Source organism: Pituophis catenifer, unplaced genomic scaffold, assembly GCF_029215685.1.
Source record: "Pituophis catenifer annectens isolate HBS135680 unplaced genomic scaffold, rPitCat1.0.hap2 SCAF_1, whole genome shotgun sequence".
Classification (NCBI taxonomy): domain Eukaryota; kingdom Metazoa; phylum Chordata; class Lepidosauria; order Squamata; family Colubridae; genus Pituophis; species Pituophis catenifer.
The window spans coordinates 241,530,665-241,597,214 of NW_027256881.1; the positions used below are offsets into that span (position 1 = coordinate 241,530,665).

The 66,550-nt window shown below is 39.4% G+C and overlaps 1 protein-coding gene across 1 annotated transcript; it reads left to right on the top strand.

Annotated features, from left to right (window-relative positions):
* Window positions 1–9,645: 9,645 nt before the first annotated feature.
* PKP3 (plakophilin 3) lies at window positions 9,646–56,862 on the top strand. The gene is made up of 13 exons (XM_070957362.1): window positions 9,646–10,228; window positions 33,807–33,895; window positions 34,351–35,063; window positions 37,224–37,347; window positions 38,326–38,530; window positions 49,699–49,873; window positions 50,761–50,878; window positions 52,384–52,551; window positions 53,180–53,365; window positions 54,149–54,302; window positions 54,460–54,652; window positions 55,789–55,876; window positions 56,275–56,862. Exons 1-13 carry the CDS (start codon window positions 10,003–10,005, stop codon window positions 56,308–56,310), a joined length of 2,475 nt encoding a protein of 824 aa, XP_070813463.1. The 5' UTR covers window positions 9,646–10,002; the 3' UTR covers window positions 56,311–56,862.
* Window positions 56,863–66,550: the final 9,688 nt, after the last annotated feature.

The window sequence follows — 66,550 nt, forward strand, 5'->3', positions numbered from 1 at the left end:
ATCCAGTACTAAGATGTACTACTACATCTCCTATACTAAGAAAGTTACTCAACCTGGAAAACTATTAGGGAAGCACAGCCTAAAAGCATCTGCAAGTCAAGAAGAAATTCAAGAAATCATTCACTCATCCAAGGATGACAAAAATCCACTCGCATTATCAGCCATTTACCGCATCCCCTGCAGTCATGGACAGATATATTGGAATCACAAAATGCAGTATCAATATGAATAAGAATATGAAAGGCATTGTTAGCTTGAAAAATTATGTGTTGCTTCATAATGGATATAAGACCCAATTTGAAAACACACAAGGACTAATAACTATATCAAAGTATGTGTAACTGCATAAAGAAGCTATCAAGATACATAAACATTCAAACAACTTCAACACAAAGGAAGACTGTTCATATAAAGTCTGGATTCCAGCTTTACACTACATCAAGATTACAGTTATAAATACAGGATCCAAATCAATCCTTGGTCAGTTGTCTGTGAGTTGCTGAAAAGTAGACTACAAAACAAAATCATTCTGCGCTTTCCCATCTGCCAATGAAACATTAGAGCGTCAGAAAATTAGACAGCACCCATTTTCCCTGGAAGCTTCTTTAACAGGGAAATTTAAAAGCTGATAATGCAATTTCACAGATGTATGGTGATGTACAAGGGGAACTGGAACAAGTGTGGATTAAAAAGCCTTGGTAGTACAGTGGTCTAAAGCACCCTGTTATTAAGACCAGCTGCAGGTTCGAATCTCGCCAGGCTCAAGGTTGACTCAGCCTTCCATCCTTTCTAAGGTAGGTAAATTGAGGACCCAGTTTGTGGGGGCAATAAGCTGACTTTGTATAAATATACAAAAGGATGAAGGCTATTGCTTAACGCATTGTAAGCCGCCCTGAGTCTCCGGAGAAGGGTGGCATATAAATCAAATTTTAAAAAAAAAGTATTTGTCCAAACTCCTAAATTTTCACAATTTCAAAAAGTCTAGATTGTCTACCTACAGATAGTCCTCAACTTACAACAGTTCATTTAGTGACCATTCAAAGTTACAACAGCACTGAAAAAAATGACTTATGATCATTTTTCACACATAGGAGCTTTGCAGCACCCCCATGATCATATGACCAAAATTCTGATGCTTAGCAGCAACTGACTCATATTTATGACAGTTGCAGTGTCCTGGCATCATGTGATCACCTTTTGCGAACTTCTGACAATCAAACTCAATGGGTCAGTCAGATTTCCTTAACAATCATGTTACTAAACTTAACAATTGAAGTGATTTACTTAATTACTATAACAATAAAGGTCATAAAATGGGGCAAAACCCACCTAACAAATTTTTTACTTAGCAACAGAATTTGGGGCTCAAGTGCAGTCATAAATCAAGGACTAACTTTATTTCAGGCATTTTTTTCTTTCAGCCACAAAAAAACCATTAGAAAGGGATCACATGAAGGTAGCACTCTTTAAATTCTGAGACAGTGCTGTAAATGTACTTTCCTATTTGTTCTCTGAGTTTGCTTTAAAGTAAGGCCATTTCATGCAAGATTACTTGCAAGGCTCATTGTATGTCAATACTTTTAGCTATGTGGTGCAAGCAACTGAGGTGGCTGGAAGATTTTAGAAGCTTAAATTCAAAATACCTGCAGATACCAGATTTGGGAATGGCTGCCTAGCTAATACACCTATTTCTTGTTGTATCAGTACAATTTAGTTTGACAGAACAACCAGAAAGGGGAAACAGCAACCAAAACATATTAGAAATATGTGGCTGATGTGGACCATTTTTGTGATGCAGGTTTCAGTGACATGAAAACAAAAAGGCAAGATAAGATTCAAATGGTCTCATTCTGAATGTAAAAGTTAGCAGATACATTTCTTTAATGGTTCAGGATGCAAAGATAAACTTGCAAAGTACCTCATTGTGATTTATGCGCCTAAGGTACTAGGTACGCATTATATCAAAGATTCCCTTGATCTCATAGCCAGCCAATTTGAGATTTTTGACAAAATGAAAAGGGATAAGTGCATTTGAAGGGATTAAAGATCGTGATTATCTGATCAAGGTCAAAATAGATACATGGTTATTTCTGCTTACACTTAATGGACTTTTGCTGATGATGAGATTTCAAGGATCTGTTTATACATAAGAAATAAGATAATGGGATAAAGAGATTATATTTTAAAAGAAAATGATAAATTGTTAAAATTGTTTATACTTCTTGTGACGAATGAAGGAGTCACTTCTTTTTCTTTTCCTTTGCTATACAGGTAGTCCTCGACTTGCAACCACAACTGAGCCCAAAATTTATGTTGCTAAATGTTAAGTGCTTTGTTAAGTGAGGTTTGCCCCATTTTATGACTTTTCTTGCCACTGTTGTTAAGTGAATCATTGCAATTGTTAATTTAATAAAATGGATGTTAAGTGAATCTGGCTTCCCCATTGACTTTGCTTGTCAGAAGGTTGCAAAAGCTGATTGTATAATCCCAGGACACTTCAACCGTCATAAATATGAACCAGTTGCCAAGCATCTGAAATTTGATCATGTGGCCATGGGAGTGCTGCAATGGTCGTAAGTGTGAAAAATGGTCATAAATCACTGTTACAGTCACTAAATGAACTGTTGTAAGTCAAGAACTACCTGTATTCTTGTGTTTTCTTTCTTTTTAAAATATTTTCCCTTTTTCTGCACTTTTTTCTTTTTATTCTTTTATTTTCTGAAGTTTGTACTAGTTTGTAGTTTGTTTAACTATAATGCTTTATAAAATCATTATTTAAAAAGTGAATGCACATTGAAGAATGGATGGAAGCAAAAGCCCACTTCCACTTTTATCTGATGGCTCCTCCTGCTCCATTGTTTGCAGCAATGTCCATTCCTTGCATCTGGTGCTTTTATTGGAGTTTTCATCACATAGCCCAGAGTCACCTTATAGGGGAGATGAATATTACATTAAAAATGTAATAAATAAATAAACAGCTTAAAAAGCAAGGTGGCCGCAGCATAGTTGTTAGAGCTGGGGGAAAACTTTCTCACCATCTGCCCGACACTTGATACATTGAGCAAATAACATAATAAAATAAAAATAATAAATGCAGGATCAAAAAATCTATAAAGAAGCCTGTTTGTCTCTCTACCATTTTTAAAGGAAATAACAAGGACCAGTTGTTCTGAAAGTAGCATCCCTGATTCTTAGTGAAATAGCACTAAAGAACAAGCATGGCGGAAAGACTGACTACAAGAACTATCTCATCTGAAAAGTCTCAATCTCAATTTTAAGATAGAAAAGTATAAGTATAAGGAGTGGCAGAATTGGGGTGTCCTTAGAACGTTCAAGAGTACCCCACCATTAGAAACAAGGAAGCAAGTACATTGAATCAGCACAAACTACACCTGGGACAGATTTTATCTTAAAAAACTAGACTTGGAACTGAACACATCGATGTCATGCATATTTTATGCTGTGGTCACCACAGGCTGACCCACTTCTCATTTTGGCAGACTTCCCACAAAGACAAAGTTTTCTGTGATGAATCATGAAAATGACTTCACACTGTTTTCCTGTATCAAGTAAACAGAGATGTCTTGGGTGGGATAACACTATTTGCACTTAGGCTGTTACAGATAAGAATATAATGTGTCATGTTAAAGACTGCTCTCCAGTCCTGCCCCCTCCCCAAACCACCTAAGATTTTCTAGGATTAGTATTTTAAGTGTGTACTGGTGTACTTTTGTGCCTCCTAATTAGTGGGATGCAGTCAATGTTATGTTGGGTTAAAACAGTCCCTGGATTTCAGATCTTCACATATAAATAAGATTGAATTAGGTTTCACTTCTGGGATTTTAGCCAAAATATACAAAAACTGACCAGGATTATTTTTTGCCATTAATAAGGAATGCTGTGTATGACATGGACATGACCAAGGCTGATGACCTAGTATGGGCCTTCTCTATAGTAAAGAACATTCTGTAAAAGCCTCAATGAATTTGTGTCACCTAGGCTGTTATAGGAAATATGGAATCTATATCTTGCAGTATCTGAGTGTCACATTTCAGAGGATGGTAATGTTGGAAGAACTGGATATGAGTTTGAGGAAAATTGTGCAATGTTCTCAAAGGAAGTGATCAAATTAGGGGCTAGGGGGGCAATATTCTTTTAGGTGACATAAATGGATGTCTGAAAATAAGATGATAAGAGTATACAGAATATGATTATATTATTCTGAGACCAAAAAATGACTGAAAATGGTGAATATTTGGTGAATAAGTATTTAGAAAAGTGTCTATTTATTATGTATACAGTATGTTGTTTAAACAAATGTTTCTGTCTTTATTTCTGTACATGGAAAAAAAGAATTATTTAAAAAGCACCACTAATTTCATTTTTATCGTGAAAGACTAATACAAAGATATAAGAATAATGAGAATTTTTCAGCATGGAATAGGTCATTATTTGTCAATAGTGGACTTTGGGGGAAAGGGATATGAAAGAAAAGAAAGATGTGAAAAGAACAAACATGAAAACAAAACTATTGCAAGAAGATAAAGTGTGAATCCTCTATCTATCTAGATAAAAATAGAATCATCTATTAAACTAGTAGTTTAATTTCCCAACAGAATGAATGGAAAATATATGAAAGGAAGTATGATGTGAAAGCTATTTGGAATAGAGATTTATATTACAGAAATGTGTAGTTATACTATGTATGAAAAAGAATGCCTGGGGAAATGATGATTCCTACAACATTCCTTGGGATAAAGTATAGTTAGATATGAAGATGGAGACTGCGGCAGAGATAGAGATAGAAAGATATAGCCACTAGTGTGGGTGAGAATTAAAATATACTGCAAAAAATAAGGGAGAGAAAAATATATTAAATAATGTCTAAAGAGAATGGTTAAGAAAGGAGAGAAAATGCAGAACAATTTTGATATAAACAAAAATACTATGATTAAATAATTTATATATTACTTTGAAAGTCTATGAAGATAGCAAAGAGCCTCCAGCAGAGTGCATGTAATTAAAAATAAATGTGATTTGGGATGGAACTGGAGTATGGTAATGCTGGTATAAGAATATTACAGTTTTATATGGCAAAAAATGTGATATGTGAAGGGTGAGTTTGAAAGAAATACTATAAATACTATGAAACATGAAAAAAAAAACTGATGAAGAAGCCATAAACATGAGAATGCTTTCAAATAGTAAGGCAACATGAATAGAAATTTTTCTGGAGAAATATCAAAATATAGTTATGGTTTGTTTATGGAATAGCTATGTGACTTATTTAAGGCTTGAATTACAGGATGTTATGTACAAATATGGAACTGAAGGTGTTTTTTTTTTTTTACTGAATGAAGTAACATATATATTGATGAAACCATGTACAGAATGAGAATAAATAGAATATCTTGTGAAAGATTCAACACAGAACAGGCAGTATGATGGATGTATAATGTCCTTGGTTGTATAGGATACATAGATGATAGATAGATTGATAGATAGATAGATAGATAGATAGATAGATAGATAGATAGATAGATAGGTAGGATGGAGATAAAGATAGAGATGATAAGATATGTAGAAAGAGAAACAGATATGAATTTTTGTTATTTTAATGCAATTTATCTACCATCTCTATCCAAGTAGATTTAAATGGTTTGCAGATATTAGTACATGGAACAATAATAAGTCATACAGGTTATATTCATTCATTAATTGAAACTCATGTACCATAGGTAATCATGTCTCCACAATCAGTCAAGAAGTAAGGAGAAATTTTCTGATAGTGAGAACAATCAACCAATGGAACAGAAGTTGCCTTCGGAAGTTGTGGGAACTTCATCACTGGAAGCTTTCAAGAAGAGATTGGACTGCCGTTTGTCAGAAATAGTGTAGGGTCTCCTGCTTGGGCAGGGGGCTGGACTAGATGACCTACAAGGTGCCTTCCAACTCTGTTAATCTGTAATCGGTCCAGGGGTGAAATGCTCCCGGTTCAGACCAGATCGCCTGATCCGGTAGCGATGGAGGCAGGTGGTTCGGAGAACCAGTAGCAAAAATCCCTGCCCAGCTGAGCTGCACAATCATCAGAGGCTTTTTTTTTTTAACTTTTAAAAGCATTTTTTCTACAACCTCTTCGGCCAAAAAATGCTTTTAAAAGTAAAAAAAAAAAAAGCCTCTGATGATCGTGCGGCTCAGCTGGGATCATCAAAGGCTTTTAAAAGAAAAAAAACTTTTTTTCTTTTAAATGCCTCTGACGATCCCAGCTGAGTTGCCTGATCGTCAGAGGCTTTTTTAAAAAGCCTCTGCTGATCAGGCAACTCAGCTGGGATCATCAGAACCTTTTGAAAGCATTTTTTTTACAACCTCTTCGCTGAAGAGGTTGTAGAAAAAATGGTTTTAAAAGTAAAAAAAAAATTGGCCACACCCACCCAGTCACATTACCCCCCTCCCCAAGCCATGCCCACAGAACCGGTAGTAACAAATTTTAGATTTCACCACTGAATCAGTCCCTGAAAGCTTTCTATTCAATGGCTTTCTAAGAGAAAGGGTTTTTAAAAAAGAAATCTCTGGAAGGCCATGCAAATTAAGGTTATCTTTATTTCAAGGGGCAGTTTTCTATAGAATTCCCATGAAAAATGCCTTCAACCATGTCTAAAATAATCCATATCCTCCATAGTCGTCTGCAAGTGCTAACAAACTTCTCCAAGGAATGCTTGGGCTGACATCATTGGTGCATTACTAAGTGCATTATATGTAGGTGGCTGATCTCAAGTGGTTGGCTAAGAATGCAAATGATATGCCACAAATTTTAGACCCATTGCATAATGCAATGAAAAACATGAATTTAAAAATTAATGTATCCAAGACTATGATATTATGTTTGATAGAATACATTGAAATGTTTGCAAGTTATACATAAACTTTTAATGTGTAAGCATAGCAAAATGCAATTTTATTTCATTTTGAATATAGTTCTGGGAAATGCTGAGATTGTCCCAACATTTGACAATTGCTGACATTTTGGATCTGTTTCCCACAACAGAGGATGACTCCTTTTTAACAAAGTCATCTTCCTTTGGGAATGCTTTCTTATCCAAGAGGATGGTTCATACTTTAATCACAAAATGTTTAATAACTGGATACTCAGTGTTGTGCTGTGCTGTGTGGAATTCATAAAGCTAAACAGGGTTGGGCCTCGTTATTAGTGTACTATCATCAAGGCTACATACCTCCAGAGAGTCTTTCGTCTGGACATCTGACAGCACTTCATAAATGCTAGTTAATTATTATTTGGCTAGAGACCATACAAAGGAAAACAATACTATGAACATGGTACATATAATAATTATTGTTCCATGCGAGCCTCAGGCTGGCATATTTGCAGAAATAATTGTTGTTTCAAGAATGAACCAAATTAGTAATATGCAAGAGGGGAGAGGATGGCTCATATCTACTACTGTAGACAAATTTTATTACCATAGTACTATTTGGAATATCATCAATCCTAAAATCTCACTGCATGGTTCCATCCCTCCTCAAGGGCCATTGCTTCCAGCCATATCTTTACAGACTGGAAATATCTGAGCTACTTTAATATCATTTAACTGTTTCTTAATATGTAAATATCTCCCAGTGGAGAAACCTAATCAGACAGCAACAAGGTTGATGGAATGACACAGAGGTGGGTGTCAAGTGTAGGACCAATTGCTGCCCTACAGAATATACTATTACTATTCATTGTTAGTTGCGAAGTCGTGTCCGACCCATTGCGACCCCATGGACAATTTTCCTCCGGGCCTTCCTGTCCTCTACCATCCTCTGGAGACCATTTAAGCACAAAACGACTGCTTCAGTGACTCCATCCAGCCACCTCATTCTCTGTTGTCTCCTTCTTTTGCCCCTTGTCCTCAATCGTTCCCAGCATTAGGCTCTTCTCCAGTGAGTCCTTTATTATTATTTATTACTATTTATTACTATTACTATAAAGAAAAATAATTCTAGGTACCCATATAACAGGGGTGAATGCAGCAGGTTCTGACAGATTCTGGAGAACTGGTAGCGGAAAGTTTGAGTAGTTCAGAGAACCGGCAAATACCACCTCTGGCTGTGCCCAGAGTGGGGTGGGAATGGAGATTTTGCAATATCCTTCCCCCAGCAGTGGGGAGGGAATGGGGATTTTGCAGTATCCTTCTCCTGGAGTGGGGTGGGAATGGAGATTTTGCAGTATCCTTCCCCTACCACGCCCACTAAGCCATGCCCACCAAGCCACACCCATAGAACCGGTAGTAAAAAAAATTGGATTTCACCATTGTCATATAGTAGCTAGAAACCAGCCTGGGATTTTTTTTTTTAAACCCCAGAAAAAGGGAATGACAATCCTCTTCCATGTTATTCGTAAGGAAAGTCCCTGTCCTCACATTTGACTTGGGGAAGGTGCAAACACTCTGTACAGCATATGCTACTCAACCATGGGCTGTTTATGCATTTTTCTTGCCTTTCAGTTAAACGCACTGGAGACAAGCATAAAGGGTCAGGTTGCAGAGTCCAGTAAAAGGTTACCAAGTGGAGGAAAAATTACAAAGAAACTCACAAACGTAAATGTGTGTAAGCAGCAGCATGTAAGGAAATAATTGACTAGTTAGTAGTGAGGGTGGGGGGGGAGAGAGAGAGAGATAAGGAGGATGGGGAAGGACACGAGGGCTGTCCCCATGGATATGTGAAATTCTCTCCGCTTCTTCTGAACCCGGGCGAGTTTAAATCGTGGTACCACCCTCCAAAGAAAACGAAAACACAGCCGGGTGATACACGTGGGAACCCTTGCAGGAAGTTTCCAAGCCAGCAGCTGCTCTCTGATCTCCGCGTTGTGTTTTTGCTCCCCTTGAAACTTCTTTGAAGTCCAGCTATCGGAAGCGACCCGTCCCTAGTAATTGCCGATCGGGTTGTGCACACTCGGCAAGGCGTAGCGCCTCCCCGGCTTCTGGGTGGGGAAAAGGGAGAAAGCAGCGCGGGACTTTGACCTGCCTCGGCTGGCGCGCCAGTCCTCTTCGCTCGACGCGTCCTTTTTTTTTTTTTTTTTTTTTTTTGCAATGTGAGGGGAGCAAAAAAACACAAAAAACCAAAAAAAACCTGGGCTCGGCTGAGGCGGGACGGCCGCGCGCCTTCTCTTTCCTTGCTTTCTTTCCGGCCATTCCGCCCCCAAGGAGTCCAGACAAGTTTCCCTTAGCCAGACCAAAGCGATTTGTAACTTTCGCTGCTCCCAACAAGGGGAGGAGGAAAGGAGATGATGGTACCCCACCCCACCCCACCCCCACAAGCCCCGAAGGCCTCGCCGCACCCACCCAGGACCGCTTCGGCTGGTTTGCGGAGGCTGACGAGAGCCAGGGCAGGGCCGGCGGTTGCATCTCGGGCACCCCTTTTGGGATTCTGTCGGAAATTTCGCAGCTTGCCAAACGCCTCACCTGCTTTTTTTTTTCTTTCTTTTTTTTTTTAAGGTGGAACCGGCCGGCCTGCTGTGCCTTAAAGCCCGCCTTCCTTAACCGGCGTCAGTTGCTAGGGAAAGGGGTGTGACCCCGTAGGTGTGTTACAAGTAAAGCGGGCGGGGGGGGGGGAGGTCTGGGCAAGGAGTGTCCCAGGAGACCAAAACAAGGCTGGCGGGGAAGACGGGCATGGCGCGGGACCGGGGAGGTTAAGAGGACTTTGTGCGCCCGGCCGCGCCTCGAGTGGAACAACTTTCTTGAGCTGAATAACCGAGGTAGAGAGGAAAGGCCTGCCGGAGCCACCTGTAGACAAGTTCGCGCCTTTTCGGAGTGTGGAACTGCCCGCTCGGGCTCAAGAGAAAAACAGCCGCAGAGTTGTGGGAACTTCCCCCCCCCTTTCCCCGTCCGAGCAATTTCTCGCTGGGTCCAACGAGGCCTCAGGCAGGAAAAAAAAAAGAGAGAGAGAGAGAGAAAAGAGCCGGGCCTGTTTGAATGTCCTCCCCTTTGCTCGGCTGCTGCCACCATGCAGGAAAATAATTTCTTCTTGTCGGCTCTGCAGCCGGAGAACGGTGTGTGTTCCTTGGCGCTGCCATCGGACCAGCAGCTCGACAGGAAGCGCAAAGAGGTGCCGGACGCCGAGCTGCTCAAGAACGCCCGGGTGCAGGAGCAAGTCCGGATGCGGATGCTGCAGAAGAGCCACTCGGGCCCCAGGAGCAACGGAGCCTTCTCGGACTACGCCGAGTTGAAAGGTAGGCGCTGGGGTGAGGGATGGCGGGGGTGGGGAAGATGACCTTTTAGGGCCTTTTTCCAGAGCAAAGAGGGTGGAGGCGTCCGTCTAAGGGGGCTATAAGGGGACTTGAGTGGGTTGAGGAGGCCATTTAACCACAGGCGTTTCTCGCGAATGCTTTGCGGAGTGACAGTTCTCTCTCTCCCTAGTTCCTAGGGTAAACAAACAAACAAACAAATCATGGCTTGCCAAAAACTACCCAGTGATTGCTTGAGAGATGAACTGGGATGCCTCTTGGCTTAGAATTTCTTGGAACTCTTAATAAGCCTCTCGGCTTTAGAATAAAAAGGACACTTTTTTTATTGCATCCCATTCCTATTGTTCAGTGAATTCTCCTAAGTTTCTTCTCTGGTGTTGCATCTATAAAAGGCCTGGACTTAAGAGGTGGGGTGGTGGTGGAGGAAGCTGATTTTGGAGGAGTTAGTTCAAGAATGCTGATGCAAATATTGCTTCCAGAAATATGTTGGGTTGGGTGTGTGACCTTGATTGCAGCAGTGTTGAAGCTTCTTTGAAATCTATGAAACAGTGATTAGCTGTGCTTTCATTTAAAAAAACAACCCTTATTTTTCCAATTGCAGTTCTAAGTTAATGGAAAGTGATGGGAAATCCACATGTTGTCTTTAATTTCTAGCCTTCTATTCATCTCATATCAGAGACAGTAGTACCAAAGATTTGTCAGCCAAAAGGAGGATTGCATGAGATAGGAGAAAAATTTTGCCTTTCATTAATTTGGTTTTTCATTCAAGGTAACTATACCAGTTTATGTTGCATTGCTGACTCCCAGTTTTGTAGGAGAGAGTCTTTAGGTTTTAGATAACTAGAATACTCCTTCATTCCTCTTTTTTTTTTCCCAGAAAAGAATGACATAAACTGAAGAAACTCAAAACTATAACTATTCTTTCTAAACCAATTCAGGAATATTATATTCCATGCTGTTCTTTTTTAATCTCATCTCTATCACTTATCTAAAGCTTATCTAATGGTGAAAAAAGTAGAAGGAATTTGTTAAGTTAATTGTTTATTGATACTATATTATAGTTATTCAAAATATTGTGTAATACAGAACCATTATCAGAATAATACTTTCTTAGGAGTTGGTTCCACTAAAGTACTGTAAATACAGCTGAGTTCTAGTAAAAAAGGTTTAAGACTGAACATAGTGAGATAAACAAGATGGGAAGCTTGATTCCAGGCATGTTTACTTGAAGATTATGTCCCACTGGATTTATTATGTGTAAATGTATGTTTGAGTTATTGAAAACAGTGCAAGTAATTCAATAGCTGAACAGAGTAGGATTTGAATTTGCCCTTCCCCTTTTATTTCAACTACGCATTTTCCAATGTGAATCAGGAGTTTATTTCTCACTTATTAACAAATGCCTTGTTAGAAAAGCCTTCCTTGTCAGAGTCATTATGTCTTTCATAGTTGCATCACTGACAAAAAAAAAATCAATTTGGTGTTGTTTTCACAACCCCAGGATCTCTGGAAAGTTGTATCAGTTAGATGTCTGCCAATCCAGGAACTAATAAAAGCATTGAGCAGAATTATAGTTTTGAACTTCACATTTTTTAGATGGCATCTGTTACAATTATATTGTCTCTAATTACTAGGCTTTTGCTCTGTTACATCTGAAAAACTGACTAGCATTTAAAAGAAACCCATTTTGTTTCCTTTTAAGATGGCGTCTGAGAGATTTTGGCTGCATTTCTGTTCATTATTTTTCATGTTTTTTATTAGGAGATGTAGTATAATAATTTTATTAATTTAATTTATATGTATATAAGTAATCCACCAAAGCTAGTCAGACTCTTTATATTGTACTTTCTGGCTGGGGAAGTTTGGCTTGAAAGTTTCTTTCTGTAATTTTTTTAAGAGAATACCTAACTGTTCTGACATAATTGATAAATTGGGAAGAAAGTTTCATAAATTATTTAATTTATCATTGTTGTTTAGTTTATTACATACAACTTCAGTAGAAAGTCTGGATAAAAGTTGCCATCTTTAATTCTTTATCAGGAAATGATACATTTTCTGATAAATTCAAATCAATATGGCAATTTGCTCTTCTCTAGACTTAGCACTGCTGCAGAGAAGGTAAGACTTTGAGTGTGGGTTGTTGCTGAGGTGATGGTTTCTTAACATATCCCATCTGAACTCTCCTTGACACTGTTTATCAACTCATTGTTTCTGCTTCATGAGTTCTCTGAAGTTTTTTTGAATTTCTGTATTAAAAAGCATTGTGATGGCTATCTTAATTTATCTCTTCATAACATTCTGAGATTGCTGAATGGTAGTAGATACATTGCACAGGATTATGCTAACTAAATTTCCTTTGAACTGTACTCTGATTAATGCTTCAGAAGTGGGTAAACCACTTTTGAAGATACCAGGACCTTGCTTTTTGTGTCTGCTTATCTTTTGATATATCAGTCTGACTCTAATAATATTATAATAATAATAATAACCCCATATTCTGTCCTGATGTCTATCCTGCATGTTACAGTGTTGTTAGATACGCAATAGAAAGATAGGATTTACACAAAGTCATTATTAAATAACATGGGGATCTTAAATTGGATTGAAATATGAATTATCCACAGTTATAGAATAAGCAAGTCACATTTCTAATCAGATTATTCAGGAACCAGTAATGTATTCCAGGATGAAGGACCTCTCACCCTTTAGATATTGGTGAGCACCAATATTGAGCTAGCAAGGTCAATAATGCAGGAAGCTGGGATTTGTATTTCTAGAAAGCCACACATTTCCCACTAACAACCTATTTATCTTCTTCCTGCATCAGAATTATGCAGACTTCAATACATATTTCTTTTTTCCCCATAAAATTCAAGACATACGTACATATGATTCCTATTATGGTACAGACCTGGTACAGGTTCAGACCTGGCTGCTTCTGAAACATGTATATCTTTAATGGATGTAGGATAGACAGCTATCCAATGGGGTCTAAATTGTTTTGTGTGATAGGGAATCGGCCCCAGACCAACGGTAGTTGAGAGACTGGGCTGAGACTTACTATTGACAGAAAGGATAATGCTCAAACATGTCATACTGCAGTGCTCCCTCCAGAAATCTTAAAACTCTTATCGCTGGCCATTGGCCATGCTCAATCATGTTGCTGAGTGTTTAGTTCAATATATCTGGAAAATACTAGATTGCCTGCAGATGTTACATAGAGAAGAATACTAGTACAATAAAGATACTGGAGGGCCAATTTGTTTCTCTAAATTTTTGGCAGAGTTGTCTGTAGATATTCTCAATCATGGTTGTCCCAAAAGTGCTTTTCAAAAGGCAGTTGGGCTTTCTTATTTTTTTTCTTGAAAATGTTTCAGTTCTCATCCAAGAAATTTCTTTAGTTCTGACTGAATGGTGGGGAATGGATCGATTTATATTCTTTGCAATCATCTGGTTATTAAGCACTCTGAAGTTTGGCCATTAGCTCTGTGAGAGTCACTGAGGCCACTTGTGGGTTTATTTGTGCCTTCAGAGTGAATCACCTGAATCAGAGTGCAAAAGGGTGTGGAACGTTCTTGGGACTCTATCCAGAGTTGGGGAGGTTGAATTTTATAGGTGTGTTCAATAGTGAGAAATGTTGCTGTTATCTGGCAATTTGCATTGCTACAATCATAGACAGCAATATTGTCAGACCATGGTGTCACAATGGTTTAGAGATACTTTTGGCTCACAGGTCACATGCTGCAACTCCTCCTCCAATCCCATTTTAAGAAAAAAAGAACATATCCATTCTAAGGACATTTGTTATGAAAGACTTCCTCTAACTAAATATGGATTCATACTATACTATATGAGCAGGCTCATATAATAAGATTACATGAAAATCTCTCTTAGTTTGGGGGTAGGAGTAGATCTGGATAAACGGGCTTGGTATTATTAACTCTTTTCTGAATCGATGCCCTCCAGTGACTGATAAGAGGTCTTTCACCTTCAAAAACAGGGGTGAGATAATACTGTCTTTAAAGAGCTTTTGAACTGCTTACATTTAAGTCCTTCAGGGAAAAAACAAAGAATTTCCTGTTTGTTCTCTGTTTTCAGTAGAGATAGAGCTGGGTGTGTGTGTGTCTCAACTATGACATGTAGCATAGTTAGGTTTAGGGAAGTGTCTTCCTCCTGCTGTCCTGTCCTCTTTGCCCCACAACCACATTTGAAAAGATTGTGATGGTAGCATACAGAATTGATTTTAATCCTTTTAAGAGGAAGCATCTTGAATGTGATACACTTGCCCCTGGAAAGAGGGGAAGCTGGACGTTATATACATCTTCTGTCCTGTGGAAGTGATTGAACAAGTGAGAGAAAACAAGGGGGTAGAAAGGCAGAAACTGCCACAAAGAAGATGGGAATCAGATTCTGAATAACACTGTTGAGAAGATGGCCAACTAGTCATGTCAACTCAACTGTGCCTTTAAAAGGAATAGGCAGTATGCTAGTAAATAATCATCATCAGCATATGCTTACAGGGATTATTCTGATTTGAGAAAGGAACTCTGTAAACTTGCCCTGGTGCCTTCTTACACAGAACATAGGTATTAACATTAGTCACCTATGCTGACTCATAATGTAGCATAACCCCCAGAATTCTAGAATATTTAAATGGTGATATATATGCACATATATACATTCTTATATTAACTGTATTATATATCCTATATATATTCTTATAGTAACTATATTATATAACCTAACTTGTGTATCATCAATTGTCTTTAGTTTCTTGTTGTGCCAAAACTGAACTGGGGAATCCCTTTATGTATATGCTTTGAGGATGGATCGCAATCTTTCTCCAGTCATCAGCCTTGACTCACCTGATGTTTTGTTGACATGTTTTCTTTTTCTTTTTAAAGCTGGGGTTTTTTTTGTACCTGTTTTTTTCTGCTGTTTGGTTTTTGATGCAGTAGATCTCAGGGAGGAAAATCTCCTCTGTTTTGAAGCTTAGGTCTGAAAAGATGACAATATAATGGTTTTCATAGTGAAATTGTTGTGTGCTTTAAAGATAGGCTTCTGCAGAGTATTTTCAGAAAGGTAGAATAGCCCAGTTAGAGAATAATACCAGTTTAATTGTTTAAGACAGGAGTGTAATTTCTAGTTCCACAGCTGATCATGGACATTGAATTCTGCCTTTGTGGCCTTCACTACTCTCACTGTTACTGAAGAGTAACAACATATTTTTCTATCAATTTTTGTGCACATAAAGCTTAAGCAAATAGAAGTGTAAGTCTACAAATAGCTTTCCTGTATCTTCTCCCCCATTCCAGTCCATGTTACCACTTGTTTGCCCCAAAATATAAAAAGTGATATTTGGCCACTAAGAGGATGCCCCAACTTGATTCACTAGAAGTGATTGGCACAAGATCCACAACAAGATCACAATTAGATCCAAGAAGAAGAGAGCTAGAATGAAAGTTGATGGCTCATGTGGCTCCTTTTGTAATTACCACAGAAGACTACCCTGAATATAAAATGACCTCCCAAAAGAAATATGAATATAAATATAAGAGAAAAAAATGATAAAACACTGGGCAGTTCCCAACTTCCTTTATCAATGTATGATTTCCTGTTCAGATCCCCCCCCATAAATGTGTGTACATGTCACACTTCTGTGTGCATATATTATGTATATGGACTGACTGAACAAATAAATAAACCTGCTAGAAACCCCACTTCCAAAAAGGATAGAATCAGAATAAAAACAATTACTGATTAAAATTAGTAAAATATAGTAACCTGTGTGTTAAATAGTTTGATTCCCTCATTGTAGGTACCAGCCATTCTCTCTCACACACATCACAGAATAATAGGGGATGAATACAGATGAAACACAGGGAGGAGATAAGTGAATAGAGAAGGAAAGAAAAAGGGTTGAATATATCAGTCAAGCTGGTTGGCTATTGTAACGCTAATTATCAAAGGCATCCTTGACTTTAAGTAGCAACATTTGCACCTCCTGCCCATTCTTCTATTTTCAGCAGTTTTCATCTCTAAGAACAAAGCAGACTATCTCCATTCATAGATAATTATAGGGGAATTTGAATAAGATGTATGGGATTCAGCCATAAAGATCCAAAATAATAGAATTGGTGTGCATGCATGCATGGCTGAGCATACTACCACCTGGACACTTATAAGTTATTTTTTGCTTCATTTACCATCTGTAGATTAAGCATTTCTTTCTGATGAAATCTGTATTCAAAAGTGTTTTTTTGTTTTTTTTTTGGTGGTTGTTGTTCTTCCATGTCTGATTCTCAGAGATTGCCTGGGCAAAATCCCTGCAGTTTTCTTGGCAAGATTTTTTTAGAAGTGGTTTGCCTTTGCTTCCTTCCCAGGGTTGAGAGGTCACCCAACTGGCTTCATGCCCAAGGCAGGACTAGAACTCACCATCTCCTTGTTTGTAGCCTGATGCCTTAACCAATATACCAAACTGGCTCATACAAAAGTATACACCTAGCCAATTCTTTGTAAAAGACAAAGAATGCCCAGCAAGCATTATTTTCTTGCACCAAAAGGTCAATTACATTAATTAAGTTTTACATTATTGTTGTTGTTGTTGTTGTTGTTTTTAAAAAATAAAGTGTTTGGAGGCTTACTTGGGATTAGTTTATCTCCAAAATGGAGCAAGCCAAAAAACCATGTGCTACCCAAAATTTCCAAGATTGCTAACAAGGTAGAAATAGAATGAGGGAGAAAAAGCTTGATCAAATTTATTCTGGTATATTTAACAGGGATATAATTTGCACAAATTATTTATTTTTATTACTTACTTATAAAATATACATCCCACACTTTTTAGCAACTGCAAAGAAGGCAAGACATTTTGAAGAAAGGTAAACATTGTATCTTGTTGCATATCAAATTGGTGCTAGCCTAATGCAAAAAATTGTGGGAATAGAAATGAGAAAGGAACTTAGAGCTGGTCTAATGAGATCTCTGCTTAATGCAGAGTACAATAATGGCATCCCTGATCAATAATGTTCTAGTCTTTTCTTAAAATTCTCGTTTGAAGGATTGTCTACAACCTGTGAGAGAAGTCTACTATATATTGTCAAACTATTATTAGTAGAAAGTTTTCCTCATACTAAAGCAAAATCTGATTTTTTTGTACTTCTTATTTATTCAAGTTCTTCCTTTTAAATCAATAGGGAAAAAAAGTTGTTCTGCCTCCTGAACAGCAGCTGTAAATGACAAGTTGGCTGTTCTCTGTTTTTCCTCTCCCTACCAGCTACTCTGTGTCCAGTATTGAACGTTGTTTCTTTTTTGTTTTGTTTTATTTTAAAGTTGCCATTGGCAAGACATTATCATACTTTGTTCTTTGATGATGCTATTCAAAAATAAATATACTTTTATGTACAGAAAGAATGCACTGTTGTACTGAAGGCATTTAAAGGAGTTTTATCCATTTCATAAGCAGTGCCCATGGCATACTTCCATGGTTGATAGGAATATGCATAAAACAGAAAGTAAGTTTTATTCTTAGCTTAGAACAAAGTACCCCACTCAAATGTTCTCTCAAATGTTTCTACTCGGATGTATTCCATTAGAATAAAAATTGAAACAGCCTGAACATTTTCTCCCCCAGCAGAATGAAACTTGTATTATTCTGAAGATTTTAACCACAGGAAAAAAATGGCAAGTCAGAAATCACTTTTGCTTCCTTGAATGTGCAAGAGTAGGTAGGTAGTAGTCTATGCTGAATGACGCCTACTACCCTAGTTTTAGAAAATGTGGCTAAGGGCATCATTTTTTAAACATTTTTTAAAACTTTAATTGCATTCTCATAAAACAATGGAAAGGCAGCTTTGTTTCTATTAACAGAGATCTGTTTCAATTACCTTCTATTATCAGGAAAGCCATTCTCTGCTCTCTATGGGGAAAAAAATAGATTTTTTTTTTCAGTTTCTTAAAGTCTTCAATATTCTTTTCAAATATTATACCTATTTTACTTAGAATTTCTTCATGTTTTGAATTCTAAAAAAATACCTTGGCCAAATTTCTAAAGGGCGCTGCATTTTTTTTTCCAGCCTGTCTGCCAGGTGCAGACAAAAACAAATGCATTTATATTACTCTTTCCTGATGTTTTTACTTGCATATTATAGGGGTGGCTACAAAAAAGAAGTGCTGATGTTTCTTGAGTTTATGAATAATATTAATGTTACACAAGACAAAAATGTACACACAAAAGGTGCATAACAAAGTTCCATAAACAAGGCTAAGCAAACCAGGGTGCAGATTCAGCAACATTATTCATTACGTAGCACCTGTCTCTAACACAAACTGTTGTGTGAATGCACGTGTATATCCCTGCACAAATTAAGGCATGGCACAACCCTCATTGAACCCATTCACCCACCCACAGTAACTCCTTTATTTTCCCACACATTTTTCTTTCTTTTAAACAGCACCAATTTTACCAGGCAGATTAGCAGCTTTGCAGCTGCAAGTACTGTAGTCTTCTTCTGTTTGACCTTGTCCTTAATTGTGTCTTTCCTCTCAACACTCCATTCCCTCATCACCTGATCCAGATGACAGCAAAGAATGTGGTCTGTGCTACTCTACTAGTTTGGACTGGAAAAAGTCTGGAAAATATAACCCAATCATAAGTCAAAAACAAGAGCTCAGCCGCATTCTCAGAAGAACTAGACTATGCCCCAAAAAGGCCCTTGGAAAAAGCTGAGCTTTAATTTAGTCTCAGATTAAAACACTGCATTTTGTTTTACGGGGGCATCAAAAATTCCTCTTTGAAATCAAAACAGTTTGCACATCCCTACTGGATACTATCAGCTTGAATTCTAGGCATTGTATCTAAAATTCACCAGAATCCCCTTCTCATCTAATTTTCTGTTCTTGGGACCCAGTGCAGCCAGCTTTCCTCCAGCACTCAGAATCCTGTTCTTTGGATTCTGCACTCAATCCCATTATGTCATTTTGGAAAGTGTTCCTCTTAAACATTTTCCTGATTAAAAGTTGTACATGTTTCACCAGACGTTGTAATTCATACCATCTGCTGATCTCTCTCAGATGTGGCCAGTGAATATAGATGAATTGTTAGGATTTGTTGTTAGATTTCCCAGAATTCCCAGCCAGCCAGCAAGTGGGTATTCTGGGAATCCTAGATGACATAGCTGGATGGCAGTAAGTTGGAAAAGGGTGATCTACACATGTATTTGATACATATGTATAATGTCATATATTTGTGAAGAAATTATGAGTCAGTCTTTTTGTCTGGAGCAAGTTAATAGTTTGGAACCCCACCCAGTTTCTCTTTCCTGCCATCATATTATCCCTACATGTAGAATGGCCTCTCTGGGTAGCTGTTAGCTCAGCTACTTCCTTTTCTTCTTACCTTTTCTCCAGGTCCACCTTCACAAATTAGTTGTAGGCACAGTTAATAAGCCAAGTTTTGCTTTTTTTTGTATTGTATGCACATTCCCGCCCTTGCCCTGTGGATAGGGGAATATATTAAAGCATGTTTGTGTTTATTTCTCAGATTCCATCATGAGAATTCTACAGGATAGATAATGTATGCTGCAGATGAATTATCTGGGTGTGTGGCTAAAAGAGACCACTCAAACACCTGATTGTCTAAATAGAATTCTACATTTCACATACATTCCCTGAAAAGGAACCAGGTTTTTCTGGGCTGTACACAGCAGTGGGAACTCAGATCCCTAAAACTTGTGAGGAAAGCAGACAGTGGAAACAGCATATGGTTGGAGCAATTAGTATAGTAGTTATGTCATTCCTGGAGTCTGGGTTTATTGCAGGACTGTGTAACAGCAGAAGCACCATACTGTTGAATTAATTTTCTCTACACAAACATAGGTTTTCAAATCTCAGGTTTAATGAGTACCTTATTTTAATTTCAAGCTTATGTTTTACCTCACACTTCACATTTTAGATCTGTTCATTTTAACTTCCTTGACTTTTGGCAGATTTAAATATTGTTCAGAAGTCCATATCATATCAGTGTTTGAGCAGAGCTGGGTAGGCCTGTTTTTTGTCATTATATTGGGCTAAACACTGTGCCAGGTTTTGGAGTTAGAATTGGGAAAATGTACAAGCTTATTTATTGCTAAAATACCCTAAAAATGATCAAGTATGGTGGCTAATAATAGGGAAAAGGTTTTCTTCATATCATTGTTTCCTCAAGTTGAGCAAATACTTTGCAGCTATTAACCGCAATAGCGGCTAATAGCCTTGACATCTGACATTTTGCATCCAATAGTAATTAAAGATGTATGACAGTAAGGTAAATGCTGACAGTTGCAAAAGGAAGCAGGAATTGCAACCTAAGTGAGCTTTTAAACATTCCTTGGGATAGTTTTAACAGATGAAAACAGAACTAGGTCAGATTTGTGCTGCTCCAGGTGTTTCCTGAAGGACACCATTAGCATGAGATTCACTCAGGATTAATACCAATTCATACGATTCCTTTGGAACCAAAAATAGCCTTTACCAACTAGCATAGCTCTTGCTGAAGTCACCACTCTTTAGGAATCTTACTTACTTTTACATCCTGATTTTAACTATTGTGCAGTGATATCGGTATGGCAGAATGAATTTCAGCATCCAGATGCAACCCTGCATTTAAAAGCTTGGAGTGGTATGGCAACATTGGAAGCACTGGAATCCCCTCCCCCCTCCAATGAGAAAATAGCATTGCACATCTAAAGAAAACATTCAGCGAATGCATAAAATCCTAGAAGGGGCTTATCATTGATGCTAACCCAAGGCTGGAGGGAGAGACTTTTTAAAGATAGATGGATCTCTAGGGGGGATTCTGTTTGAGAAAACTGCTGAAGTATGCAGTTATGATAGTGTAGTTCTTTGTAACCATACTCACTCGTGTAAGCATGATTAATACCCTTGCTGCACTTGACAGCATATCCCTAAAGGTAGCTGTGGAAGCTCAGGAATATGTGGTTTTAAGATCCAGTGCACCTTTGCCTACTTCAAATTCAAATACTGCACACTTTCATAGGAAATATATTACTCTAATAAAAATAGGGAATTGCCTGGAACTAATCTGGATGGTGAGTATTAAAATCGGCAAAGTTTTGTTCTATTATCAGTTTCTTATCAGAGCAATTCAGTGTGGTAGTTTCCCATTTCATTCATTGGTTTCTTATTTCATCCATTATAAATATGGGAAAATAAAGTCTTTGTTGAGCTAACTCTTCATGAGGCTAGCTGATTTTCCCCAGAAGATATGCTAAAAAAAAATTAGAAGTAAGTTCAGATTTTCTTTCTGCTATAAGAACTATTTAGTGTGAATTACAAATCTGACAGGTAAATTTTTTAAAAATACATTTTATATTTATGTTATTTATATTTGTGGTTTTTTTATTCAAGTGATGGATAAATACAGGAACTATTTAGTTCCAACCTGGCAGAGCAGAAAAATAAGAAAAAGGAAAGCCAAGTTCATAGTAAGGTAGAAAATATGATGATTCAGAGCTAAGATGCAGTACTGTGTCTTTTAACATCTTAAGTATTGCAGCATTCAGCAACAATTGTATAATTTATTCTGTGCTTGGTGGAGTAATACAATAAATATTTATTTTGGATGCAGACTGAAGACCTGTGCAATGTGAAATGCTGCCTCACCCAGCAATGGTGTTCCTCCCTTTTCTTAGCTTAAAATGCATTATGTGTCTAAGGAATAATTTTTCAGTGCAGTGCTTTCATTCTTATGTTTCTGTGCAAACAAACATACACTTCAATGTTGTAAGAAATTTGATTGTATTTTATTTCTGTGACATCACAAGCGCTTTTCTGTTTAGTTTGGTTGGTTCACTTATCTATTCCAGCAAGAAAAGATAGGACTGAAGCCTGAGATTTGTTTAAAAATAATAAGAAAATACTGATTTTTTTTGTGTATAATATTGAAATGGGCCTAATGAAGTGAATAAATAGATAAATTTATACTCAAAGAGGATTTATCAATGAATCCCCATCAGATTGGAAAAGGAATCAAGTGGGTTGCTAGGAGAATCAGACCTGACTTCTCCAATGCTTTTAGTAATGGCTTGGATGAGGAGGTGGAAGGAATGCTTGTTAGATTTGCCGATATCAGAAAATTGGATGGAATAAGTAATATAGACAGAAATAATATTCAGAGCAATCTTGATAATTTAGAGAAACACGCTAAAAGTAATAGGAAATAAATTTAACAATGTGCCAAGTTCTTGACTTAGAAAGCAAAACTCAAATGTAATTCTACGCTGCCAAGAGTCTTTAGAATTTCAGCAAGATAGAAATACATTAATAAAGAGAGATATCGGGGACATCTTGGTAATGATGCTTGTAAAATATTTCCGTAATTTAGAAATGGAATATGAGACAGGAGTGTGATGTAGTTTTTTTTTTTAAAGGCAAAGGCAAGTTTAGACAGCATTAACAGAAGTATATCTATCAAATCATGGCCATAATAATTCAACTTTATTCTTAGTCAGATCTGCACCCCTGAGGACTGGTTTCAGTTCTCAGGTAATATTTTTAAAGAAATATGAAACATTGGAGCAAAGAAAAGCAGAAAGGATGACCAGGGGATTAGTAAAACTGAAGAGCAGTTGAAGGAGCTGAATGAGTGATGCCCGGGGGTGGAGGGGTGGAGATGTCCTAATAGTTGTTGGACAGCAGCCCAAATTATCCAGAGAGATGATAGGCTCCCCTAATGCTTTTAAGCAAAGGCCAGATAACTCTCTGCCTGGGATGCTTTCATCTGGATTCCTGCAGAAGATTGGACAATGTCCTACATGGCGCTTCTAAATTTATGTTTCTGTGATTCCAGTATCACACACATCTCTCTTCAACTGCAGGAATGCTTTTCTTGCTCTTGACTTAAGGCCGAAGCTTTGTTTTAATTAATCATGGCAAGCGTCTTTCTCTAAACTAGCCTTGCTTCTAAGAAAAAAACAAAACAAAGCCACACTGCTAATAAACTACGGTGCAGGGCTGATTTCTGTTGGCAATCAGAACCAAAATTAAGCTATACAATGACCATCCTAGTCTTTCTTATTCAGTGGACTTGGAATAAATTGCCAGGAGTTTGGCCTACCAGATAGAAGTGTGTGCTTTCTCCATTAAATTCCTTGTAAATGTATGACTTTTATTAATGAAATGATGTTTTCTTTCTGACTAACATTACATTACTTTTTGGAGTGTTTGGTTGTTTTAATTCTAAGAGGCAGTCCTGGATTTCTTTTGGCCTAAATCCTACAAATTACATATTTTTTGGCAGCAAATACTGCTTTGAATATATAGGAGAAAAACCATAAAATAGGAAAATTCCATCTAAGGCAGAATCTCTGAGTGAATTATAGAAGTTCAGGAGAAGTATTAGATATGATCCAGAATGACTCATTGTTTTCTCACCATATCATAAACGGAACTGAAAATGTAGTCAAGGATCTGTCCAGCCAAGTGCCTCATTAAGGAATGCCACCATCTTTGGCATATTGAATATGGATTCAAGTTTATTCTAAAATGCAAACCTGAATCCAGATTTCTGGGATAATTGAATGTTTTCTAGCCTTAGCAAATTATATTGTGCTCTTTCTGTAAACTGCCAATCTGTATCTGAGCCCAGTTTAAAGCGTGTGTATTGGAATTTAATTTCTTAAAAAGCGGAGAAGATTTAAGTTGTTTTAAAGTTCTGCCTTCAGCCTTTCCAGATATGCTCTTGTTGGGATCAACCGGTGGTTTTCTCAGGCACAAAACACTGTGGGACCTCCACAGAGTTTCCTACTGCATTTAAACATTAATGATTCTTGGAATAATCTTGTGGCTGCCCTACTTTCACTGAGCAGACTTTCTCATCAGTCATTTCATGAAGCTTCTTAATCTTCATGGAGTTAAACTTCACTGTGTCTCCTTGGACCCAATGAAGGATTGGAAAGGTTACATCACGCTTGCCCTACAATTGGAAGCCAGGGCATAGTCAGAATTTCCCAATGGGAAATAGCAGGCCCTTAAGCTCTTTAGAGCTGTAGCATTACAAAGGAAAACCAGCTTTGCTTCAGTTTCAAATAAAGTAGTGCAAAGCAAGAAATCGGTCGACTTGCCTTCCCTAAACAGCTGACTTTGGGAGAACAGGCAGGTTTGGAGCCACAACTGAATTGCTGCAAAGCTGCTTTCAAGCAACACACCTCCAAATACACTTCCCCAGTCCTTGTGTTGCACGGAGAAAAATTAATAGATTAAAGCAGGGGTGAAATGCTTACGGTTCACCTGAATCGGTAGTAAAAAAGGCAACTGGTTTGCTGAACCAGTAGTAAAAATAGTTAAAAAAAAAAGTTCCAATGGTCAGCTGAGTGACGCACGATTGTCGGAACTTTTTTCCCTTTTTTTTTAAAGTAAAAATGCTTTTAAAAAGTAAAAAAAAAAAAAAAGGCTCCGACAATCACAGCTGTGCCGCGCGATCGTCAGAGCCTTTTTTTTACCTTTTAAAAGCATTTTTTTACAACCTATTTGCCCGAATAGGTTGTAAAAAAATGCTTTAAAAAGTTTTAAAAAAAAAAAGTTGGCCACACCCACCCAGTCACATTACCCCCACCCCCACCACCAAGCCATGCCCACAGAACTGGTAGTACAAATTTTACATTTCACCACTGGATTAAAGTGTCCATGTCAATTAGAAAGAATGAATGGGTAAGGAGGCAAAAAAAATATATGTTTAATTGCTTTCCCTTTTACTTTCCCCAAAAACTGTGGCAGACGATTGGAATACCCAGAGGGCAGATGCAGAAGGTGATACTGGAATTGCAGTGGGAGAGACAACCGGATACTACCTCTGTCTTTTTCTTTTTTGCTGATGGAAGTCTTCTGAGAGGAACTCAAGAACTAAAGTTCTTCTTAGTGGTCTAAAACTTTGGAGCCAGTTTGAGATGATCAGATGGAGTGTTTTCCTTCCCTTTGTTAGCAAAAAGCTGAGGCCTGGATTGCCTAGCATTGTGATCAGATAAAATTATTTGGCTACTTTTTAATAAGGAAAGCTTTGTGTTGTATTTTGGAACAATTTCCACTAGAAGCCTGAAAGCAAATCTATTAAATGAACTCTAAGCCACTGTCATAAATTAACATATCAAGTATGAGGTAGGAAATTAATATGTCAATATTCATGAGAAGCTCTAGGAGCTGAGTTCCTTGTAGGGTTTTGAGCCGGGATTATGTTTCCTCTTTTGTTGGAAGATACACCACAGTATATTTTTTAAATACCTGTAGGTATGTTTGACCAATAACATCTAGATAATTATTTTCAGTTGGAGTCATGTTTAATAATAGCACATGCACTTGCTTGGTAAAATGAGAAGAATTTGCATTATGTTCTATGCTACTTCTATAAACTTTATCGTAATAAGTTGAAAGCATCTGTCAAGGCACAGCAGGTTTTCTAATCCTTTAATATAAAGAAAAATGTTCCCTATCCTCACTCTGACTTACTTGCTTTCTATAGTAATGGAACAATTAACATTGTTGGTGCCAAGAGAGGTGTCCTTAACTGTATGAAAATTGTTATGAACATATGATTACCGCACCACTGTTGTAAAGGAAGAATCATGTTAATCTATAGTAGCAAAAGCCAGGAGGAATATGGTAGAATTATTTCTGAATGACACATTTTATCATTTCCTCAGACAGTGTGGCTAGATTGGTGTAGATTTAAGTTGGGATGGAATGGAGGGGAAGATAAGTTATACAGATGTAATTTACAAGTACCATATGTTAAAAATATACTATGTTAAAAACCTATTTTGTTTTAGCACCACCAAATCTTTATTGTGATAGTCCTTTCAGTTGTTCCCTCATTCTTTTAAAATTGACATTGTATGTTTTAATTATGGTTTCCCAAGTGTATCATAGACCCCTACTAGGTTAATTTACACAATCTATTTTTCTCTGCGTGATCTATTTTAACATCTGTGATAATTGTTTTGCTTTGGTTTTATCAAGATATAATCAGTCATGAATAAGTCTTGTTTGGGATATATAGGATTCTAAACCTTCTAACAACATTTTATATAATTGTTTTCACATATTTTCCATTGCATTTTTCTTAAATGAGTATGGTTGCTCACTCCATGCTGGTATTTTCTCAGTTTCTAATTTCATACCTAGATTACTATACATTGAATATGTAGTTTTTTTAATGCATCATGAACCAAATTATGAAATCACTCTGAATTTTGAAGACGTACAGATACAATTTCAATCTGAAATCAGTTATTCCTGCCTAACAGATCAAAATTTGTCTGTTAGATTCTTATTATATATTTGTATATTATAAAACATTGTAGGCTAACATTTTTTAAAAGTCCTATAGAATTTATCATTGAAACTTCACAAATGGTGAGCAAACAAAGGAGTAGACGAAAGATGAAAATAAGACAATACTGTTAATATAGGATGAGAACAAAGAAGTTAAACAGGTAACAGTAACAGAGTTGGAAGGGACCTTGGAGGTCAACCCAAAAGCTTAATGTAAATATTAGCTTTTGATTGTAACAAGAAAATAGTTACTCTCTATCCCTGAAAGTATGTTTACTGATTAGTTTCATGTTACATGATAGTTGCAATTGATGAAATTATTAAACATAAAAAACTAAAACTTTATTTCAAGATGTGGAAGAATACAGAATTGACATGGAACCAAAACAACTAGACAAATTGCTGATTGGCCCCAAAGAAAATTAATATCCAAATTGTACAATTACTTATTAGAATTTGATAGAGCAGAGGAGTAAAAGAACCGATGATTGCATGGGCTAAAAATATAGGGCATAATATAGATTTAGATGATTGGGAAACTATTTGGAACAAAAATTACACATTAACAAAATCGGTTGCCTATAAGGAAAATCAATATAAAATGCTCTACTGTTGGCACTTAGCCCCAGCAAGGCTGGCTAAAATGTACCGAAACTTAAGCTCAAAGTGCTGGAAATGTAACCAGCACCAAGGTACCTTCTTTCATGCCTGGTGGCTATGTCCTGAAGCGAAAAAGTACTGGACCAAGATACAAGGTTGGCTACAAGACCTAATAAATTGTCAAATTGAGCTAAATCCAGAAACATTTCTCCTGGGAATATTAAAAACTAAATTAGATTTTAAAAAATAACGATATCTAATCCTACATATATTAACAGTGGCAAGAATTGCATTCATGCAATATTGGAAGGAATGCAATTTACCACCAGAGGGACTGATCATCCAGAAAATATATGAATGTGCCGAAATGAATAAACTTACCCTAGAATTAAAAGAAAAAGATGATTCGGAATACTATGAGGTTTGGGGAAAATGGTATAGGTGGATAGACAATAGAAATAAAAATAGATAATATACACAAGGAAGTTGAGGATTTGACATTAAATGTATAAATATGTATATAATGTATATATTACATAAAGTGTTAATCCAAAGTATACAAAAATGACAGTCTGACTATGTACTAGAGTTATGAAAAAGAAAAACTACAATAAAAATTATTTTTTTTAAAAAACCTACTGTATTTCACTACTAAATTTTTACACGAATACATTCCTCTACAGTGAGATGAGACATGTCTTATGATCTTGTATCAACATACTTAGAAAGTTTTGTCCTAGCTTCCCCAAATGGGTATGTTCCATGCAAGTTGTGCTGAAGTTCAAATTACTTTCAGGCTTGCTAGCTGGAGTTGTTCAGAGTTAGTTGAACATACCTGGAAGTCACCAAACAGGAGAAGACTGCTCTGAGTTAAGCACACAGAGGCAGGGAAGTTGTATGAGTATTAAACTGCTCGACCATTTAAATAGGGTTTGTTTTTAAAAAGGGATTGTCTGAGAATATAGATTTCTTTTTTTCCCATTTAGGGCAATCACCTTTTTTCCAATGAGGGCAAGAACCTTAACCACCAGTTCATATTAGTAAGCTATCTGTGTAATTTAGACCAAGATTTCTGTTTTGGATTCTAGTGTTACCCACATAAAAGCATTTTTGCAGTTTTGTTTTTCCCTTTCTTTAACAAAGATTTGTGATCCGAAAAAAGAAAATAAAAAAGGAAAAAATGAAAGGATTAGAAAATACATTGTGTTCCAGATTTGCTCTTAAAATTTCAGGAACAAGGCAGGGCAATTGTACAAAAGAAGACTTGTCTAGAAATGCACTCGGTCTAGTTGACATGTCAGTCAAAATCATTTTTTGTGTACTTATTTAAAGACATAAAGAATTCTGTGCTGCTATTTTTAAATTGAAGTTTCTTTTACAGGCTTATAAAATAGATATGGAAACCACTGTACTTCCGTCCCTCTAGAGTCATGAACACAGTATGGAGTCATTTGACAGATAATATTAAATTATAATAGCTAAATCTCATCTTACGAAGTATTATATTTGTGAAAGTTTGGCCAAGGTTTCTACAGTAACTATACAGCTTCTGAAATATAATCACTAGCAGTGTTTGGGCTGCACCTGGATTACCCTGATAGCTGGTCTCCGCCTTTCTTTTCTCTAGGAAATATGCCAAGCTAAAGCTCTCTCAAAAGGGCCTTTGTTAAGAAATAATTTAAAAAGTGTGTTTCGATGTTGATACAAAAGGAAAGGGCGCTTGGGAAATAAGGCATGAAGGAGTGAAGAGGCAACACAAGGGGGTGAAACCTTTTTATTTATGGTAGTTAAGTCTACATGAGGGACCTTCTAATATATGAGAAAGGAGGAGCACTACAAGTATCAGGAAGGAAATCAAACTGGAAAGTAAGGTGAACCTTCTACAGGAGTTTCCCATAGCCTTGGATTGGCATTTGTAGACTAAGAGTGTGAGTTGCTGCTGATAAAATGTTGCATAGTGTTAAAAATTTTGAGCACCAAAGTAGCAGCTTCAATCATACAATCTATCCAATCAGCATTGGTAGCCCAGTGAGTAGGCATGAATTGTAAAGTCCTCTATAGGGTTGGTCAGGAGATCCAGGCAAAATAAAGTTCTTTCTTCAGGCTCTAAGTAGAGAATTTGACCGAAAAGCCAAAACTCATTTTCATTTTCTGTAGAGTGCAAACTCATTTGTTGCCAATAGGATTGCCGAGTTCATAGTCAAGGTTGATCGATTGAAAACTTATTTTATACAATGAATTGGGATAAAATAATGTGCTTCGTTTTACAACTTTTGTACATTTGCATTTCATGCATCGTATTTTTGCATATTGACATTGCCTTTCATTTTGATAAGGTCAGTTGGCTAATGTATAAAAGTAAATGAATGAGAGAGTGAATGATATAAACTGTGGGTAGAGACTTGTGAGAAGGGTCTGAATGTAAGTGCATTGCAGTGCCAGTATACTACAACCGCCAAATGATAAACCAGTGCAAACCCAATCTTGCTCGTAGAAGAGAAGGATTATCTGTATGTGTATTTATTTCAAACCATGCTTTAGAACCACATGTTCATGTCTGTTTCCTAAATGTTCACATGTAGAAAGCCAATGTACATGAAGCAAGGATGGGATTGTTACATGATTTGTGAAATGAATGTTATTTTTTTCCAGATATGCTATTATCTAGAGTTGGCTTGGATAACCCATGAGCTGCAAAACATACATATTTTAATGGTCCTTTTTGGTCCATAAAGTTCCCTAAAATTTGTGTGACTTCTGAATAACCATGGCAATTGCTGAGTGATTGTCAGCGATACCTGGCATAATAGCAGATTCCCAAGATAAAGATTCCCTACTATAAAGTAGTTATTATGTTATAGGGCTCCACAATTTCCTTAAATAATCTTTGTGGATGTCTCTAATGTTTCTCTGAAACAAAGAGCAGATACAGTTGTGTCAAAACATACAATTTATGCATTCATCTTAAGGGAAGTAAGAATGTTCTGAAGGAAAGATTGGTTCCTGACACTAATTTATTCAAGTAGCTTGAAAGAATTGCAGGCTTTTTATTGTTACTTTGGCAGCATTGTAATAGCCTGTAAGGCTATCTAGCAGCTCCTGACTTGTGGGCAGCCTTTTACCCTCTGACCAAGCCCTTAGAGCCTTAACATATGCTATTCAGAGAGGTGTAGAATCAAGTAGCCTGTAGGCACTCTAAGAAATGGTTGCAAGCAGGTTCAGATGCTGAAAAATCTTGCCAAGAAAACTGCAGGGGCTGCTCCAGGCAGTCTCTAAAAATCGGATACGATTAAATGAAATGGGGGGGGGAAATGTAATAGATCTAAGTTTAACTTCTGATTGGGCTCATCTCTAGGAAATATTTTCAGACAAAATCTCAACTCTGAAATAATTACATATCATGGTAAGACATGTAGTTTATGGCTTGGTAGACAAACAATATAATTTATAGTGCTACCAAATTGCCATAATATAGTTTTCTAGGATTGGATTAGTGTATTGCATGAATTCAGTCAATTTTGTTTGCAATTCGTGATTCAAGATTTAATATAGAGTTGCGAAAGGTATGCTGCAGGGAGTCTACTTCCTCCCTTTACCCCATTAATACTTTTGTCCCTTCTTTGGTTTATTTTTTTAAATGGGGAGATTGCAGAAACATAACACACTTCGGATCTTAATCTTTATTACACTCTCCCAAGTGGATCCTGTCACCACCTAGTCTTGGTGTGTATCCTGAAACTGTATATTCCTGACTTAGTATATTGTATGACCCAACTTCAGTTCAGCATGTTCAGTGTCATCTATGAGTAACAAAGTTGTTTAAAAGAGGAGAGGGTAGGCAAAAGGCTGCTGAGCTATTGCTCAGTAATTTCTGTAGTTTTGAACAAGTACAGTGGCTCCATATTTGTAGTGCTCTAATTAGAGATAAATAGGGATGGTGAATTAAGGACACTGTTAAGAAAACTGCAAAAGAGGACAAACAGGTACATGTGACATATTTGGCATGGGTCTAAACAGTTATTGAAAAGGGTTAGGCAATCCAATTGCAAAAAGGTTCATTTTCCAACTGGAGTGTCAAAAGATGACAGGACTTAGGCTGTTAGAAAAGAATCCCAAAGGTAAAATACCACTTAAAACTAGTCCCATGTGGAGTAGAGATTCTCTGGCTCTTACTTTTCTGGATTCTTTGGCAGCTGTTTATTATATGACAATATCTATGGGCTCATATTTTGCTTTAGAAACAGCAGAACCTATTATTTTGTCATATGGGCTGTGGGATCTATTCTAAATATATATCCTGAAGAAAACTGAGAGGAGTAAATTGAAGACCCTATTATGAAATATAGGATATATTTGGCAGGACAATTTGTGGACAGACAAGATCATCATTGTCTTATGACCTGCTTGTGCATTTCTGGAAGCAATTAGTGGGTTACCAACATTGGTCCAAGGTATTTTACTGCCTTAAACAAATATGGTGCACCTTCTAACACTAGATTAGAAGTGGAATTTTATTTCAGCACCAGTGACAGCATCTTTCACAGCCCCTGAGGACAGCAGGCTCACTCAGAAAACAGGAGGTATAGTTATTGTACACACAATTCTCTCTTCCAACAACTTACAATTGTTCCAGTTTTCCCAAAAGGAGGTGGGGAAGCTACTCACTCTTCCCAATTGCCCAACTGGACTGTTGTGAACAATCCATATAGAAATAGCATACTTGACAAGATGAATCTTTGGTGATTTAGGAAGATTGCTGTATACCAATCTAGCCTCCTGGGACTTTAATTTTATAGTAAAGGAAGCCAGTTGTATGTTAAATGCTTGGACTGTCTAGCACAGGGGTGTCAAACTCAAGGCCTGGGGGCCAGATCCGGCCTGCGGGGTGCTTAGATCTGACCCGGGGGGCGGGCGGCCTGGAAACAGCAAAGAACCAGCCCGCAGTGCCTCTGCTAGGTAAAATGGAGCTCGGGGGGGCTGCGCACGGGCCCCCCATGCCCTGTTTTTGCTGGCAGAGGGCTATCAAAAGAAACTAAAAACAAAAGGAGAAATTTTGCATTTGAGCATGCAAGAAAGGACAGGAACGGAGAAAGGAAAAGAGGAAAGGCAGAGAAAAAGAAGATGGAAATAGAGCAAGGAAGGAAAAAGTGGAAGGAAGAAGAAAGGAGAATGAAGAGGGAAGGAAAAAGGAAGGAAGGAAGGAGATTATAATGAGAGTGAGGGAGGGTCTCAGTGAAGTCCTGCCTTAGCACTTGGCCAACACAGGTGCCCTCGACACAAGTCCCATGTCACGCCTACCATGGCCACGCCCACCATGGCGATGCACCCACCCCAGCCCTCCAAGGCCAAACACAACCCTGATGCAGCCCTCCATGAAATCGAGTTTGACACCCCTGGTCAAGTATCTCCAGGGACAGAATCCCATATTGCAGGTATTTCACTCTGCTAGTCATTGCCAACTATAGGAGGCAGTGCAGAACCGGGTAGGAATCCTGTGTCACCAAGATTTTAGAGGGCTATTGCCAGCTTGAAGACATGAAATTGAACTGGATTGGCCATTCAATAATATAAGATTGTAAACCTGTGCCGTTTCAAAAATACAACATGGGAATAATTGAAACCAGAACTTTGGCTGTTAATTAGATGAACATAAAAACCAGCTACAATCTCAGAATCCATGCTGTAAAAAGAATATGATACCCTCCAGGGATGCTGGACAGTATCTTCCATCATTTTCAGACAGATTGGCTGAGAATGCTGGCTGGGAGTGATGGGTTCAGAATGCAGGGGATCAATCCCCATCACCAAGTTGGGGACTACCCTAAATTTGAGGAGAAATTCTGATTTTTCTCATGCAAATAACATGTCTCCTTAAAATGTAACCAGCTTCAGCCAGTTACTGCCCTACTGCCATTTCTTTCTTCACTTTCTCTACATAATTGAGGAGCACCCGGAGGCTCCAACTGACGCAGAGTGCGGCCGCGCGGGTGGTAATGGGAGCGACATGGCGTTCCCATGTAACACCCCTTCTGCGCGAGCTGCACTGGCTCCTGGTGGTCTTCCGGGTGCGCTTCAAGGTTTTGGTTACCACCTTTAAAGCGCTCCATGGCTCAGGACCTGGGTACTTGCGGTACCGCCTACTACCACCAATAGCCTCCCACCGGCCGGTACGCTCCCATAGAGAGGCGCTCCTCCGGGTGCCGTCGGCCAAACAATGCCAACTGGCGGCCCCCAGGGGGAGAGCCTTCTCTGTGGGGGCACCAACTATCTGGAACGAGCTCCCTCCAGAGATACGGAGGATCCCGGATCTGCGTACCTTCCGCCGCGCCTTAAAGACCTTTTTATTTCACCAGGCGGGCCTGGCCTAATTTTCTTCCTCTTTTATAAAAGATTTTTAATTTTTTAATTTTTTAGTATTTTATATATTCAAATTTTAAAATAGGTTTTAAATTGATTGGGGTTTTAATTTGTCTGGGCCAAAACTATTTAATTTGATTTTAATTCCACTTTTAAATTTTGTATGTATGTATTTTATTGTTTGGCTGTGCACCGCCCTGAGTCCTTCGGGAGTAGGGCGGTATAGAAATCAAATCAAATCAAATAAAAAAAAAATGTAATATCTCTCTCTATCCTACTGCAGGTGGACTCTCCTCCAATGGTCAATTTAGAACTCTACAGCAACAGTTTAGCTCCAGATCCCAAACCAATGGCACAGATCACAATGGTTTGGTAAGTAGAGCTGTTTCTGTTTCCTGTTTCTATTAATATTTAACCATACTTTATTCCCACCGTTATTTATATTTTTCAGTGCCAAAGGATTCTGATTTGGGTGGATAATTTATATGCATATATGTCCTTCCTGTTGCTGACTTCCAGCACTGCAACCTTTAAATGATGATGCCATATGATACTCTTGTTTACCCTAGTAATGGTGTCAGGGCAAGCAGGGCCTATTCTTAAGCCACAATGTTACTGAGGGCAGTCTGTAGCCCCCAGAATCCCTGTAATAGGTGCTCATTAGTATATAGATTAGATTATTTCAAAATATCTCAGCTGATCTAATAACTGGCATGAAGGAAATGTGTGTGTGCGTGTGTATATGAGACAGAATTTATCTGCATTTGAAAATAAGTATTTTCAAATAACTTTCCCTTCTTTCTTTCCTTCTTTCCTGCCCCTTGCAGCTCCACCATTCGGTTGGCAATAATGGCTATAATTCTGTGAAGGCTGCTGGCTGGTCCTCCCGCTCAGCAGTGGATCTTAGGCCCAATACTAGAATAGCTTCGATCAACAATGGCACTGGCCCCAAAAGTCCACTGTATGGCACGAATTACAGTTCCACCACCCAACCCAGGTCTTTCAATGACAAGAACTACCGGAACTGTCAGAACTATGACACCATGTCTTTGCACTCCCTGCGTCTGACAGACGGACCCTGTGCCCCTGGGGGTGGGGATGACCACTACAGTGTAATGTCTGAGATGGATCCAGTGACCCAAGCAACTCTCTATAAAAACCGGGGTGGTGGTGGCTTCCAAAGACCCTACACCTTTGAGAGGCAGATGAGTGCTGGCTCTAACGCTTGCGCAAAGCGACCTCTTGACTGGATGGATGGTATGGTGGTCCCACAGATCAGGCCCGTCATCCGTGCACCGGCCATGCGCACATTGCAACGTTTCCAGAGCAACAACCGTTCCCGATTTAGTACAGGCTCTTTCAGTGGCACTCATACCTCTCAAGGAGTGGCTGGGAACACTTATGCTTCAGTGGAGCGTACTTCCCGTGCCCCCTCTGTGCACAGTTTGGCTGAATCCAACCACCATTTGCAAGACCTGCATGGCATGGACATGTTTGATGGTCAAAATACACTGATGTCCCAGCAGTCCTACTCTGGTGGGTAAGTGTGCTGTGAATTTATAGGAGTGCAATGCTCTGGTCCTAACTGAGCTGAGGAAACTGGAACAGATGGCTTTCAGCCACTTAGCTGCCCTGAATTCCAACCAAATCAATTTCTATTGACAGCGGAAGGTGAGAATGACATGACTGCAGTTCAGGCACACAAAGTATATAGTCCTAGACTGAAACCTAGCCATTGGGGCATAGAGCATTTAATATTTGCATATTGTTTCTTTGCCTGGGTGTTCTTTATTGGTGAATCTGGAAGTTAGGGTACCTGATTATCTGTTATGCCTAAAGGACTCAGGTGGCAAAAGTATGATATCAGTCTCTGGATCCTGCCTTTACTGAGCAGGAAGCCACCTAAAATAAACAGCACAGGAAAATAATGCAAGTTATGTTCTGTGTGCTCACTGATTTTCATATTCGGGAGTTGTAAATGAGATTATTCTGAACCTGGGCAGGCATTGACATTTCTGTCAGTCCTAATTAAACTTACAGGGTGTTGGTATGTGGCATTTTTATATAACAGATGTTTATATAACAGATGGGTTATTTCAGTTATTCCTTGTTGACTGACTATAGGTGTAACAGCTGAGATTGACAAGATAAGAAACATTGGTTCCCAGACTAGAAATAGCCAGATTGAAAACATATCTCATCTTTTTAAAGCAATAGGGTGAGCCAATAGGTTTTGGTTAATTGAAAAAAGTGAAAGAAAGAAGCTTAGAACTGAAACAACTGGGAATGAATGAATTAATTTTTACCTCTCTCCCCTCACCTCTCTCTCCCGCTCCTTCTCCCTCGGTCTGTCCCTCTCTGTACCTCAGTGCATTGCATTGGGCAAGCAGCTGTTAGCACAGAATCTTAATTTTTTATCACAACATAAAATCGGGGGGGGGGGGTTCCGGAGTTTTTCATTCTGAGAAATTACATTTGTGTTTGCAAAAAATAAAGCAAGTTATTATGTAAGGGGAAAGGCTTATGTAAGGGAATATTGAATAGCAAAAGCAAAGTAATAATTTAGAAACTTGATGTACAGTATGGTCTGATTATCCCAGCCCTGTAACCCTATTTTATCAGGCTCTTTCCTTATTAAGTTCTCTTCCCTCCTCTTCCCCATCCTTTTTTTAAAGCAAGATCTTTACGTTTTGGCAAGAAATTCAAATTCCTTGTATGCCTCAGACCAGCTAGCAGGGCAATTATGTATCTATATGCATATACATAGTTTTCTTTAATAGATATAGGTAGTCCTCAACTTACAACTGATCACTTAATGACCATTCAGGGTTACAACAGACACCCCCTACACACCTCCAAAAGGTACTTACAACCCAATTTTGAAGTTCCAACAGCTGCAACCCTGTGCAGTCATATGATTGCATTTTGAGCAACTGGCCCACATTTATGGCCATTTGCAATGTGCCACAGTATATAATCACATTTTTTGCTGGTTTCCAGCATGTACTTCTAGTTTCTGACAAAAAAAAGCCCATTGGATAAAATAGATTGACTTAACGACCGTAGTATGCTCACTTAATAACCATCCAAAAAAACAAAATCAGGAATGGTCAAGTGGTGACCCACTTAATAACTCCAACAATTTATGACTATAATTCTGGACTGAATTACAGATAATCCTAGATTATCTAGCCCACAATTGAGCTCAAAAATTACGTTGCTAAGCGAGAAATTTGTTAAGTAAGTCTTGCCCCATTTTATAACATTTCTTGCCACATTTGCTAAGTGAATTGCTGCAGCTGTTAAATTAGTAACACGGTTGTTAAGTGAATCTGGCTTCCCCAGTGACTTTGCTTGTCAGAAGGTCACAAAAGAGGATCACATATGACCCCAGGACACTGCAACCCTCATAAATGTGAGTCAGTTATCAAGCATCCAAATGTAAATCACATGACCGTAGGGATGCTGCAACGGTCATAAGTGTGAAAAGCAGTCATAAATCACTTTTTTCAGTGCCATTGTAACTTTGAATGGTCATTAAGCGAACTGCTGTAAGTCGAGGACTACCTGTACAGTTGAATTTGGGGGGGGGGGAGAATGGGTAAGCACAACAGTCAGATGAATATTATTAAAAATCTCTGTAAAAAAGGAGAAGATTTGAAATGGCATCATGTCCTCTCTGGTTTAATTTTGGTTTCAGATTTGATGACATCGATCTTCCCTCTGCGGTGAAATACCTGATGGCCAATGACCCCAACCTCCAGGTGCTTGGGGCTGCTTATATCCAGCATAAGTGCTACAGTGACAATGATGCCAAGAAACAGGTGAGGCTATGATGGATGGATTGATAGCTGAAAGGATGCCTAAGATCCCAGTATAGTTTGCAGGTTTACTCAATGATGACTCACCTTTAAGAGGTTGTGTCATGCTTTGTTTTTTTTTTAATAGATTTTATTTATTTAAAAATACAAGCAAAACAAAACAAGTAACAATAAAACATACAGAACATGTAAACAAAAATTCAAATATACATCTTATCAAAGTTGTTGCAACTGTAATCTATGTTTTTATTTGTGCTTTTGACACCTCCTTGTTTTGGTCTTTCTCTTATATCTATCTTTGTAGTTCACTGTTAACCTGCATTAGTGGTTTGTGTTCCTATCTCTATATTACATCACTCCAATTTCTTCCTAGTCTTTTTTTCCTTTTCTATCTTTCAACCAAGTGTACCACTTTTCCCATACTAGATAATAGTCATGTTCCTCTTTTTCTTGTAATTCCTTTGTGAGTTTGTCCATTTCTGCACATTCCATGATTTTACTAATTACTCTATCTTCTGTTGGTATGTCATTACTCTTCCAATTTTGTGCAAAACTTATTCGTGCTGCTGTTATTATATGAATGATTAAATACTTTATTTCCTTTTTGTATTGTCCATTTATTATACCTAGTAGAAAGGTTTCTGGCCTCGTTTCTATTCTTTGTTGTGCAATTTCTTCTATTTGTATTCTAATCATTTGCCAGTATTGTTTTGCCTTTGGGCAAGTCCACTACATGTGATAGTAGGTTCCTTTATGGAGTTTGCATTTCCAGCATGTTGGGAAGGTATTGGGGAACATGCTTTGTTAAAACGGTTCTGGTGAGAGGAGTTCCTGCATGTTAAGATTATTTGACTGAGAAAAAGGCAGCTTGCTTAGAGACAGGATGAGAGGTGCACATGGGTGGAGATGACACAGGATGAGATGGCTCCACATCTCCCCTCTTCTCTCTTAAGATGTTGGCCACTCTCCCTCTTTCCATAGGCTCGCAGTCTCCAAGCCATATCCAAGCTGGTGAAGCTCTTCAACAGTTCCAACCAAGAGGTGCAGCGCCATGCCACTGGTGCCATGCGCAATCTCATTTATGACAATGCTGAGAACAAGCTGGGGCTGGTGGAAGAAAATGGAATCTATGAGCTGATGCGCACTTTGCGGGAGCAGGATGATGAATTACGCAAGAATGTTACTGGTGAGTGAACAATGTTGTAGACAAATTGCGGGTGGAGGATTGGGAGCATGGATCTGTATCCCACTCAAGAAATAGGAAAATTAAAAAGAAATAGGAGAAGTCATAATTTTTTTCGAACTACTGTATTTTTCGGAGTATAAGATGCACCTTTTTCCCCCCTAAAAGGGGGTGAAAATTTAGGTGCATCTTATATACCAAATGTAGCCCTGCCCACCCACTGGCCCCCACCCTTTGGCCTCTGCCTCGCAGCAGTTACCTACTTGCAAGCAAACAGCAAGAAAAAACAGCTCCTTTCAGCTTCAGCACAGCCTAATTTTTTTTTTTAATTTGATTTATATGCCGCCCTTCTCCGGAGACTCAGGGTGGCTTACAATGCGTTAAGCAATTAGCACAAGTTGATTGGATCGGCCTCCCAACTCTCAGCTGATTTGCTCCCAGCTGTTTTGTGCAGGGCTCTGCTGCTTGCTGCAAAGAGGTAAATTGCTGGAGCAGATTTTTTTTTCCTTGTGCTAATCAAGCTATGCTGAAAATGAAAGTAAAGCAGGCTGTTTGCTGTTTGCTGCAACGAGGTAAAATTGCTCAGAGGCAGAGGGAGATTTCTTTTTCTTCTTTTCTTCACCAAAATAGGTAGGTGCGTCTTATACTTATATTATATCTTATACTCCGAAAAATACGGTAATTTGAAAATAGTCTTTCTTTCCCCACCCTTCGGCCCAAACAAGAACCTAAATGCATTCCAATGTCACAGAAAAGAAATAGGGAAGCTGCCAAATATAGGAGCCATGGTGGCAGAGTGGTTAAAATGCATTATTGCAGGCTAACTCTGCTCACTGCCAGAAGTTCGATCCTGACTGGCTCAAGGTTAACTCAGCTTTCCATTCTTCTGAGGTCAATAAAATGAGGACCCAGATTGTTAGGGGCAATATGCTGACTCTGTAAACTGCTTAAAGAGGACTGTAAAGCACTATAGAGTGGTATATAAGTCTAAGTGTTATTGCTATTATTATAGCCTTCCACTGGAAAAAAGTATGTCTTGCCCTACTATTACATATAATTTCCACTGTATCTTAACACAAGGGTCAGAAGAGGAGAAATCTTAGTATAATGAGACTGTTCCTTGTGATTAATAGCCAAATGTTACAATAGGAGGAAGCAATTTTTATCTTAGAGAAATTGTTCTTAATGGGAAATAGAAACAATTCTGGCTTTTTAACAAAAAAAAATTTTTTTTTAAATTAAAAGATACCACTGCATCAACTGGCTGAAAGTGATTCAGCTTTTATAAAGCAATGCTAATATTTTTTTTCTACTGTTCAACCAAATAACTACCAGGTAAATTATAATAAAATATAAACAATAGCATAACTTTAATCTAGAAAAATAGCTAAACAGAGGAAGAATCATGAGACAGATGAAGTTTTCCTCCCACTGGTGTTGCTAGACCTAAGATTCCATTATAAAATGAAACCAAGTTTTAATGAAGCTTTGTGTAGAGGTGACATCTGTTATTCCAAAATGTCTATTAAATATGATGGTATGTCGTCATGGCCAGTTACATTATTTTTAATGATTTTACATATTTATTATAATTGCATAATTACATAGATGGCATACATAATACAATTTGTTCAATGTCATAATCATGCAAAAATGAATTACAGATGTTGCAAAGTTAAGGTAAATTTAATGCTTCATCAGACTACTTAAGATGTAATGGACTTGTTTGTTACTTTGGAGAGATGTCTGTTGCATATTCACATTAAATGTGAGTCCATGAAATTATATGCTGTATAAACAATTAGTAATTGAACATGTGGTGTGTCTGGGGTATGGAAGGAGTAAAAAAAAAGAATAAGGAGAAAACAGATTGGTAGGGGTCAGGAAAGAAACTATGGCCATCTTATCTCCTAATTATTATTATTTAAGCCAGGAAGAATCTTAAACCAGAATGGAAATAAATAACTAGAGTAAATAATTCACTCACAAATTTTAAGGTATAAAAGAAATATGATTAAATCGATAATATAGGGTGGCAATATGATTAAATTGAAATGTAATAGGATTTGAAAACCTGAATGTATCAAGAGAGAAGGGTAGGCAAGATAATGTACAGCAGGTTTTATGCCAGAATTGAAACTGCTGTCTGCCTTAACATAAAGTTTATATGCAGGCAAGATATTAATTGTATTTGCCTTTTTCTGAAAAAAAAACATTGGCTTCTATTTTCATCTGGAAAGAAGTCTCTGATGTACAGCTGAATTGCATTTACACAACTAGTAATCACATTTATAGACAATCCCAATCCCAAAGGATTTGCAACAGTTAATGCAAAACCAAAATGTTTAACCAAGAATTTGCCGAGTAAGCTATAATTTACTGAGTGATACACAATGTCAGGTTGAGTTTGCACATCACACTAAACTAAAAATGCTTAGTTTAGTTTATATATGAAACCAGGGACATATTTAAGTTATTTGTGCATTTTGTTTGGTGCAATAAAATGCATTCTTGTTCAGAGCATTTGCCTCCCTTCTGTTCTAAATTCCCTTCATAATTAGTGATGTTCCTTTAATGTTCCTAAAATACTAGTTTATTTCTTAATTCACAAACAGTAAAGCTACATTGAGGAGGGGTAAATGAATGGAAATGAAATACTAGCAATTCCTGGATACTCTCTCTTTCCTTGAACATCCTCTTGGGTAGAGATTGGAATGTCAGTCCATTAGCAAGCTCAACTTCAATGTGCCTCAATAAATCCTAGCAAAGAAAAGGGTATTAGGAGGGGCTGTAGGAAGGGATGCAAAATTCCTATAAATTAAGTGTTTGTTCTGCTTAACATCAGGAGATAAAGAGAAGCAGGCTTCTGCAGCAGAAGCAGAAGAGAGCAAGGGGCACAGTGTGGCTATACGTTGCAGTTGCTGGCAAATACCCTTCCCTAGGAAGAACTGGGAATAGGAATAAAGAGATCTGACAGAGGGAAGAGATTATATTTGCCTTCTGTTATAAAAAGTTGCTCTTCCTGTCCAACAAGCTCTGATTGTTTAATACAAAGACCAATGAGAAAGGTAGGGCCAAAGCTATGGTGCATTGATCTTTCATGCATATTTCTAGCATGTTGGACTCTTGTAAAATGTTAATGGAATTCAATTGAAGTTGGAGTGAGTAAATCCCTTGATATCATAGTCTAGGGGACCAGATGATCTTAACAGGGTGCTGTTATGTTGGGAGGGGGTGATGGTTAGAGAAGATAGATTCCTTATAAAATGATATGCTGTTAGTGTATCTCACCAGAGAAATTGGCTGGAATATTCCCCTGTTAGAAATGTGAACAAGATGAAGGGACATATTATCATATTTGGGGGAAATCCACCGGGTTCAAGACCAGCCTTAGCGAAGGGCTGCGACATTAGGGACGTAGAACCGGAGGTCGGGGAGGGGGTTGGAGTTCGATTTGAAGAGGGCTGTTCCATCAGCATAGTGAGTGGGAGGGGCAGATATGGCGGAAGCTGGGGACCATATCATGTGTGGGGAATGCGCACTCGCTATCTTAGAGCGATTGCGCATTCCGGTCCCCAATGCTTTTCTTGTTCCCCAGGTTGTCCAGATTCTCAGGGCCAGAGCCTCCGGCTGATGTTGTGCAACGCCAGGTCCGTTGTTAATAAAGCCCCCCTCATTCACGATCTTATTCAGGAGGGGGAGGCGGACCTGGCGGGCATTACGGAGACCTGGTTGGGCCAGGAGGGGGGAGTCCCCCTCGTGGATATATGCCCACCCGGCTTCCGTGCATTTCATCAGCCGAGGGCTCAGGGCAGGGGCGGGGGGGGTGGCGGTTATTATAAAGGAAGGTCTGGATCCAAGGGAGACCACTGTTCCACAGATAGCCGGATGTGAGTCCCTCTTTGTGAAGTGGGGTCATGGAGTACAGATGGGCCTGTTGGTCACGTACCTGGCTCCCTGCCACGTGGCAACGGCCCTGCCCGAGCTCCTTAACGTTATAGCCGAGGTGGCGGTGGACACCCCCAGACTTGCCATCATGGGGGATTTCAACCTGCCATCTATCGGTGAAACGTCTGAGGTGGCTCGAGAGTTCATGGCTTCCATGACGGCCATGGACCTTACTCAGTTAATTAATAATAATAATAATAATAATTTTATTTCTATACCGCCCTTCTCCCGAAGGACTCAGGGCGGTGTACAGCCTATTTAAAAACACAAAAAACACAACAACAATTTAAAATTTAAAATCATTAAATAATTAGGCTCCAATTAAAATCCCAGAAATTTAAAATACCCCAATTTAAAACGTTATGTTAATAGCCCTGCCTGGCGGAACAACAGGGTCTTCAGAGCGCAGCGAAACACCCGGAGGTCGGAAATCCCTCGTATTTCGGGGGGCAGTTCATTCCACAGGGCTGGGGCTCCCACAGAGAAGGCCCTCCCCCTGGGTGTCGCCAGCCGACATAACTTGGCTGATGGCACCCGGAGGAGACCCTCTCTGTGGGAGCGGACTGGTCGGTGGGAGGCTATTGGTGGCAGAAGTCGGTCTCGAAGGTACCCGGGTCCTATGCCATGGAGCGCTTTAAAGGTGGTAACCAACACCTTGAATCGCACCCGGAAGACCACTGGGAGCCAGTGCAGCTCGCGCAGGAGGGGTGTCACGTGGGCGCAACGAGTTGCACCCATAACCACCCGCGCGGCCGCATTCTGGACCAGTTGGAGCCTCCGAGTGCTCTTCAAGGGGAGCCCCATGTAGAGAGCATTACAATAGTCCAACCGGGAGGTGACAAGGGCGTGAGTGACCGTGCGCAAGGCGTCCCGATCCAGAAAGGGCTGCAACTGGCGAATCAGGCGAACCTGATAAAAGGCCCCCCTGGCCACGGCCGTCATGTGCTCTTCTAAAGACAGCCATGCGTCCAGGAGGACACCCAGATTGCGAGCCCTCTCTGTGGGGGGCAAAGATTCACCCCCAATAGTCAGCGATGGCACCTGCTGACTATATCGGGGCGCCGGAAGCCACAGCCACTCGGTCTTGGAGGGGTTGAGTCTGAGCCTGTTCCTCCCCATCCAGGCCCGCACGGCCTCCAGGCAGCGGGACATCACATCAAGGGCATCGTTGGGGTGGTCATGACCCCACTCACACAGGGGGACACACTCTGGACTTAGTTTTTGTCTCTGGTCAGTGGTTGAGTGGCCTCGATATAGGGGATATAGCCATCGAACCCTTGTCATGGTCTGACCACTCGCTCCTTCGACTGGACTTTCTAACCGCTGCACCCTGCCGCAGGGAGGCGGGACCGACCAGGTGGTTCCGCCCCAGGCGCCTGATGGACCCTGATAGGTTCCAGATGGAGCTTGGGCCATTTCCTGAGATTCTGGCTCATGACTCGGCTGAAGACCTGGTGGCCGCCTGGGATAGTGCGGCTGCCGGGGCCTTGGACCGAGTCGTGCCTTTGCGGCCTCTGACCCGGCACCGAACTCACCTAGCTCCTTGGTTTTCCGAGGAGCTTAGGGAGATGAAGCGCCGGAAAAGATGCCTGGAGAGTAGTTGGAGGACCAGCCGCTCCGAACCTGACCGAACACTGGTGAGGTCTCATATTAAGACCTACCTAGTGGCGATAAAAGCGGCGAAAACTAGCTATTTTGCCGCTCTTATCGCGTCATCAGATAATCGCCCAGCCGCCCTGTTTAGGGTGACCCGCTCCCTCCTCCATCTGGAAGTGCGGGATGACCCCTTGCAGGGTCGAGCTGAGGATTTTGTGCAGTATCTGTATGACAAAATCGCTCAGATTCGGGAAGGGCTGGCCTCTGACTGGGTATGTCCAGACGGGATGACTGAGACAGGTCTTGAGAGTGTTATCTGGGGGGAGTTCGATCCTGTGGCTCCCAAGGACATGGACAGGGTCCTGGGACGGCTGAACGCGACCACATGTTTATTGGACCCGTGTCCCTCCTGGTTGGTACTGGCTTCCCGGGAGGTGACACGAGGCTGGCTCCAGAAGATTGTTAACGCTTCTTTGGGTGAGGGGGTCCTGCCGGCCGCTTTGAAAGAAGCGGTGGTGAGGCCCCTCCTCAAGAAGCCTTCTCTGGATCCGGCTGTTTTGGCTAACTATCGTCCAGTCTCCAACCTTCGCTTCATTGCGAAGGTTGTTGAGAGTGTGGTGGCGCAACAGCTTCCCCGGTACCTGGATGAAGCTGTCTATCTAGACCCGCTCCAGTCCGGCTTCCGGCCTGGGCACAGCACGGAAACGGCATTGGTCGCATTGGTGGATGATCTCTGGAGGGCCCGGGATAGGGGTTGCTCCTCTATCCTGGTCCTGTTAGACCTCTCAGCAGCTTTTGATACCATCGACCATGGTATCATGTTGCACCGGTTGGCGGGGTTGGGGGTGGGAGGCACCGTTTTGCGGTGGTTCTCCTCCTACCTCTCTGACCGGTCGCAATCTGTGTTGACAGGGGGGCAGCGGTCGACCCCGAGGCACCTTGCTTGTGGGGTGCCACAAGGGTCGGTCCTCTCGCCCCTTCTGTTCAACATTTATGTAAAGCCGCTGGGTGAGATCATCCGTGGCTTTGGGGTGGAGTTCCATCAGTATGCTGATGACACCCAGCTGTACATCTCCACCCCAAGCCACCCCAATGATGCCCTTAAAGTGATGTCCCAGTGCCTGGAGGCCGTGCGGGCCTGGATGGGGAGAAACAGGCTCCAACTCAACCCCTCCAAGACCGAGTGGCTGTGGCTTCCGGCGTCCCGATATAGCCAGCTGATGCCATCGCTGGCTATTGGGGGCGAATCACTCGCCCCCACGGAGAGGGCTCGTAACTTGGGCGTCCTCCTGGATGCACGGCTGTCGTTAGAAGATCATTTGGCGGCCGTGGCCAGGGGGGCTTTTTATCAGGTCCGCCTGATACGCCAGTTGCGCCCCTTTCTAGATCGGGACTCCCTACGCACAGTCACTCAGGCACTCGTCACTTCCCGCCTGGACTACTGCAACGCTCTCTACATGGGGCTCCCCCTGGGGTGCACCCGGAGGCTCCAGCTGGTCCAGAACGCGGCCGCGCGGGGGATTTTGGGGGCGACGAGGCGCTCCCACGTGACACCTCTCCTGCGCGAGCTGCACTGGCTCCCGGTGGTCTTCCGGGTGCGCTTCAAGGTGTTGGTGACCACCTTTAAAGCGCTCCATGGCTTAGGGCCGGGGTACTTACGAGACCGCCTTCTGCCACCAATAGCCTCCCACCGGCCAATACGCTCCCACAGAGTGGGCCTCCTCAGGGTGCCGTCCGCCAGACAATGTCGGCTGGCGACCCCCAGGGGGAGAGCCTTCTCTGTGGCGGCGCCCGCCCTCTGGAACAACCTCCCCCCAGAGCTACGTACAATAACAGACCTCCGGATTTTTCGTCGGGCCCTGAAAACCCATTTATTTCAACTAGCTGGGCTGGCTTGAGCCAAATTTTAAATGGGTTTTAAATTGGAATGTTTTAATTACGGCCAAAATTATTTAATTATTTTAAACAGTTTTAGATTTTGTATGCTTTGTATGTATGTCTTGTTTTTACTTTGGCTGTTCACCGCCCTGAGTCCTACATTGGAGAAGGGCGGTATAGAAATTTAAACAAATAAATAAATAAATAAATAAATATTTGGTGGGCATGTAAAAAAGCTGGAAATTTTTAGATTCAAATACACAAACTGTTTCAGAGTGCACAAAGTTGGAAAGATTCAGCATGGAGGAATGGCTGGTGAAGATGATGGAACTTGCTGAGATAGATACATTTACTTCTTTGATCAGAGGAAAGGCAATAGCTACATTTATTGCTGACTGGAAAACCCTTCTAATGAATTTACTGAATGATCAGGAATTTATGGTTTGGGTGATTTGACAGGATTATAGAAAGAAGAGAGTTATGAGGAGGCCAAATTTATAATTGTACTTGTAACTGCTGTAAAAAAGATTGGAAGTTAAAAAACAGAAAAGACAAGTGTCTACTGCCTTCAAGTGAGGATGAGTTTGTCCAGAGAGAGTGATCTCCCATCTTTTGCCAACTACATGGCAAAAATCTAAGTTTATTATGGGAATGTTTTCTCAGCTCTCTTGTGTACTAAAGTCCTTCATATACGATCAGCAAGCCCAAAGTGCCAAAATGAATACTGCAGTAATAATTGTATTATTTTTCCTAGTAGCCTGGGGTTAATTACAGTCTTGCACAAGATCCACTTTCTAAACTAGACAAACCTAGGACCCTCCTTTAGTTTTCATCCATTAATTCCCTCATAAACCATCTGCCTCTCTACCAATATGCAAGCAGAGTAAATCCCAGCTAATCTGTATCACTGTCTTAGTTTCATAAGAGGAAATACCACTTCATCTTTCTTTATGTTGCTTCTCTGTTAAGCGAATTCTGACTTTTTGAAGTCTCACTTTATTTTCTCTCACCCAGTCCTTTTCATTCCAAGAATTCTGTATGAACATAACCTGATTTTCCAGAAGCACAGTATTTTCCCTCCATGTATGGCTTAACTGCTCTTCAGCTACTCGAATGCAGAGTTGCAATGAATATCTTCATTTCATAAGCAAATGTATGTTGGCTGCTAAAAGAACAACCTAAATTCTTGTTTACTAAGTTGTGCTCATCTACATTCACTAGTAAGCCATAATGTGAATTCAGCAATCCTGTCCTTTGATTGCCTGCAATTTGAATGGAAGTGTCTCTGCCTTAAATTGCTGTTTCATTGTCATACTCTCTTCCTGTTAGTGGTTACCAAGCTGGGTTAAAACTCTTTGCATTTTTATTAACAAGTGTAGGGATTAATGTCCCCCTTTGCAAAAGGCATATTAAATATCTGTTCATTCCAAATTTCCCAAGAGGGATAATGATTATTCCTTTCGGCAAAATCAGCTATAGAAGCTTTGGCAGAAGCTGAGGGGAGGCATGAAATTAGTAGCCATACTAAATTTAGTTAGTATGGGGTACTTGTGTGAGTAGGTAAGCAAGTCCAAAGCCTGCTGGGATGGAGGCCTGGCATATCAACATCTACAGCTTCTCAAGCAGCTATGACAGTGGTTGACGCACTGGGATGCTGTAACAGTTAAGACTGCTCATGAACACAAAATAGAATGAATGAGTGACATTTCCTGGTGGCAGCAGATAATAAACTAGAAAGGGGAAGAAGCAGAAGCTGATTCTTGCAGTTTTTACATTGCTAGGCAACCAATATTTGTAGTTATGGGGGAGGGGGGAGTTGATGCTATTGGCCTTATTGAAAGCCTGTTTTCAGGCCTCCCAAAAGTTAAACCTAGCTGGAGAACCCTTTTGTGACTATATAGCACACCCCTTTACAACGAGGAGGAAGAGGCAGAGGTCAGCCTATAGCCTTATAGGATCAGATTGTGATTCCTATTATCATTTATCCTCAGTTATGTTGGTGGAGTTGATGTTCAACAGTATCTGGGAGAACAGTATTTTCCATCCTTACTGAAAAGTAACCTGACAAATATGAAAACTAAACAAAATTATGTCCTCTCGTCTTGTGGAGCTCTCAGCTGTGAGAATCTAGACAGGGGAAAAAAGGAGATAAGTTGCTGGAAGGCATGGTGCTTGGCTGGGCCTACAAGGCTGTCTTGCTTCAACAAGTTGATATGATTCAGCCATTGTGTTCTTTGCAGTGAAATATTCTAATAATGTTGAGAGCATCACAGCGCTTGATTTGTGCAAGTTTATACACAGCCATCACCTAAGCAGAACCTGTCTGCTTCATATTTTTGCTGTCCAAAAAGAATTTTCTCAGAAAGTTGCTCTGTTTCTGCTGTTTTGTCTCTACTCATTACCCCAACTGATGTAGATAGCTAACAGACAACAATCCAGGATTCTGTTAATTTCCTCAGGCTTCACTAAAACAATCAGAATTTTTTGCAACCACTGGCTTTTCTACAGAATAGATCCGCAGTATACATGTTGGCCTAGTTGGTTCTTTCCTCACAATGGGCACTTATCTGTTGCATCCTATGTGAAACCAGATTGTTGTCAGAAATAATCTAGAAATAATCTAACTGCTTTTTTAACATTGAGTTTCCAGTTTATTTCAACTGTTGTTTAATTAAGGGAACTTGCTGGCTCACTGGAACAATCGTTTAAAAAAGGGTTTGAGAAGACATGAAATAGCTTGCATGTACATTTAATACCAGAATCAAATGAATGAGTAATCTTGGTTGTACTCCAGGATTCGTCAAATAACAGATCTTGCATTATTCAGAGTTGCTATGGGATCCAGCAAAGAAAACATTAGTCTGAGGGTAGTAATAGTGCTCAATGGCCCTGCTCAGCCATAGGCTCAGGTGGCCTTAGGAAAGTCATTCTGTGCCAGGTGACATGGGAAAGCAAATGAGACAGGTTAACATTTTTCCAACCGGTAAATTCTTTGTATGTAAGTTTCAAGGCACTTTCTGAATTTGGGATAATTCAAAAGTAACTTCAAGACAGGTCAGGGCATCATTAGACTGGTGTTTGCCCTCTGCAATTTTGCTCTGCAGTTAAAAATCTTCCTCTGAGTTTAGTCTTAGCTGCCTATTTGTAAAAGTGAAAATGTGACCTAAACCTAGTTGTTGAACAAATTAAGGAGATAAGGATTGTGAAGCATTCTGCACTCTAAAAGTTAATGATGATGATGATAATTATAACTTGAAAGCAACACAGGGATAAAATAATATACTGCAACTTTTACCTTATTCTGGATGTGTTGTGCATGAACAGTAGCCTAAAAACCATGTTTATTTCCATGGGAAAAAAACTTATGTGATTTTAAATATCAGATTGATGAAATGTGTTCATTCTCTACTTCTGACTTTGTTTTGTATTGACACAGAGGAAAATCTGACTGAACTCTTCTGTGTAGTCAAAGTTTAAACTGCTGCTTTAAAAGTTACTGGTTTTACGTATGTATATGTTACTATGGATGCAATTCAACTTCCTTTTTCTTTTTCTCCCTCTTTATTTTCTGATTTGTTTTAGTTTTTTCTCCTTTTGATATCATAAGCAATAAATATTGTTATAAAAAGCTGATTACTTGTAAATCCCAAAGGTCTGGTATGTATAAGGAGCCATTCTAATCTTGCTGAATAATGCCTTCTGTAAAGATATTGTCTCATTCTGCTGTCTTCTGATTGATTGCTTTGCAGGCATTTTCTGGAATCTGTCTTCAAGTGATAACCTCAAGGACCGCCTTGCCCGGGACACTTTGGAGCAGCTCACAAACCTGATCTTGACCCCTCTCTCCGCCTCAAGGAATGCAGCTATTATCCAGCAAAATGCCTCTGAGTCAGAAATCTTCTACAACGCCACTGGCTTCCTCAGGTATTTAACTATACGAGAATTATAGGAACTGAAAGAAGTAGGAAAATCCTGATCGATAATAGTGGTCATTGTTGTTATAACCTTTTAGTAAGATTGGTAGGGATAAAAAGAGAAATGCAAGCATTACTGAATCTCATTCAGCAAAAATAGTTCACAACTAATGTAGAAATAGTGAACACCATGACTTTCATAAGTTTCTCAGGCAGTTGAGTATGCTCTGTATTGTATGGATAGAAGAGAATATTTGTCTATCTGTATGGTATGCTTCCACTAAATATATATGGAAGAGTTATTCATCCATAGCATTCCTCATTTATGCTCTTTTAGTCAGTGTCACTGATTTGATACATAGCAAAGATTAGAATCAGGACAATAGCAACACGATCAGCACATTATGTTTCTGACAGAAGAGGATGAAATTGAATCAGTACTTGAAGTGGAGTGTAATTCATTTATGATATGTATCTATATATGGCTGCTGGAACATTATGTTGGATTGCAAAGCAAGATACTACGAGAGTGCAATTCTTACTATGAAAATATTCTTTTTTCCCCGCAAATATAAATCAAATTTTGCTGCCACTTCATTTTGTCAAGATTGTGGCTGCATTATATGACTTAATTTTTGCTGGTTTGAATGTCTATAATTGGCCATGCTTGGTAGAGTCAATGAAAATGGGGATTCTGCAACAAATTGCTGATTCATGGTTCAGATAATATTCTGGATCCGTATTTTACTGCTTAGTGGAGGGGGACAGATTGTCTGAAAAATGTTCCCTGAGATATTGTATTTCTTTTCTAAGAATAAGAGGCCAAAGACTTGAGTTTGAAGAGGGTGCATTGAAGGAATATTTTTGTAATGATACCCCTTCCTGTTTCTCCTGTAGGAATCTTAGCTCTGCTAGCCAGCAGACTCGGCAAAAAATGCGTGAATGCCATGGATTGGTAGATTCCATGGTTAGCTACATAAATAGTTCACTGGAAGTGGGAAAATCAGAGGATAAGGTGAGATCTTCTGTTTTATTCTAAATCCAGCTTGAGTCAAGTAAATATTTAATTGGGTTGTCCTTCATAGTCCATCCAACATACTTTTCCTTAGGTTTAACCAGTGGTGGGATTCAAATAATTTAACAATCGGTTCTCTTCCCTAATGATTTCTTCCAACAACCAGTTCACCAAACTGCTCAGAAAGTTAACAACTGGTTCTCCCGAAGTGGTACGAACTGGCTGAATCCCACCACTGGGTTTAACCTGTCATTTCATTATTTACCTAAATAAATTGCTGAATGAAACATTTACTATTTATGGGCTACTAGTTCAGTAAAGAGGCATTGTAGAAGATAGATACTTTCTAGACACACATTTTTAAGGCAAGCATTGAAAAGAAACCAAAGGTGTAACAGTAAATGTTATACATAATGCACAAGAACATCAACATTTCATAAATTTAACATTAAGATAAAAATTTTGGTTAGAGGGGGCACCTGCCAGATGCATCTCCGTAAAAAATAACACTTCCATTTAAACTTTTCTTTTTAGATATAATCTTAAAAAATGAAGTGCTTTATATTACTGCAAGTACAGTAATTAGAATATCAGATCAAGGCTGAGGAGATGTGGGTCTGAATTCATCTTCAGCCATGAAATTCACTAGGTAATCTTAGCCTGTCAATAATTCTCTGACTGCCCTACTTTACAAAACAATTGTGACAATAAAATGAAGAGAGCCAGTGGCTGTGTTTGTAAAACACATTTAACTTTGTTCCTGATTATTTTCTTAGTTTGCAAGGTACATTGAAGGATAAATCTCAGCTGGCCTTTGTTCACACAATATTCTAAGACAGTCAGAGGTAACCAGAATTAAAGTGAATCAAGTTTAGCTTGTCATGCAACTGTAGCTGCTAAGTCTGTAGTTGACCTTGTTGAGTATACAGCCAGTGAAATACACCTCATGCTCCATGTGCAAAGGTGGATATCCATGTAATAATTTAAAATATATGATATTATGAATTGTCTAATAGATTAAAGATCTGGTTCTTCAAGTAAAGTCCAATGCTCTTGGAATAGAGATATCCAGGAACTTATTCTTCAGCCTAAAAGATTCTTGGCAAAAATACAATATGGGTGGTTTCTGCCACCGAAACAACCTGAATCTGTCAAAAGCTGATGAAGATTCTTGTTATAAGATGCCTCAAGCAAACATGTGAAAAGCAAATGATGCATCATTAAACAAATATGTAGGTTTGATACAAAAATATTATAAAATACTCTTTGTTTGGAGCTCTCTATATTATTGCCTAAGGGATCCTCTAGCAAGAATCAAATAGAAATCAGAATATATAAAATACACTATTAACATCTGAACATCAATTTAACCCAATTTAGTCTATGCCAGTTACTATTAAAAATTAAGAAAATAATAGAAAAATTGCAATAAATAATATACTATAAAAAGGTTTGTTTTGGGTTTCTGTTTTTATTTTTTCAAAAAATGGATTTTGTCCTCACAGAGTGTTGAGAATGCAGTCTGTGTCCTGCGCAATCTCTCCTACCGACTTTATGATGAAATTCCTCCTTCCTCACTCCAGCGGCTAGAAGGATATAAGAGGAGTGATGGAGCTAACATGACAAGTGAACTAGTAGGCTGCTTCAGCCCACAAAGCAGGAGGGCCCGAGAGGTGAGACTCTGAAAAATGCCATTATGGGAGAGAACTGAGCCTGTTCTGGGCAGCCCTTACTTCATGGGGTGAAAAGTAACTGAGAAAGAAAGGAAAGAAAGAAGCTCCTGCTTGACTAAGAAGACTAGACTCTGAGCACATCAGGATTCAATCCAAGCCCCTATAGTCAAGAACAGGCCTCAGTCCCATATCTAGAATCTTCACTAACATATTGCTCTGGACAGAATAAATTTTCTCCTTAGCGAAATAGTAGTGAATCCCCACATGAATGGGGAGGTATTCTAGACACTGAAACCCCAATATTTTTTCTGGAATAGAAATTATCTTTGGTAATTGTGATATCTAGTTCCTCTGAGTAATATGCCTTGATTGGAGGGAATTAATGCTAAAGTATAAGAAAGGCATAGAGTTGTTATGGGAGGAATAATATCCCGAAAGAACAGTAACTGGGTCAAAATGATTAGAAATAAGATGTGGGAGAATAGGCTCCTTGGGAATGGATTGAGCAATAATAAAGCCTTTTTCAACTGGGTAAGCTGTAAAGGAGACAAGAAGATTGTAGCTAGAACAAAAGTTCATACAGCCTCAAAGAATGGTCTCTTAAATACTCTCTTACTCTTCTCCTTAGCTCCACATGAACTCTGATATTGTGACTTTCGCAGAAGTTTCTAAGGATCCTAAAGGGTTGGAGTGGCTCTGGAACCCTCAGATTGTAGGGGTGTACAACAGGCTGCTACAGCGATGTGAACTGAATAAGCATACCACGGAAGCAGCCTCTGGAGCGCTTCAGAATATCACAGCAGGAGACCGTCGGGTAAGGCTGACTCCAGAAATACCAGCCTGAATCCTCTGAAGATTTTAAAATAAAGCAATGCGTTTTAAAGAGAGGGGGAAGTTAAGATGTGAACTTGATGTTTTGTAGGAAATGTGAGTTAGATATGGAAGATGAACTCTGATAGTTTCCTTATGATGGTTACATTCAAAGAGCAGTGTAGCAAAATGAAGTAGGCCTGCTCAAACAATGGAGCATATCTGTTGCCAAAGCTACCAACAACCTTTCCTCATTTTTTTCCTGTGCCCTGAAGGAAAAGGGCTCTGAGGTTTTTCCTGTGGTTCAGTCAATAATACTTATCGACACTACCAAAGCTCTAGAGTTTTTAAAGTAACATATAGAGAAGATATCTATGAAGAATGCTTGCTATGCCTACTTTGCAGTTGCTTGAACAGTGATTGCATTGAAAACTTGCCCATCTTGTTTCGGAGGGTGAGAAAAGGGGAAAACCAATAAAGTTGATTGCAGGAGGGAAAGGAGTGACAAGGCTTCCATTGTCTGCCTAAAGCCAGACATGATTAAGGCAGTTATCAATGGTCCAGAAAGCACTGGGAGTAAAGGAAAGGTGAAGAGTAAACTGAGTCATCTGTTGCAACAATCAGATATTTCTTGGTATAGATATATGAAAGTTTTATATTTTTGCTAGAGCACCTTATAGTAGAAGAATCAGTTGGATATTATTTCTCCACTGTGCCTGGAACATTAGTATTGACTCGGCAGGTAAATCATCATTTGCTAGCTCATTCTTCTTTTCATCCGTTGTAGTGGGCAGGTGTCCTCAGTAGGGTGGCTTTGGAGCAAGAGAGGATCCTGAACCCTGTACTGGACAGAGTCCGCACAGCTGACCATCACCAGCTTCGCTCTCTGACGGGATTGATTCGCAACCTGTCCCGGAACGCACGCAACAAGGATGAAATGTGTGAGTTATTCCTATAGCAAAACACAGCAGGGCCTTGACAAAGGAGTTCCCTTTATGCAATTTAAATGCTTTACTTATATCATCCACAGTGAGATTTTAGACAAAGTACATTTTCTCTGTGTACTATTTGCTAACCACTTTTGTTTTGGATTGGCAGCAACCAAAGTGGTGAGTCATTTGATTGAGAAACTTCCTGGAAGCTCCGGAGATAAGTGGCCCCCAACAGAGGTAATAGTCAACATCATTGCAGTGCTGAACAACTTGGTGGTGGAGAGCCCCATTGCTGCACGTGACATTGTCTACTTTGATGGCCTACGCAAACTCTTCTACATCAAGAAGAAAAGGGACAGGTATGTGGGAATGGCCAGGAGTTTCCATCCATACTCCATACAGACTTCACCCTTAGAGCATCATTTTACACTATTTAATTTCTGGATTCCGCTGCAGCTTCAGAAAACTTTCTTATGCCCCTTGTTTCAGCATCATAAGAGTGTGATGTTTACTAGATTCACCTAATGTTCAGAAGTAGAACCAATTTGGTATGGGAGTTAAGGCATCGAGAGTTCTGGTCCCTCTTTAGATAGAAAGTCAACTGGTGACCTTGGGCCAATCATTCTCTCTCAGCCCTAGGAAATAGGCAATGGGAAGCCTAAAAACTTCGATTTTGCAAAGAAAACTGCAGGGACTTGTCCAGGCAACCACCCAGAGTCAACACTCACTCGAAGGCACAGAGACACAATCCTCAAAAGGTGCAGTCCCTTTCAAAAGCAAGAGGCAAGTTCCAGTGCATAAATCAAGGGCTGGAGATAGGAAGGAAATGGGCAAGGAAGCAAGCCTGTCAGATCTCAAAGATTTTCAGTTGACTTTTATGAATTAGTCCATCTAAATTATTTATTTCCAAGACTTGAGAGTTTTTTTCCACCCTAACCTGACTTCTTTAGCTCCTTTGTTTCCTATTATGGCATTCAGACTGATCCATGCCATTTATCCCATGGATCTTACTTTAAGAGCCTGGTGGGTGAAAAGTCTGATATACTCATTTTGAAAATGCCCCTCTCCGAAGGGCTCTTGTTGAATGTGCACCAGCTGCTTACAGAAGACCAAAGTGCCTATGTAGACTGGCAATCCTAGAAGAAGAATGGTTGGCACTTCTGAGATTTGTGTAGCTAATACCATTCAGTATTGCATTACAGGAACACAGAAAAGTTTGGCTGCCTCTGTCCCGCCTTCAGCCTCAAATCCTCTTAAAAGTAGCAGCAGTTTTCCTGGCTTTGCAAAAGTATAGATCTGTTCCTATAGGGATACTGCTGAATAAATATTGGCGATCAAAGGGACATAATCCAGGTAATAGGATAAGAGTCCAACCACAGATCAATATGAATATTTTGACTTAATGTCCATTAGTAATTAATGGAGAAGGAATCGGTGTGTATTTGAGTCCCAGTGTGCACCAGTAACATGTTACAGATTTCTCTTCTTTCTCTAGCTTGGACAATGAGAAGGCTTCCAGAGCTGCTTCCAGTCTTTTGTCTAACATGTGGCAGTACAGCAAGCTTCATCGGGACTATAAAGCGGTTTGTGTTTTTTTCTCTCTCTATTCTCTCTTCCAAAGTGAGCTCATAGCACCTAGGTCTCTAGCGTAGAACCCAGGGTTGAAATCCAGCAGGTTCTGACAGGTTCTGGAGAACCGGTAGCAAAAAATTTGAGTAGTTCGGAGAACGGGCAAATTCCACCTCTGGCTGGCCCCAGAGTGGAGTGAGAATGGAGATTTTGCAATATCCTTCCCCCTGGAGTGGGGTGGGAATGGAGATTTTGCAGTATCTTTCCCCTGCCACGCCCACCAAGCCACGCCCACCAAGATAGAACCCATAGGTGAAACCCTTGGTATCTGTGGGGCTTAGATATGTTAGCATTTGCTGGATCATCACTGACCTGATGTTTGCTTCTGACAGTCTTTTTTTATGTTTTACAGAAGGGCTTTCGGAAAGAAGATTTCATTAGCCTGTAAAGAAGAGGACCTGCAGAAAATGGACTCTCCAGCCCTAATTGTTCTCCATGAATCTTGTTAATAAAGTACCACTAAGGACTGTGACCCTATGTCACGAAACCCCCTTTTGCAACCCCTCTCCTTTTTAAAGAACCAGTGTCAGTTGGCTAATATGTTTTATTTTTTCCATTTAAAAGTCTATATAAAGCTCGGGTTTCTCTGCCTTGGCCATCTTAACACCATGAAAGTATCCCATGATACTTTGACATTGACTGAAAATGCAAATTGATGTCCATGCAAATTCTGAAGCCTCCTATCAGCATTGCTAAATCCATGTCCTGACTTCCCATAGAGCTGGGATTCTTTTTAGAATGTATGGATGTTGATGTCACAGCAGAAATTCCAGGCTGCTAAGGATAGTGGAGAAGTTCTCCCAAGGATCATTGTATCAAGGGTGCTTTTATTTGCTTCCATGTTTATTGCTTTCTTTTATTCCCTCCCCTCCCTCCCTGGAACTCCCCTAAAACTCTCACTGGTTATTGCAGTGTTTCTCAACCTTGGTAGCTTGAAGATGAGTGGACTTCAACTCCCAGAATCCCCCAGCCAGCAGCGCTGGCTGGGGGATTCTGGGAGTTGAAGTCCACTCAACTTCAAGCTTCCAAGGTTGAGAAACACTGGGTTATTGCATATATTTTTCCTACCTCTGTATATTCTGGAAATAATTTGCTTGCATTTAATTTCAAAAGGACTGGCTTATATGAGTTTGAGATATAGATTTTAACTGTATGTATAAACCTATTTGTAAGATTTTAGGAAAGTCTAATTATCGGGAACTGAGGAATAAATGTAGGCTTTTAAAGTTATATTAACCAATGCACAAGAGGAAAGAGTGCTTTGGAGTATAAATTTATGGTGGTTTGGTGATGGATTTTCTCATTTTTATTTGAAAGCTATAATGAGTCTGAAGACATAATTTTCTGGAGCTACATATGGCATAATTTACTTCAGGTCTTGTGGGTTACAAAGCCTTTAAATGGGGAAAGAAATTATGGAAAGGAAGTGCTTGCTCTAAGGAGATACTTAAACTGGGTATCAGTCTCCCTGTGATTTGTACAGAATTTTACTTTTATCTCTATTGGAATAGGATTGCCTTGGTGAAATTAAAGTGCCTGAGACTGTCCCACTGAACTGTTTTAGCAGCAATAAAGTCATAAACTTCAGATCAACATGTATTCGCAGTGCACTTTGTTGGACTAAAGAACATTTCTACACTACATTTATTAGCACTTTTAGTGTCCCATGGCATTGATCCTCATCCTGTTAAATGAAGGGTTCTATTGAATACTCAGTTCTCGCCTGATCTGTGCTGACACTGATGGAAGAGGGCATCGTAGCAACTAGATAAATAGTTTCAGTGGCCTGCCGATTTGTTGGGGCAGTCTGCCCTGGGTGCAGTCAATAAAGGGGTGCATTTTCTGGTGACTTAGGGATGCGGAACCTATATGGAGGGTTGGTGGTGAATGTAGAGTCAGGTTGCTGTTGTTGGTATGCTGATTGGCTGCTTGTTGCTCATGATATGGTGCAGGAATCCAGGTGTCAAATACTTCAGAAATGTCACTCTCTACCTTTGTGATTTCATACAATACTATAATCTGGCATATGTAATGAAAGTGCTGACCTGCTTGGCCTTTTTTCTCCACAGAAATTGCAAAAAAATAAAATAAAAAATGGCACAAAGTTCTTAGGGAAGGCAGTTTTTGTCCCTCAATGAATATGTCAGCATATTTGAATTTACATTTTTCCTCTTATAAAACTTAATCCAATTATTTATTTGAAGCACAAAATGCCAGCGATAGTAAGGCTGACTGAAGGAGATAAGAGTCCTAGGGTAAGTATTACAATAGGCACTTATCAATAGAAAAGAGATGAAAATTAGATCTGTGCAGCAACTTGGATTGAAAGTGAAAAAGGTGATTTGGAGCACATATGTTGCACCAATTGGCAGTAAATCAAACATCTTTTCCTGGAGGTGCACATGAGCACCAGGAAGAAACACAGCTTTAAGGATTTCCTGACAAGAGAATCAGATGCCCATATGTGGTCCAAATTAAAATCCCTGCCCAGCCTTAATGAAAACCACCAGAAATAAAAATGATATGCTTATTAGCAAACATTAGATCTATGATTAACTCATCTCTGAATATGACAAAATGCGAGCAAATATCTTCCTTATGACTGCAACAATCACAATATTGAAGAAAGGGAAATACACTACTAGGAGCCATGGTGGTTCAATGGTTAGAATGCAGTATTGCAGGCTAATTCTGCTGACTGTCAGTAGTTTAATTATTACCAGCTCAAGATTGACTCAGCCTTCTATCCTTCCAAGGTTGTAAAATGACCCAGATTGCTGGGGAAAATATGCTGACTCTGTAAACGGCTTAGAGAGGGCTGTAAAAGCACTGTGAAGCGGTATATAAGTCTAAGTGCTATTGCTATTACATGCTGGGAAGGCTCTGGATGTTTCTCCATTCACACAAAACTTCATGATTCTTCATGTATCTGCTGTAATACTTTAGTGGGCTCACCTTAGCCTTCCGTAACACTGCCTGATAGATACCACTGCAAAATCAATGAACAGCAAGAAAAGCCTCTTTCCACAGTTGATGCATTCATCAAGCAGTTGTCATAATGCAAATATTTGGTCATGGCATCCCCTTCCAAGCCAGAAATTAGTCTGCAGTTCTTGGGCTATTTGTTTCCATCTTTTCTGAAGCATTTGATAAATACCTTGACCGACAACAGACTAATCCCACATCAATTCTTGTACTCTTGATTGCCTTTCTTGAAAATGGAAATATTGCCTGTTTCCACAAATAAAGTATTTCCTCAGACTCTCAAATAATTCGAAGGAATAAATGGAGCTGATAAATTAGTGTATCACAAGCAGTGTTTATTGTTTCTGCAGTGACTTTATCTCTGTCACTAGCTTTCCCTCTTTTTAACTGATGGATGGTAGCTTCAGAGATTCTGGAGTTACATTATTCAATTGTTCCATCTGAGCTGTCAACGAGTTGGTGGCTACTGGAATGTCTCAGAACAGGGCAGTTGTAAAGGATCTGGAAGTACTGTATGAATGATTCAGTCATTCAATTCTGGAGCTCACAAATCTCTTTTTTCTGGCATCATTCATGTTGAAATTTACTGCTGAGGCAATAAGTGCAGAGGTTGTGTTGTTCTCAGCAATATATAAGTTCTTCAAGTTCTTTTGCAATACAATTCCAATAGACAGTCCATTTTGTTTTGAAGCAGGTGTCAACTTGCTAATTAAGTGATCAATACAGAGTTAAATCTTATGAGTTTGCAGAGTTTTCATTCATCCAAAATCTATGGTTGGATTCAGTGTCTTCCAATGGGATAGATTTTGTTGGCATGCTTGTTAATTATTTCTGACAATTGTGCCTCAATCATTTTCATCATCCACATGAAAAATGGTGACAAAAATTAGGTGGAATTCTTGTTGGCAAATAAGTTCTTGTAACTTCACTCTTCCATAACAATTGGTGTGGCTACATTATGAGCAGTTTATATTAATCAAAATAATAGGACTGCAGTAGAAGGTGGTAGAAACACAGTGGCTCTTGTTGACCAGATGTCCATGAGTGATGTCTGGAAACAGCTGCTGATTTAGAAATACTTGAACACTGATGTGTTTCTACTGGGTGAAGGCCATTTTGACTGAGGTTTTAATTGGTGCTGATTGGATGTTTCCAATCATTAGCTCATTTACTTCTACAAATGATAAGAGGCACGGGCCATTGTCAATTATCTCTCCAATACCAAATTTGCCCAAGACATTTTCCCAGCCTTGCTAGTTGTTACCAACATGAGCATTAAAGTCACCAATGTTCAGGATTTATTACCTCTGTGCAATGAATCCACAGTTGTTTATAACTGGGTATAGAATAAATCTTTTGCCTCATTCCTCCTTCTGGGAAGCATAATTAAGCACATTCTCATTGTTCCTAAAAGTGACAGTTCTGCTAATTGACTCGAAGCTGATGAAGCTTGCAATACTTTCAGATGCTATGAAAATGAAGCCAATATGCTCTGGGTGTTTCTTGTCTCCACAGTAATACAAAAGACATCCCATTGCCACTGTCTTGTATTCCAGATCCAGTAAGATGCCATTCTGATAATGCCAGAATTGAAATTCCATACTGAAATAATTCATGAATGATCATTTCACTATGTCTGACCTAGGAACCAGCTTGAACATTCCAAGTGGCCAGTTTAAAATGGGTTGGGTTGGGGTTTTTTTTGACTTCCCAATTTTTGGCTTTATTTAGCTACTTTCATATTTTTTTATCAGCATTCTGATTTCCATTATGCCACACTATGGATCTATCAGGTAAAGCCTCCAATACAGTAGCATTTTTTTCAATGGGACATTTCTTTTTCACTCCCATAGTTCCCAATCTCTCCCCCTTCAATTGGACTGGGATCTGCCTGCAGCTACCTGCAAGGCTAGCTATGTATTCTGCACATAGAACATTTTGTTCTCTAACTTTTTAGCTACCAAAGAAGGTGGGCATGGGTCATAGAAAAAACAGGTCTGTATACTGGACGCTATTCATCCCAAAGAAATGTGATAATTTTTGATAACTGATCTCTTGTTCTGTTAAATATTTGCTTCTTTAAGGTGACACATTCACTAAACGCCTAAGCTTCACTGTGAAATGCCCATCAGGCAAGCATGCCAGAAGAAACCTCCTCCCACAGAGTCAGTCTAATGAATGAGCTTCTACAAGCAGACACATGTCCAGTGAGCAGGGGGAAAAGTCTATATGAGTAAAATAATTGTGAAGTCTTTCTCCCGGCAGGCAATGATGCTGAACAAATAAACTACCTACAGGAAAATCAATGACATTTGAATTATGTGGAGGTCAGGGGAGAGTAGACTGTTTACTATGTGATGCTTTAGTAATTGAATACTAGGAGGAGGCATGAATATCATCCTGGGAAAACATCTATTTTCCAGCTAGGACAGAGGTGCTTATGGTTGTATCTTTCTGGTACCAATGTGCTCAATTTCAGGCAGGATGCTTGAGACCAATGTTTGAAAATTGGACTGTTAATTACTCTCCCACTATCTTCTTCAAGAAATAAGATGTAATACAATCTGATCGTTGTAATGATTAGAGCTTAACATGTTGAGCAGCTAAATAAAACTACTGCTAATTGGCTAACCTACTTTTACTGAGGCCATCTTTTTAAAGAGCCGATCTCTTGCTTTTCCTAGCAGGCCTGCCAATTCTCCATAAGAGCAATGTGGAATATGTTGCCTTCGCCATGAAATCGGTTGCTCAAATCTAAGCCTAGGAGAAGAGTCAACTATTGTGTAATCCTCGAGACATAATTTCAGCCTTTTACGTATGGGATACAGCTACATAACACATTACCATGGCTGTGTTCAACCAAATCCTAACATCCCCTAAAGGGATGGGCAGGTTTGCATAATGTGTTATGATAATGTGGTTTATTTGATTTTGGTTTGGTAATCTGCTTTATGGTTTAAGATAAACATGGCTAATTTGGACTGCAGTTGTGATCTGAGCAAATAAGATGTCCTTGAATCAAAATCTAAAAACCGCAAAGGACAATACTGTATCTTAATCTTTGTTGGAGGAAGGCCTTACCTCTTTCTCTGTGCTGTAGGAAAGCCTGAACCATCGTAGGAGAAGCATGTGGAAGGTTAAATCCAAGGGTATGAGAGATAATAGCTCTGGGTGGGTTTCAATAGATCCTTTGGACCACGGTTTCCCAATCTTAGCAACTTTAAGACACATGGACTTCAGCTCTTAGAATTCCCCAGGCAGCAAGTGAATTCTGGGAGTTAATGTCTATGCATCTTAAAATTGCCAAGATTGGGAAATCCTGCTTTGAGCTGATTAACTCTGAAAGTGATCTGCTGTAGACGAGAGCCAGGGCTCTTGTAGCTTTAACAAAAGGATAGAGATAAGCCTTTTAATTGCACCCTTTTCTTCATGCCTGCAGGACAAATTCAACCTGCTAAAATTATTTCTCTTACAGCATGTAACCACAACTGATGCAAATAGGAAGTCTGCTTGCCTTCAAAACTCTTCCCTTCCCAGAGGCCTTTGCCCTCCTACCACCTGGCTAATTAGAGCAAAGTCTGCTCCCCACCTTGGACTTTTGCTAGCTACCCATCCCCAGCAGATTCATTTGTTACCAAGTAACATTAAAAAAATGGATCTGTCACTGGTATTACTTCCTTTTTATGTGATTGGTATTGTCGTTAACTTAATAAGTTGATTGTACAATTCCCCTGTTCCACAGCTCTCTAACAGAATTTCCAGCACTGCCACCCAGTTATCATGCCTAGAATTTTTTAAGGGAAACGTTGCTGTAATAAAACTGATAAGTACATAGTCCAGATTTGTCCACGTAGGCTAAGAAAGAAAAATGTCATTCTTGACAGTGTCAAGGTCTATTTCATCTAATTCAGGTTTGGATAAACTAGGAAAATGCCTTAACTCTACAGTAGAACAGAACCAGCTCATGTTTTGCCAAGATACTTTGCAAAGCAAATATTTTCTTAAAACATTTATAGTTTTGCATTTTTGCCTAATTGCATCTGGTGTTACAACTCACTCGATAGTAGAGTGTATCTTGAAGCAAAGCCAGACTGAGTCCAGCCTGTACAGCATTGGGTCAAAGTATACAATCTTATCACCAAAAGTTGAACGGCCTTTTAAGAAAACATTCTCCCTGCGTATAAATATTGAAGTAGTTAAAGAAGAATGCAGTAGGCAGGAATTACAGTACAAACAAGCACTGCCCACAGAAAATTTAGTTTTTGAAACAGCAGGTTGAAAAAACACTCTCAGTACTGAAAGCAAAGGCGGCTCCTCCCTTTAGGAATGTGATAGCCTCCCCTCTTGTGCCACTCAACCCCAACTTGTGTTATTTCTGCTCTTGTGCAAGACTCAGACTTTAACCGATGAACCAGGACTTAGCATTAGCAGCCATTCTGGCACAGCCCCAGTCATAAACTGTCATCTGTGTTTACTGGAGAAGAAAAATGGCAACCTTGCAGCCATGAGGGCAGCATTTTTAGAAGAAAAAAAATATGTAGGTGATGCAACAACATCACTTGGCACAGAAAGAATTACACTCTGGGCTTTTATGGGAGGGTTTCAAGGGAGAGCATGTCTGTTAAACCAAAAAGCAATTAAGAATGGCGGAGTATTGAAATAAATGTACCATGATGACACAGAATAGAAGAATGCGCACAAACAAAAAGAATAGGAAGGAACCTTACTATACATACATAGATCATCCTTAATTCCAGATCAGGTGTCTTGCCAATGTATGATGGATCAGCTGTTTCTAGTTCTTGCCCTTAACACTAGCAACAACACTGAACGAAAAATCTGTTCTAGATCTTCGTAAAACACAGGTGCAACCTGCATGCAATTGCATTGACAACAATTAAGTATAAGTATGCACTACCAGGTTGTGGCCTATTTGCAACCGGGCCATGCGAGGAGTGGGCTGGTGTGTGCACAGGTGCAGCCTGATTCATATGAGCAGCAAGGACTGGGCACTTGCAGTCCTGCTTGCGCAAGCAGCAGGCACCAATGCTTGCAGCCCCACTTGTGTGACCTGCAGGCATGCCCACCCGCTGCTCATGCTCATTAAGTGGCGTTCACACCTGCCCCTCGCACAAAACCATCCTCTCTTCCCCCCTCCATCCCCACACCAGGCCGCCAACCCAGAAATGTTGGGGAATGTGCATCAGACCTCTCCATTTGCATGAAATGTGTTGCTCAAAGTGCAATACATCATACTAAGGTTAAAACAGAATTACTGTTTTGTTGAACTTTTTGAGACTTTTTGCACAATTGTCTTTCATCTTTTCTAGGCATTGCCATTTAACTACCGGTATGCACACCTCATTCCAAATTGTTTGCCTACTGTAATAGTTCTGGTCCCAATGTCAGAGATGTGTTGATTTATGCCATGATTAGAATGTTAAGTTTAGAGCCTTTGATGAAGACCAGTCAAAAGAATTCACCCACTTTCTTGGCATTATTCCTGTCACCATAAGTCACATAACAAACCAAATGCTTCTTGGTTGATTTCTTGCCTCACATATTTAAATAATTCTTTTCTGGATTTTCATTTTTAAAGCAATATATTAAAATACTTTATATTTTATTATGATTTATTCATATATTTAATAATTTGCTTTATTGTAAAATAATACCAACTTTTGGACTGCTTTTGTTGTAGCAACTAATGCTAAGAGTTTGTCTAACCTGTTGTATACTGCATGAAAGTCCTCAGAATGAAAAAAAAACCATGCAGGTATTGCATGCAGTCAAGAAACCACACTCTCGGTCAAAAACCGAATGTAATAATGTACCAAAAAATATGCAATTTTCAAGAATGTTATGGACACATTGTAACCTAATAGAGTTCATGTATGTGCTGTTTGAACAATATTGCAGAATACTCTTCTTCATCCAGTGGTTTTATTTTTAAGAAATGGGACTTAGTACCATACCTTGGCTGTTACTTGATCAACAATTTTAATTGGCTTTGATATGGAGCAAAATAGGTGTTTCCAGTTCTTTCTTTCAGAAGTCTGTGCTCATGTTGCATTATCTTATGTTACATTCTACTGTATCCCTCAACCTCCACTAGATATCTCCAAACTTTCCCTTTGACTTCAGATTGAAGTTGAGATTGAAAGAGGAAGAGCAAGTCGAGATTGAAACCACAAACGTTTTCTAAATTTTGATATTTCTGAAGAAAAGTAATCACAAATGGATTCAGACAGAATTTCAGCCAGTTAAAGCAAGATATAAGTGGGGCTTCAAACTTTGTTTGAACTTGCAGGCCATATGAAATGGACTAACACATTAACAAGATGATGTTAATATGCTTGGTAATGATGTTCTTTACAAAAATGTATTGAAAATATATTGATGTACAAGAAACAGAGGCTCTCGTTTGCAATCTTTTTAACCCTTTTTAACCCTAAGAAATCCCCTTAGTTAAGTCTTGGAAGTCACCTCTATTCTTGCTTAGAAAAGCTGCCCAGTTCAGCTTCGCTTTCTTGATACTCATGAAAAAGATGGCTTCAGTTTTGATTCTAAGACCAACGCCTGGTAAGCCATCGATCACATCTGCCTATACTAAAAGGAAATGGGCTGCTGATAACTAAAATCACAACGCTTTATTTTCATTCCAATCTTTAAAGTAAAAATAGCTGCCTTTTGACTCAAAGGTGCTTTTTTCTTCAAAAGGCAACTGGACTGTTTTTTCCTAGAGGAAGAATAAGAAAACATTTCATTTCTCATCCAAGAAGCAAAATGTTTTCTTCTTCTTCCTCAAAGAAAAAAACAATCTAGTTGCCTTTTGAAGAAAAAAGAGGACATTTGAGACAACTATGACCTGGATGACTGAGAATCTCCACAGAGAGCTGCCTTTTGAATTGCAAAAACCAGTATTTAAGCAGAGTCTAAGATTAGCTTCTTGAAAAGTTCCTATGGTTCTTGGTTCCTTGATACATAGAAGTTTATCTGAAGAAAATAAAGTGCACTGGACAATCTTTTGGACAATCTTTTTCTAACAATGATTTTTTGTCATTACAGTGATCTAAAAACAAAGAAACAAGCACCATCACTGTAATACCATTGCAAGATTAACTCTGCTGCTCTCTAAATTAACTTTTTCTTGAGTTTAATTTGGATGAAACTTGAGGGGCAATTTCAATATGTCTCTAACTGCTGCTTAGAAGAGTTAGTCCTAATTTCTGGACTTTCAGATTTGGGGAACTTGAGCAGCTATTCATGATCTTAAGTCAATTCCAATGTGCTTGAATTCCTGATACTTTGTAAGACATTGGTTTTACACATTTTGATATACTTACCCATCTTCTGACTTCAAATTCATTTTTTTTTTGTCTCTTTCTCAGCCTCATTTCTGCATTCCTTCTCCATTTCCCATGGAAGTGCCCTTTCCCCTACCAATAGGCATTTAAGATATTTTTCCCTTTTTTCTTTCAAGTTACTTATTATTGAAACTAACTTGGATACTCTATTATACATATTTTTCCCTTGGAAAAAAGGAAGTCTACCAATGCAATTGAGCAAGAGATTTCTGGATTCACGTGTATTGAAATATTTCAGGCTGTCTTAGAAGATCTCAACAAACATAATGGTTTTTT

What these genes read in the sequence shown, in the direction of transcription:
- PKP3 (XM_070957362.1), top strand. Translation starts at nt 10,003, where the DNA reads ATGCAGGAAAATAATTTCTTCTTGTCGGCTCTGCAGCCGGAGAACGGT. An exon ending in GCACAGATCACAATGGTTTG is followed by an intron (nt 33,896 to 34,350) that starts GTAAGTAGAGCT and finishes TGCCCCTTGCAG; the next exon opens with CTCCACCATTCGGTTGGCAA. An exon ending in TGGGAAAATCAGAGGATAAG is followed by an intron (nt 50,879 to 52,383) that starts GTGAGATCTTCT and finishes TTGTCCTCACAG; the next exon opens with AGTGTTGAGAATGCAGTCTG.